Below are 72,089 nucleotides of genomic sequence, written 5' to 3' on the forward strand. Positions count from 1 at the left end.
GGATGTAGAGCACTATGTTGGCCACCTCCTTGCAAACATTATCTGTTCAAAAATGGCATGATATAAAACATAACAAATCACGAAACCACACTGAACCACCTTTGAGTGAGAAAGCGCAGATTGTGCTGAAAAAAAAAATACCATTGGACTTGCTTTAAAAACACAGCAGATGCAGTAAATATCAGCTCAAGAGTGAACTGCTCTCTGAGGTTTTTATGCCCACAAAGTGCAAGAGTAGGAACTGCATAAAAGAGTGACGAGTATCAAGAGAGTAGCACACTTTTAGGTTTTCTGTTTCTACAAAGCAAGATAACAGTCGTGCTTTCCTCACTGCTAAGATACATGGAATGAAATATGCAACTCGCTCTTTGCACTGAGATCAAATGGATTTCAATCATATGTGTTTACAACTCCGGCAGCAACGGACAAGAGAGAAACAACAAGAAAATGCTTCCCTCCAAAGTGCAGCAGGGACCACTTGGGATTTGATAAATAAAAAAGCACAAGGTGGAAAATAACATCATATAGTTACATGGAAAAACATGCACATGAATGAAAACAGACGCTATACAGTACTGTGCAAGACTATGATGAATAATAAGGGACTTATTAAGTTATGGTGAGACCACAGCTTCTCGCTGATGGAACAGAAATTGCTTTCAGACAAGCACTGAACTCTGAATAATCGAGTGAGAGACTCCGGAGAGTTTTTCCCTGCCACACCCCCGAGTAGAAACAACGATGTCAAGAGAGCTTTTAATGATAAGGGCTGATGTGCTGTTAACAGGTAAACTTGTAAATAATGTGATTTTGATGATGTTCTAAGTTACACGTGGCATCTACTGCACTTCTGTCTGTCCTGGGAGAGTGGTCCCTCACAGAAAGGGGTCCCTCACATATGGTAGTTTTTCCTTACCCTTGTTGAGGGTTAAGGGCAGAGGATGTCACACCTTGTTAAGCCCATGAGAAAAATTGTGATTTGTGAATATGGGCTACACAAATAAAAGTGGTTGTATTCATGATCTCCGCAGCCAAATTTATGTGTTGCATCCTGCCTCTTTCTGCTTCCCCACCCCTCACCTGAACGCTCCGGTCATTTGTGTGTCTCTGCGTTGTGAATGCATCTGACTAGATACTCTCTTACCATGTTCTTCATATTTGAAACTATGGTCCTGACCCAATTGTGTGAACATCTTCTGGAGTTCATGTGTGAAACCCTATGCTACGCTATGGACTCAGGATGAAATAGAGAGCTGTGCGTCATCAAAAGAAACTGTCATACCCAACGGCTGTAACATGCAGCTCTCCATTAGCCTCTAAACAGGAGAGCTAAACGGGACAAGGACCAAAGACGACGGGAGGAAAACAGAGAAATAATGAGGCGACTCAGCAGCACAGAAGGTGTGCGAGACATCCAAGCACATAAAATACAACCTCGATGCGTGTCATTTTCTTTTTACAACCAGCGGGTACAGTTTACTCCCTGCCCCTGTTTGTGATGTGCATGTATATATTTTTTAATGCGTGTGCCTATTTGCAGTATTTCTGGGGCCGGTTGTCCTTCATCAGCCTGAAGAGAATGGATGGAGATGACTGTGGTGCAGCCTTGCTCAGAGCACAATTGGCGGGGGTGCTTTACATGATTGCTACGACTCAGTCCGACATGGGAGTGAAATCTTACCTGGGAGCTATAATATAACCTGGGTTCTGAATTTACATGCATATTTATGGTATAAACCTCCAACCTGCAGTCACAAAGGAGCCGATCATTGGGACCTCATTGTTACTGAATCTGGCAAGTTTAGGGGAAAAGTTTCTAGAAAGAAAAAAGAGAAAAAAACACAGGCAAGATTTTAGGTCCTAGGGATTTTTAAATCCTTGAAACGCATTTGATTGTTGGTGTATTGACGGAAAACGGTATTGCAAAAATTTGAATTTGCAGGGGGTAGAGGGAATGAAAAGGATTTCTGTCAGGATTATCCAATCTTTGTCTGATTATCCGGGGAAACATGGAGCTGTGTCAGGTAGAGGAGGTTGTAATTGTGGGTGCGCAGTTTCTGTTTACTACCAGTGTGAGTGCGTGCACATGTCCAAACTGTGCCTGTTCCTGTGGGTGAGTGTCTGTTACTCCTTTGAAAAGCAGTGGCATTTTGTACGCTGATTGAGATAATTAGCATGAGAATCGAACCATCACAACGCACTAGTACGCTGTATGATTACCTCTGTGTATCTTTCAATTCAACTCGTCTGTCAGCATTTACCTTTCTGGCTTTGCGAACAGAGAGCATCTCTTTGGCTGCGACATGAAAGAACTAGTCCAAATTGTAGAGGCGTTTGTTGTTCCACATGAAGCAGATCAATGCCTGGCTGTCAAACTGACATTTTGTCAGAGAGGCTAGCGCCATAACCTTTATTGTGACGCACGCTCGTCTTTCAAGTGGAAAGGTTCGGCACTTACGACAGGATCATTTTGAGGTAGCTTTAGGGAAACTGATTAAATGTGCTGCCATTACAGGAGGTCGTGGCTAAGAAATGGAATCCTCTGAAGAATTGTGACAAAGAAAAATGTGAAACGTTGAACCTCGGCTTACATTATGTGTTTGGAACCAACCAGGGTGGGGTAAAATGGAGCTCCCAACTTAAATTATCAAAATGACTTTTTACTTTATTACTTAAAACTGGGTTGTCTCTGAAAATTTCAGTTCATTTGCATAGCATCATAGAAAAAGCCAGACAGTGGAAAGCAGCAGCAGTGGGCAAGACTGCAGGAAAGAGCAAAACATCAGGAGGAGCCGAGCAAATGTTAATGGAGGTGATGGATTTCTGTTGTTAGTTAATGTGCACAGTGGAGACCCCCACACGTCCTCGTTACGGGAGTCACAAGGCGTTCTCTTTTTTAGAGCTACTGCCTTGTGTAGTGTTTTCTGACGGTCAATGGTCTCCTTCTCTTTGACTCAAGTACCCACCTGTAAGGCCGGCGAGGTACTAGCACATGTTGGCTCTGCAGTCGTCCTTTATGCTCTTTTCCCAGTAGGTGCTGGGGGGCGACCAAAGGGGGCAAGCAAAATTGTGATGAGGTGAGGTCGGCCCGCGCTTGTGCCAAACTGTTCGGCCTCATCAAACGTCTCCTCTGTGATTACTGTCCCCTTCACATGGACGTAGTAGGCCAGCTGCTCTGCCACCTGTCCGTGTGTAAGAATGAAGCGGACGAGAAATTAATCAGAGTGGTGGTGGCAGCGGAGAGAGGGAGAGATATAAAGGAGGACATGGGGATTACAGGAAAGGGGTGAAAGGACTGCATGAAAAAGAAAGTTGAAATGAGAAAAAGGGCAGAGATGGGAATGTGTGTCGAGAGAAGGAGAAAGCAAAAGAGAGAAATTAAAGGAGTGGAGAAGAGAAGGGAGACAGGGGAAGGACAAAGAGCAGGACCATAATGGGGATACAAAATTTCAAAAAGGCGCAGTACACACAGAACAATACACACCCTGAAATACGTAATTACATTGTGGCATTCAGAGATTCTCTTTTGTGATCTCTCGAAGGCAGGAAACCACCGCAGCCATGGAATGGAAGATGTTTTTATTAATTCCTGTGGGCCTCTTTAGATGCAGCTCACTTGGTATTCAGGGACATCATTACCAAAATCTACAAAAGCTCTTATCAGTTATAATGCTGCAAAGCACAGCGCGTGCGTGTGTGTGTGGTTAACAGTGATCTCTGCCTCACATCTCTTGGCTTCTGAGGAGAATGGGCAGCCCAGCTTTATTACAGGGTTTTTGACTTTTCCATTAGTCCGAATGAAAGCTAAGCAGGTATCAGACAAGCTGGACCAGGCTGCACAAACAGCCTGAACAAAGGCCTCCCAACACCTCTCTCTGATGGGGCCAAGCAGCTACACGCACACTCAGCTCACTACACAAGACCAATTAAAAAAAAGAAGAAAAACATAATCTGCTCCGTCATTACTTCAAGCTACTATTTTCACTTTTAAAATGTGTTAACTGCTTGAACCCACTCACAGGAATTAAGCAGCCCTCCCTGGGATTTTCAATGTCAGAAATTTCATTATAGGGCTCAATGGGGCACAACTCTTTCATTAAGGGCTCCATAACACATGTCTCACTGGGGCTCAATCATTATGTGTTGGTGCAGCAACCCACTGCAGCTACATTGGGTCGAGGGGAGGGGAGTGGGGAGAGGTCGGCTGCACCTGTGAGGGCAAGGAGGACCCCTCCCGCTGCCGTGCTTGTGATGGAGGTGTCCTCGGGGGAATTATGCAGGTTCCTCTTTGTGTCCTCCATACGCAAGTCCTTGGTTACACGAGGAATGATCCACAGAACTAATAACTTCAGCTGGATTGTGGGTGCAAGGACGAGAGAGAGAGAGAAAGGTGCTGATTCAGTGCCAGACTGTCGCCGTGCTACTGTGCACGCCACACCCAAGAGAAATGGGGAGAATAGTTAGCGCAATTACACCCAATGACATGTATCCCCCAATTATAACGATGTATATCATAATTGGAGAAGGCTGTGTTCTAACTCTTTGACCCCCCCTCTCTCCATCCCCCAGCCCACCTGGCGCCATTCCTCACCGGCAATTTAAACACACAAGCAGGTGGTGCCTGAGCTACCTCCGATATTACCCAAATGATATCACTATGCAGATTAGACCGGGAGCTGTCTTGTCGAATAATGCAAACAGGAAGGTACAGCAAAATGTGTGTGAATGTAGGTGTGTGTCTCTGTGCGAGTGTGTGTGTGATCACGTCCCACGCTCAGCAGCTGTTAGTTTCAGGAGGGAGTGTGTGTACACGCACACACTCATGCACACACACACACACACTTACATAAACACTGCAGAGAACAGAGTATGGGTCACCGCATGTAAATGCCAGCAGTGTGTTCCCAGGCAGAGAGCGGTAATTAATTCTAGTAATTCAATTGATGAGATGACAGTGACGGTGCAGGTTAGCCGAGTGCACACCGGCGGTCTCAACCTGCTCGCCACGTTCTACAAAATCTGCCTTTTTCCTGCGTTGACATTCGTTAGCACTGATGCCTTTGTAAGAAAAATTGTTAAATGGAATTAGATTAAAGGAAGAACAACAGAGAAATAGTTGAAAGAACTACTTTGCCACGTTGTTGTAAGGCACTGACTGTTCTTCAGTAATCAGATTTGTCCAAGCATTCAGCTGTCGCCAAACATCTAAAGCAGCATGGGACAAGAAAAACCTAGTTTCCTTCATCAGATTAAAAGATAAAGGAGACCCAAGTTAGCACAGTGGGAACAGAAACCTAATAATGTAATTGTATACACTTAACTCTTAACTTCCAGTTGTAAAGCTATTGTGCTGGGGCACAGTGTCATTTGGATTTCTGATCGAATCAAAAATCCCACTGAACCTAAAAAGGCATCTGTGTTGAACCTCATTTTATTAAATATGGAGTTTAACCATTAAACAAATCGTAGCTGCACAGCTGCTGTTACATATTAATGCTTTCTCCAACTCCCAGCCTCGACCCAATAACCTGGTGTCACACTGAAACCAGGCCAGAGCAAAGGAATCAATCTCCAATGCAGGAATTTCTTTCGTGTCAAGATTCAACACACATGTTGGTCCTATGCAACAGAAAGGTTTAGACTGTCTTACTTAGAGGTCAGGTGACAAATGGAAAAACTCTATTGGGAGAGGAGAGAAAAGAATTATCTTTGACAGGTCAAGTAATAACACCTGGAACACACTGGGAGCATGTGCAGCGGGTTTCTCACAGCATGTCCTGCTGCTGCGTGATGTTTCTGGCATGACTACTGTATTTCCTCAAATAAAACTAGGCCTATATACTGAGTAAATCCTAGGACTCGACAGTATGAAGCTGTACATCTTCTGGTTCTGCAATATAACAATAAAGTCCGTGTTAAAACAAATGGATAGAGTCAACAGACCACAGTGCTTTAACTTTGATTGGGGACAGGAAGTTTTGCATTTATTTATGTTCGGTAAATATAGATATAGACATTGAAACTGTGGTGAAAGCTCTTGTATGCTTAGCTGTGAACTGCATGGGGTGGAAAATAGGCGAGACCCGGATTCTGTAGAAAGCTCACGCAGACATTATGGCCGCTCTGAGCTGATAGCATGGCTCGCCGAAAAGAAAAGCACAACGTTCCGTGACACACTTGTATCCAGTGTGGCCCAGGCCTCTGGCCATATGTTCTGGTTCTGCTATTATCACTACAGAACTAAAAAATATCATGGTCCAGAAGCTTAAACAAACATGAGGTAGCTCAAAAAAACTTTCTTGAATTCTTCTGAGTCTGAACGACATGGCAGCAGAGTCCTGGGAGTCTTGTCTTTGGCTTCAGATGAGAGCAGTGCATGTTCACAAACACGGTCGTTGTAGAACATAAGGATAACATGACCCTCAATTGAACGATATACCAGTTTAATTTACGTCTGCGACGTGGATAATGTAGTTCTAACCCTGCAGAGTGCCTGTCGGTGGTTGGGAAACTATGACCATCAATTCTTCACTGCTGACAGGGTTTCCATTCAACTGATGACTTTAGCAGGTTACTGGTGCACAGGCAGAGTCTGGCACTTCTTGTTCCACCAAAGCCTTCTCACAGCCATCAACCATTTTTGTACAGCATGTGAGCACACATAGTACTGTATATGCAATGACATATGCACAAAACATTAAACAGACATTTGAAATACAGTAATATGTTGAAGGACACCAATTTTCATAATTACATCTGGTTCACATTGTCAGAATAATCTCGCCTCACTATTCCCCCTTTGGTTACTTTGAGCACTGTCATTACTTTTGACAGTAGTCTGGACTTCAGGGTTCATGTAATTGTGCTGAGACCCACTATTGTATAAATGAAAAATGCACGCCCAAACTCCTGAGGAGGAAACAAATATAATTCACAAGGTTTCTTCCTCCCTGAGGGAATCACATAATTATATGATTAGGCATTTTAGAGGTGAACTATACAGGATAATTACCTGATGTCTTAGTCAATTTAAAGAATCGCTGGACACCACATCAAATAAAAATAATGTTCATGGAATGTTAAAGTGTGGAAGAGGCATCACCTTGTAATTGCACAATGACATAATCTTAAATTACATAATTGGATAAACATTCATTTCAATACACCAAGAGCTTCACTTGTACTTTACATATGTGCAAACCCTTATATCCAATCATGGCAAATTCTCCTAAAAGGAGACAAATGTTTTTATTTGTTTCAAATGACCAGCAGGGGGCATATAGTTTTTTTCTGTATGAAGCTCCAATTTTCACTTGATTTTTAAAGTCAGTAAACATTTTCTTAGGTAGTTTATGATATTAATTTCTCGTATAAAGTCTACAATGAATCGTAATGATATTTTTATATTCATTTAGAGTCCAATACACGATAAAGCACGGTATACATTGGGTCGTGGATACGATGTAATTCAGTGATGCCAGGGTTACGGCCCGCGGGCCGGACCCGGCCCGACTGTACATCACATCCGGCCCGAGGGTGATAAGGGGAGAATATAAATTTTAATTTAATTTTGATGGAATTTAAAAAAAAAAAAAAAATTAAAATTTTCGGTGGACTCCGTTAGTTGGTCTGTTGCTGCTGCCCGCCTCAGCTGCAGCAGCGCCGGTAGTGCTGATCGAGATGTTGTCAAAGAAGAGGAAGGTCGACACTGAAGCTCGCATCTTTCAGGATAGATGGAGAGAAAATTATTTCTTTTGGGAAGTAGGAGGCAAACCCGTGTGTCTTATCTGTCGTCAACAAGTGGCTGTACTAAAGGAGTACAACATCAAACGACACTACGAGACCCACGCCGAGAAATACGGCGAGTACACAGGGCAACTCCGGACTCAAAAGCTAAACGAGCTAGCATCATCGCTACAGAAAGAGGAAGCCGTATTCTCCAAATGTCGAGATACACACGAAGGTTCGTTTTATTTTAATACATATTGTAACGAACTGATAGTTGAGCTCTGTTCTGTTTGACTGCTTGATATGTGGTTGTTATGAATGTTCCGCTAAGTACACCGTGTTGAATAAGTACTGAGATGTCCTGAGTGTCTGTGAATAGGTCGGGGTCGGACATGTGACAGTTCTTGACCAATGGCTGTGTGGGATGACAGGCTCTCATTGGCTGGTTCGTTGGCGTGTCAGGGGTGAATGAGGAAGTGGAGGAAGAAGACGAGTGTTGATTGATTGATTGATAGATAGATAGATAGATAGATAGATAGATAGATAGATAGATAGATAGATAGATAGATAGATAGATAGATAGATAGATAGATAGATAGATAGATAGATAGATAGATAGATAGATAGATAGATAGATAGATAGATAGATAGATAGATAGATAGATAGATAGATAGATAGATAGATAGATAGATAGATAGATAGATAGATAGATAGATAGATAGATAGATAGATAGATAGATAAACAGATGGTAATGTTATTGTTAGACAGTATATAAGAATAGTACAGTATATATAGTATATAATATAACATAATATATATTTATATATGATAGTAATTATACCAATATAAAAGCAGTATATAGTAATAATGGCAGCAACAGTATATATACTAATAATAGTAATAGTGATATAATAATAGTAATTATAACATGTACACATGTATAAATATGTGTATATAGACTTATGTATACAAAGAATATACAGAGAGTATGATATATTTTATAATTTCCAGTGTGATATGGGGGGGAGGGAATAAAAGGGGCTGGGGTTGACTGATAGCCAGGCTAGTGCCATAAAGGCACATGGGTGTGTGGAAATATGGGTTGGTGACTGGTGATGACTGGCAAAGTTAATGTGCCTCATCTGTTATTGAGCCAATTTAGTTTTTAGATAGCTCATATTTGCCTATTTTTTCAAGAACCGTTTTGTTTTACTAATTCCTACTGGATATTCAATCACATGGTCTAATGTTGGACTACTTTATTCTGGCGCTTTCTTTCTGTGACTCGTTTAGGCCTACTTGGCCTGGCCTTCTTTTAATTGGCTTTATTTTGCATTGACTTGTTTTCATGTGCAAGCCTTCAATAAATATAATAAAAGTAATTAACAGTTTACACTTTTGTTTTTTATAGGAAATGTGTTTTGTTGGCACCTAGTCTATTTTGTTGCGTTTCTAATTTATAAATGTAGGCTACTTGCATGGATAGGAAAATGTAACGTTTTTAGAGGGTAACTGTCTCCTGCTTTAGGCTATGTAATTTTAGGCCTCATTGTGAGGCTATTTTGGTGCCGATGCAATTTCTTATTGATGTGTAGGCCTTCATGAATAATTTCAAATAACCTACCTATCCATGTGTTGAGTCAGTGTTTGGCCTTTTCAGTCCGAAAGTGTAATCCGGCCCCCTGAGGTCTTGCTTGAAAAAATCTGGCCCCCTGTCCAATTTCACCCTGGCATCCCTGATGTAATTGAAAGCTAGTATTGTCCAATGGCTGCACCACAGCTCCTTCAATTATGGTTACTTCTGGTTTAAAAATACTAAGATGATGCTGGATAAAATACCAGACTCGAGGTTTCAAACCAGCAGCTCACAAAGCAATGGCTGAAGTGAAAGTGGTAGTTTCCTCTGATGTATTATGTGAAATTGTGTCTGCTAAAGTTCTGCAAAGTTAAAAAGCTCAAAGTCTGTGGTAAAGAGAGTTCCTTAGAAACAACAGAAACACAATCACACTGGAAGTGAGCAACAGCTGGTGTTACTTTATGCAGCAAATTTCTTGTGTTTCTTGCTGCAGTCAAGTGAGCCGACGTTTGTGAAAACCAGTCAGGTCAGTCGCCGCTGAAAATGTGATACCTGTCTTTTTGAGGGGCCATGGTACAGGTGGGATTTTCCTTTTTGGGTGCTACAAGCACCTGTAGTGTGACAACCCAAATAAGAAAGAATCAAAATTCAAATGGCAACTGCTTTGTCCAGGTTTTCGCAAACGACGGCTCACTTGACCGTAGTAATTAACTGCTCATTTAATGTTCCATGTCCGATTTCCCTCACGTCTGTTGTGGTTGTGTTGTGTCTTTTGCATACATGTTTTCTGTTAAAGCGCTTGTGTGACACATCTCAGCCCCTGTATTAAAGAGACAGGTGCTAAAGCCAAGCTTTTAAGACAGACTGGAAAGAGAAGCTGCAGCACTGGGCTGTAGGAGGACAGAAATGTGTTAAATATGTAAGAGTAATAACCCAATTGAATATCATGAACCTGACTATGAGCATAACTTGTCTACTTTTTTGAAACTTTAAAACTGTGGTCATCAGTAAGTGAAAGCTTAATGTTTAAATAAAAACAGCCCCTTTTTGAACTACGAGGTGTGTGTAATGTTTTCACACATGGAGCATGCATGTCCGTATGTGTAGCCATCATTAGTGTTTACCTTCAGGTTGGGCCTCCTGTGGCTGCAGCAGACATTATCCTGACCACAGCACCTGGATCAGATTAAAAAAACACAGCAGATACAAAAAGTCAAACTCATGGAAGTAAAAGAAGGTAAGAAAAAGAAAAAAGTACGTAGAAGACTTGTCTAACTACAGACTCTTCAATGCCACAGCTTTGTGTTTTTTTAAGTAAAGCTGAAACAGTTGCATGGGATCATGGTAGCGGTTTTAATGTTATAGAGCCTAGCAACTATGCAAGCACCTGAGCTTGTGACAAACGTATCACTCCCATCTTCCCCACCAACTCCTGATGCAGAGATTGACAGCTCGGGCCTGTTGGGAGCACCATGAATAATTTGTGGGCAGAAAAGAGCTGCAGGCAGGCGGAAAACTCTGAGACAAAAGTAATAAAATGGTGAAGTCAACAGCTTCATGAACTATTTATCTTTCTGGAACCGATATGTCTTCCTTCAGTCTCTTGCTGTACTGTTCCACTTCAGCCACCTCACTTGTCAAAGCCCACAGCAGTCCAGGCTTTATTGAAACTTTGATTCAGTTTCCCAAGATGTCACTTTCTAAGGACTGTGTGCAATAAAGGGGACAGGTTATTGGGGAAAAGAAGGAGAGGGACTAATGAAAAAAGAAACCTTTACTAGCCAAGAAAAAACAAAAGCAAATAAACTCCATACTAGGAGTGGATGAAGAAGCACAAAAGTTGACAATGATCAATAACATTAATATGGGCTGCTGCAGACAGCCTGCTTCAGGCAGAGTAACTATCAGCGGGTGGAAAAGACAGTAGCGACAAATCAAAGCTACTGTGCGATATTAAGCCTTCAATAGTTTCTGTGGGTTCTTGTTATGCAGAGAGATCCCTCTTTTTTAATTAACAGGTCACACACCTTTATACAAACCAAACACTGCATACTGTGCCACATGGAAAAAGAGAGAAAACCTTGATTTACAGGTGCAAATTGCTCCTGACACTTTATGAAGAAATTGTGCTGACAGTAAGCCAAACCAGGAGGGTCAGCTTGGCTCGGCCGGTCACTGATACTGTAAAAACAAACCAGAAGCCTCTGCTTCACGCTCATGGAAATATTGTGGTTTCCCCAAAAATTAGCAAACATAATGGAGCAAATTGTAGTAACCATGAGAAGTGTGTTGACGCTGCTCTATCCAAGATTAGTAATGTTAGCCGCTGTATATGTGTGAAAAGAGTTATACCAAACACAGATTCTTGTTTAAGTCCCATCCCTAAGTTATGCTGCTCCAGGCCTAGACTGGTGGGGGAACTCCCATCATGCACTGAGCACGACCTCTCTCTCTCCTCACGTATTTTATCATATTAATCACGAACATTGTGGGGGTTTTCTCTGTCTCTCTGTATAATGTTGATCTCTCTCTCTCATAGAGCTACAGGATCCAGATCTGACACAGCTGGCTATTAAAAGGCCGAAACACCTGATGTCCAACTGAAAATGATTATTTTATTATATTATTTTCATTATAACAACCAGTCGGAGGTTCCTTCCAGTTAAAGAGGGAGTTTGTTCTCGCCACAGTCACCACTGTGCTGCTCATTGTGGGAACTGGAGGGTTCCTTTAAACATTTTAAATTATCCAACACAATATGTTATGATTTGGCGCCTAAAATTTAAACTTTTATTTTGGTTCATTAATTTTTTGTGAAGCACTTTGTACACTTATTATTGCTATTATTATTATTATCAACTGGTGGTGCTATCATTAATAACATCATTACAGCTATAAGTATCACTCTCATTAGTTTGCCACAATAGGCTACAAATAAAATTGAATTGAGTTAAATATTTACCTCCTCTTTGCAGGTAGCTTCTCAGAGTTAACAACATGGAGGAAGAACTTTCTGCAGCAGCCCCTCTACATGACTTCCTCCTGGATGTTTAACCGGCAGCTGCACTGACGCAGTAACAATGGCTGCCGTTCTTACAGTAGTGACTTTAACTTGCCTCAGCACAGATGAAGCTAGCAAGGAAGCTAAAGGGAAGTGTCCCTGTAAGCTAGCATGCTAAGTAGCAACTTCCTGCTACAGGCACACCCCCACAGAAGATTATTATTACTACACAGGAGCCTTTTCTTACAGTGACACAAGATGGCCGCTATTAAAAGGTGTAGCACTGCATGCTGGGTATTATTTTAACTGCCATAATCAATATATTTCAATTAGTTACACCTGTGCATCAGGAGCCAAATTGTCTGCTGTTTCTTGTTTTAATTAGCTTAACACATAACAGTTTCAGCATGAAACGTTAGCACCATGTCTTTGAATGTGACGTGATGTTCATAATGATCTTTTCAGTAGTTATGATGAAGTGAAAATTATTACTGCTGTGTTACCTTTGAGTGAGAGCTCCATGTCTTCATCCCAGGAGCTCCTGAGTCCATGGAGGCCGCCATATTGCCCCAGCATCTTTGTACAGTAGCCCAGAGGGGACACACACTGGTTTTAGCTCAGAGGCCCTTTGAGTTTTTCTCTAAGCTAAAAACATGGATCATGAGCTTTATATAACATGTTGTGTTGCCAACTAAATACTTTGGATTTTTCCTGTAAATCAAATGTTTTCTACATTCAGATTTTGAGAAGAAATTGACGGGTTCAATTATTATTTCAGGGAAAGAAGAAGAAATATATTTCTTGAGACAAAAATCACAATGTTTGTAGAAGACTGTTTATTTGGACCCTTTTCATTTTGTATGGGAAATATTAAATTCGCAAATGCACATGGACGAAAAAGAAACCACTCAAACAATAACACAAGATAGAAATCAGAGTATTGAAAAATTACATGGATGGAAGAATAGTAAAGCAAAGTAGTAATAGTAAAACAGTAGAAGTTTGTTAAATTTGTTAGACATATATAGTTTTGCTTGAATTTAACTTGTTTAGGGTGGAATTTAAATGTTTTTTAGATAATACTTCATTTTACTGTATCATTTTTTTTCAATAAATAGACAAATAAGAACTTCACATGCTGAATAATAAAGTAAAGAAAAATTCTCCGTAATAGTTCTGTTTTCTCCCCTTGTGGCTCCACCGCACATGTTTGTTATTGGGAAATTATGACTGCGCTTCATTTTTTATTAGTTAATAAAAATGTCATCTGAGATTGATAGTGTTTACATTGTAAGACCATCATTCTTTTAGGCTGTTTATGTAAACCTTCTTTTTCAGGCGATGCTCATTAAGTCAATGCTAGCGCTGTCTCACTCAGCACTGGTTCGCTTTTCTTATATCTTCAAATTCAGTCCCACATATTTGCTCAAATTATACAGAGTCATACAAAATTAACGTGGTTTGTTTTAATTAGCTAATTAGCTGCCGAGTCATCAGCAGTCCCAGGGAAGCGCATCGCAGCCTTGTGAGATATAGCCCGATGCAAACTCCTGCTAAAGCCATGTAAACACTTGTTAGTTAAATTTATGACTGAGGGCCATTTTGTTATTTAAATAGCTGGGGAAGTGCATCTTCATTAAAATCGAGTCAAATGCTCCTCGTCTGTTCTCCTTGTAGGTTTGAGTGAAAGCGGCGTGAAGAAGACCGAGTGTTTATGTGGATTTTTCAGTTTGTCAGTGAAGTGCTCCCTGTGGTCGAACACAAGCATGAGACGCTGCTGTTCTTCATGTATGATGCGGCCGTTTCTTACGATTTGACCAAGCTTAAAAAGATCACGGTGAGAACTGCCGGGGCCCCTGGAGCGGCCCCATCAGCAGGTTGACCCCCAGGTTGAGCACAGCCACTTTTATCATTTCCTCTTGAGGTGCTGTGCGGTGTAACCGGGACGACTGTGCCCCGAGTGCTCTTTTGCTGCCTCGCACTCTTTTCAGCTGCTCAAAGTGTCCGGTGGTTGAACCCATCACAGAAAGCGGCAGAGAGGACGGCGAGGTTCAGCATCGTCTTTTCACTGCAAACAGAGATGAAACCTAAAATTTCCTTCACACCTTTTTTTCCTGCGAGAGGCTGACAAGAAGCTCTCCTGGTCATCGCAGCTCATAACATTTCACCTCAATTACCTTTCCAAAATATTATTGCTGGCTGTTGCCAAAGAGCACTTCCAGAAACAGTCTACTGAAAACCCCGAATACACAAAAATATATAAAAAGCCATTCTCAAAAAGCACAATGAACACAACTTATCGCTTATAAAGTATTTAGCAGAGTGTTGTGACACTGTGTCACTTCCTGTGAAAACAAATTAAATGTATTATTGTTGATAACTATATTCTTAAACCTGTAGTCTTTGGTTATTTATCGTAATTAATTGATTTTCGAAAATTCTATCATCGAGAAAACTAATTTCCTACTGTGCAATTCACAGCTCGGTGACAATTTAAATAGAGGGGGGAAAAAACAATACACAATGGATTAACTGGACAATTAAGAAATCTAATAAACAGCCCTCGTGTTCCTCTGAGAGAAACGCATTAAGAACCAGAGAAACTTGCGTGGTTGGTGTTTATTTTAAGGCTGATCACATGAGTTGAAAGCACTCAGTGAGTTAGCACCGTACCGTTCTGAACAATGGCTGCAAATTAGAAAACTCCACAACACTATTCAGAACGTAAAATGAATGCTTCATTGTTTACATATCACAACTTCTCACCATTACTGGCACTATTTTGATTAAAAAGTAATTTGGCACAGTAATTGAGTTTACAGTTTACATCTTGTAACTGCAGTTTACTTAAGTTCAACTCTCTACATATATTTCCATATGCAGTAAAAGCTGTATATTATGTATATATTCTAGTTTTTAGATTATTTAATTTCATTGCATTTGTGAGTCTATTTTTACATTTTCACGTGGTCCATGGGCTGCTGCAACAAGTGAAATTCCTCAGTCTGGGATCAATTTAGTCGATTTAATTTTAATCTATATGTTAAGTTTGAATGCGCATTAAAAAGAAACCCTTTTAGGAAAATAAAATGAGTTTTAAAATCCCAAACTCGTCCCAAGTAACACCAGAAGTTCTTATCCTCTGAGAAAAAGATAACACACATTGTTGTGTTATTTACCCCACGTTGTCGGGTACACTGCACATGCAGCTGCTCCACATCACAGAGGTGGCTGGCTCGCGATCTCCTTGTCAGGTTTCGTCTGGCTTCCTGCGAGCGGATGTGGGCGTGCGTGTGCTGATCACTGTTCTGGACTGAACAGAATGTGAAGGGGAGTCAGCGGGGGGGCTGGTGTCGGGACGAGCGGGATTGATGTGCTCACAGCGGACGGCCCCGGCTCCATCATCGGCTTGTCTGGCCTGGACTGTGCTCGGCATAGGGGGAGACCTGCAGCATGGAGCCCTTTACAAGCCTCTGCTGCACAGGAGGCCTCACCGGAGAGTCACTGTAGTAGCTTCAGTCTCACACGAACGCACACGCCGACACACATGCACAACACACGCTGTTGCCGAGCAGACCTGTGCAGAGGGCTAAATTAGGAACAAAGCTACTGTGTGACACACCAGCTGTGTGTCTAGACTGTGTTAGTTAGCACTATAACAGGGCTGATGGAGCACATGTCTCCATTTTACGTTCAGCACCACTTCTGTCCCACATAGAGAAGAAAAACACATGAACAGCCACCACAACACTGAAACCAGGTATAACACTGAAGGTAACACTGTTTTAAGAGGGATAGAAATTCTTTTTTCTGTTTTACTTCTCATTATCCAATAGAAAATGGTAGAAACACCTCCTACCTCTGCTTGTTTGGAAGCCTTGGGTGAGTGAGCTGACAAAGTTGCTGCAGCACTTTCCAGGCACTGCGAGTCTATCATGTGTTGCCCTTAAAATTCAATAAATGACGCTGGTTCAGGGCTTTAAATCTGCTTCCCCGCACCCTTGAGCCTCAATGTCAGCCAATTTAGTTCAGGGGGAAAAGGAACACACCAAAAAAAAGGAAAAAGAAAGTGCTGTCACGAAAGATGGAGCTGTGTCAGCGCCTCGTGTATTATATACTAATAGCACAGCATTGATTGATTGGTTTGTATCAAGATCAGCGAAGACAGTGATGAATATAGTGAAGCTGAAGTGAAAAGAATAGAAGCACGCCCAGGAATATGTATCTTTAGAAAAATTTAAAAAATCGTTTTCCACACTGTTCAGTCAACTCACTCATCCATCCATCATGGAGCTCGATATAAAGGACAAAAACACAAGTGACAATCAATACCTCTTTGATGTAATCGTCCTAAATATTAAGCCGTTACATTTAAGTCAAGCGATGTCAGTCATGTTTGTTTCCAACGGGCATCGCAGCAAAATTGATCCCCGCCGGTATTAAGAGATTAAAAGGTTCCCTGTCCTCTCTGTGTTGTTGACACGCGTCGTGACTCATTACGGCCATTAGCATTAAGCTGGCTCATCAATAAGCACTTGGCCGATCCATCAGTCTTCCTCAGATCTTACCCTGGAGACCCCGCCACAGGTCCCCGCCGGCTCTGAGACAGGCTGCATGGGCGTCCTTAACATGCTGGTCACCACCAACACACGCACACACACAGACACAGCACATACACACACTCTCACCTGTCCTGGTGATGTCCTGACAGGGAGGATTCAAGTGTCAGTGTGAGCTGCTGTCCACTAAAAAACCTGCTAGTGTGAGTGTCGTGTCAGTGCAGCCACTTTTGCTTGTCAGCATGTTGGTGTTTGTCAGTGCACTCTTGTCTTTTGTGTAGGCCTGATCATTGAGTGAGTGTGTGTGTGTGTGTGTGTGTGTGTGTGTGTGTGTGTGTGTGTGTGTGTGTGTGTGTGTGTGTTTGTGTGTGAGAGAAAAAGCTACCAGTCTCTCAAAGTTAGTGTTTTTGCTGTAACTGTCAACTTTCGTATTGTCTTCTACAGATTTTTCATTTATGTATGCCATGTAGGTGTCACTCTGTGTGTGTGTGTGTGTGTGTGTCTGTGTCAGTGTCAGTGTCAGTAGGCGTCAGGTATGGCAATGTCAGTGTCAGTGTCAGTCAGTAAGTTCCAGACTATGCAGTGTCAGTGCATGACAGCCAGACGTAGTTTGATGTGATACTCTGCCATAGTGAATGGCAATGTCTTGACGAAGAAAGTTTGTGAAGGAGATTTTAAAAAAAAAATGAAAGGGATAGATGGTAGGTGCTGCTACAATTCATCATGGAGGGCCTCTCCCTCTGCGTGCTCCAGAGCTCCCATCAGCAGCAGGGCTCCGGTAGCGTTGTCCCGAACGAAGAGGATGAAGGGATGATCGGCGTAGAACATCTTGGGCTTTTCTACGTTCTCCTCCTGTAGATCCGCTTCCCCTGTCCCGGCCTGAGCAGCCAGCTCCAGGGACGCCCAGTGGAGGACGCCACCCAGATGGAGCTTCCCTTTGCTCTTCACGGACACGCCGGAGAAATCGGCCACCTTCTGGTCCCAGGGGTCGGTCAAACCCAGAGTGAGCAACTGTTTCTGGAACAGAAAAAAAGATAGGAGGGATGGAATTTAAAGGGCTGCTTGGAATCTCCCGGTTCTTGAGGCCATCCTATACGGAGATGTCCCGTAAGCATATGCAAAATGCAACTAGGGTTGCAAAGGGGCGGAAAGTTTCCGTTAAATTTCCGGAAACTTTCCGGAGACTTTCCATGGGAAGTTTAGCTGTGTAAAAATACACAAATTAAACACTGAGCAATAAAAACATCATTCAAAACTCTATTTTAAAGAAGTATGGAATGTAGCACACGCTGCATGTTGAATTTCAACCCTCCACTGTGCATTCTTCCATCACATGCACAGATAATTCCCAGCATCCTTCACTCTACAGCAGGGCTATTGAGGCCTGCTGTAGAGTGAAGGACTAGTCAGGTAAGTTTCGATGATATTACTGGGGGAAATATATTAGCATGCTGATTGAGGATTGTTCATCTGTTCATCTAGCCTATTTCCATTCATTTATCCATCAATTGTAAAATATGTTTACAGACAATTCAAATTGTTTGGCTAACTATTTATATCTCTAGCATTGCATTAGCGTTTTTTTTACAAACTTTTTTCTCATCTTATTCTACAGAACAATGCAACGTGCACTATCTCATGTGTGGAGACATTTAACCCCATCCAATGTAGAAGGAAAGGCTGTGTACATTTGCAAATACTGTGCCCAAAGTTTCCTCAGGGCTCAAATCAGCCTATGACAAAACGTGTATATGTATGTCTGTATATGACAAGGTAAATACAGTTAGTATAAATTACCCACAACATTTCCAGTTTATTCCCGTTAATTCCCGTATATTCCCGTTAATTCCGTTTGTTCCCGTATATTCCCGTTAATTCCCGTTAATTCCCGTTAATTCCCATGGAAAGTTTCCAACTTTGAATATTCCTGGGAATTTTGCAACCCTATATGCAACACACTGATCCATTATGCACGCAAAGAGACCAAACCACAAGAGGGAGGAAAGGCACATTCAAAATGATGCTGTGGTGTTCAAAAAGTGTGAGACATGCTCTGGCCTTCCAGGACCTCGCCACATGATTAACGTAAACATAAGCACACAAGCCCCTCAAACAGGCAATCATTAACTTTTTAGGGAGGGGAGTTTATCCCCCACCATGTTTATTTACTTTCTATCGCGGGAATCAGAGATTGGAGGAGAGGGGGGGTGCTGACAGTTGCCCTTGTTGCGAGCTGGCAGAACAAAGTGGGCGACAGGCGGAGAGGAGACGGAAAGGAGGAAGCAGGAGGATGAATAATTTAAGAGTGATGCCCCGTGACCTCAGCAACCCCCACCCCCCCTTTTGTTTTGCCTGATATGAATTCTGCGGGAAGGCGTCGTCATGACAGGTAGTTTATCCTCCCGTGGCAAGAGGGGCCACTCACAGTGACAGGCTTCTCCCGGGGCCAGAGGAGAGCGTGCCGCGGCTCGCGTGTGGATCTGCAGGAGAAGAGCGGGTGACAATATTGTTTTCTCCTGTAGCGCCGTTCAAACTTGATCTGATTACACTTTTTAAAAAGGAGATATCTTCCACCGACAGAAGAAAAAACACTAAATCATTCGGATGAGTCGTCTCGGTGCCGCCTCCCTGACTTTGGGTTTCTGCTAATGGACAATTGTAATCATCCCTGTAGAACTTCTCCATTCTGCCTGTGCATGCAAGAGGAAGTTAAACTGGATCATGTCGGCTTACAGCCAAACATGATATAAGTAGATGTATATACAGTTGTAGGCATCTGTCACTCCCATTCTAGTGTTTCCATGCAACGCCCCCCCCTCCACACACACACACGCCACCTCCTGCTCTAATGCACTTCTATTGTCCTCATCCATTATTCCTCCACTCTTCTTCCACCTGCTACCACTGCATCACTGTCTCCCACTGCCGCTCTGCCACTCGCCTGGCATCCCCATCCTTCATCAGCCCCACGTGCCTTTATTTTATCTCATCTCTCTCGCACACGCTCACTCGCTTTTTGCTCCTAACTCTGTCTTTTTTCCACTACGCCCCCATCCTTCTCTTTCTTCGACAGGCCAACGCGCCCTCGCTATACACCGCTCTCTCGACCTCTCCGTCACCGCCGGCGATGGTTTTCAAGGTTTTTCACTCCTTATCGGAAACGGAGCGACTTAAACTTATGGGCTCCTCAAATGGTTAAAGACAAATGTGTGTATAAGGAAAATAAGCTTTTTCTCGTTATCTCTAATGTAGCCGCTTTCAGTCCTACACTGAGATGAGGAGCTGTTTGTGAGAATGTAAATGTCTGAGTCAGTGGCTCCAGACGTTTTCAAGCACTTCATACGGGTGTGTTCATAACATTTCATACACGTGACAAATGTAAAACTGAAAAAAAATAAGAACCTCAGGATTAAAAGGTAGTGCCATACACGTACAAGACCCAGACAAAAGATGTCAAACTGGAAAGACAAACAGTCCCATGAGCTCTTGGTAATAACAGCCGACCGTGTTGTTGATATGCCGTAAACAAAAACACATGATTTCCACAGCGGACATTATGCATCATGTCCTGCCTCCTGCATGCTCTACCCAGCTGTCGCCCCTCGCCTCAGCGTTCACCGGATCCAGACAATTTCCTGTTGCCCTCTTCATACGTGAAAGACAAACTCTTCGGTTTTCCAGAGTACAAGTCTGAGGAGAACACGTCCATCTGTTTTCATTCGGGTTCATTCGGTCTGCAGTGCTGCATGTGCCACCGTGATGCATATGAAAACCCAACCACCAACCCCCACGTGACCCAGCCTTCCTCTCTGACTCCCCTGCTATGCATGAAGACGCGAAAGCATTTGTTTAATTATTTCTTTAAAGCTGTAAAGTGTTTAAAAATGAAGGGACCCCGTGGCAGCGTGCTGGGAAACGGGCCAGGGGTGTTAGAGAAGGCCCGGGAAAGACTAGTGCACTGCAGAGGTGTGGCACTGCATTATATGGAAAGAGAAACCTCGGGGAGGTGCTCTTTGGCTGCCCTTTCTCTCTGAAGCACCGCATGAATCTTAGATGGAACAGCACTGGGCCGACTTTGCTGATGCCTCACACACAGCATCAATGAGCTATTTGTCTGAGAGTGAGAGCCACAGGCATTGTCAGCTGGTGGTTTCCTCTGTGTGTGTGTGTGTGGGTGTGTGTGTGAGAGTGTAGCTTACTTGGCCTACAGCAGTGCAATCTAACCAGACCTGAGGAAGGATGGCATCCACCCCGAGGCGTGCAGCACTCTGCATCACATTATTTCAGCTTGATGGTTGAGCTCACTAAGTAGCTTGTTGGGTGGAACTGTGGGGGCTTTTAAAAGGCATGCGTGGGGGCAGCCGGTCACATGTCGACATGTCACAGCTCCGTCTCTGAGGAGTAACTGAGACTGGCAGCCCCATTTTCATTATTAATTAATATATTGATTCATTCCTGAATTCATTTCTCTTCAAAGTTTTAAACTGTTCAAAAGAAATGAGGGCTGAGAGCACAAAGAACCCAAAGTACAAATCCAAATCGTATTCAGTGGTGAAAAATGGAAAACATTCATAGTTGAGAAGCTGGGAATAATATTTTTCATTTGGCTTAAACAAACGTAAGTGTTTATTTTTCTGTTGAGTGGATAACTGATTATTCAATAAATTGTTTTAGCTCTAATTTGAAAATGTAACTCAACACGTATGGGCTGTTTTCATAAAGTAATGTGGTTCAAGGGGCTAAAATTTCAGTGGTAACTAGAAAAGCAATCAGTGCAGTGCATAGCTCTGCAAAGGCTGAAGAGTCAACAGTCATTCCATCAAGCTGCAAGAACTCAAAGACATCAGTTCCCTAAATATATCTGATAAAGAAAATGAATTATTCCCTGGAAAATTGGTAGAAATTTCAAAAAACGCAATCTTTAAGAATGTGAAAGAAAGATCCTGGCTCCGCTCCCATATCCAGATCTGCACCACAACTGAATGAGTTCTTCCCTGAATCAAACCACATCTTTTCAGAATGTTTGTGGAAATTGGTCCAGTAGTTTCTGCATAATCCTGCTAATCAACAAACAAACACTTTGGTGGAGGCAACAATCAAAGGAGTTTAAATGAAAGATATTGAGCTGCATCAGGACACAAATGATTAAATTTAACCCCAATGAAAAGCAGGGGGACTCTGCTCTTTCAGATTTTAACTTTCAACCCTGTCTCGCCTCGCGTCACCTCATTCCTGGAGTTCCCCTGTACATCCCCACAGGAGGGTGGGAATCTAAACCACTGGAGGTCAACATTTACCTCTTTTACACCATTTTCAGCAAGGTCCTGTTTTTTTTGCACTGACAACTGAAGAGCTGTCTCACCTGGTTTCTGCCAAAGAGCTAGCTCACCAAAGTGTCCTGTTTTCATCACTGTGGATTGGAGCCGGAGCCAATTAAAAGCTGTGGCTACTGCGGATTTTACCCGGGAGTGAACGGCGATTGAATCCATTCCCACTACAGACAAATATACTACCAGTGAGTGTTAGTGGGTTTTTGACCACTACTTGTTCACTCTTTAAATGGAGTTGCGTTTTTTGATCACGAGTAAAGCCACGGAGCGATGGTTTTCGGTGTAGGTCTTTGGGTGATTTGTATCTCATGCATGAGTACGGGGGAGGACGAGGATTTTTATTGCTAATCTATGAACTTACAATCGGTGGCTAAAATACACAGCCAGCAAAAAGAAGGAGAAGACTGCTAGTTAGCAAACATGGACGTGAACCTTTAAATGCTGCACACTGTATGATTGCATCCTCTGGCCCAATGCAACCTATAGCCAACTTGGTCAAACTAGTTGTGACGCTCGAATCACGACCAAACACAACCGACAACTGTCCAACAATGATGGTAAAAGGTAAAATCTCCCTCCCTCCTACAGCCCCCCCCCCCTTCCTAGTAAAAGCCACAAAATGATTCTTCTAAGCCGTTGACAAATTAAACAACCCCAGTCATGATCCGCCAAATTCAATACTCCCCTTAACATGGTGTGTGGGTGGTTTCGAGCGTGCAGTATTTGGCACTGGCATCATCACAGCTCCCTTTCACAGACCCATTCTATACAGGCTTAACAAAGAAAAAAAAAAAAACACATCTCTTTCTCTCTCTCTCTCCACATCGGCTCTTAAGGCTTCAAAGCATCTCCATCTCTTTATTGAGTCTCATCAGCAATACCCCGGCTGGTATCTTATTTACATGGGCTTTCACCTCTTTTGCACGGTCAATAGACCTGGCAACTCATTCACTTGCTTACATATGTGAGCCGGGGTTTTATCCCACAAGGACATTTTACCACAAACATGAAAAGGAGAAAAAAAAAAAAGCCCGAGCTGTTAGCGAGATAATATTTCACGAATGACCATGAAACGCATCTGATCATTTCATATGACGCAGGGCTGCTGCAGCCGCGTGAATACAGCCGCCCCTCCACACTGTATACTGCGGAGTGTGCTCTTGTAAATATTTGATGGCCTTTTGACCTCATTAGCCATGATTGAGTGAGCTCTCCGGTGCACACTCGTACGTCTTAGTCAGCGACTGGAGATATACCGCCAGGATGGAGCTCAAGCTCGGCCATTAGTCTGGATGTGTGCGTGTGGCCTGGTCAGCACTGGATCAGAGAGAGAGAGAGGGAGAGAGAGAGCGATGAGGGCGGTTTATTCGGTAACCTCCAGACCAGGTTAGTTAAGAGGCCTCTCCATCTCGGTGTGCCCTTCAACAGAGGAGAACACCACAAATAGGCAGACAGACGGAGAGAAAAAAGGTAGAGTTCTGCAGGTATTTATAGTTCACTGTGACACTTTCCACCATGTCCCCGAGCAATCATTGACCCCCCCGTCCTCCTCCACCTCTCCAGTTCACTCGCCCGCCGAGTGTCACTCCTATTTAGGTCGGCGGTGCCAAGGTACGGCTGCTGAGTGATGGCGTATTAGAGGCACATGTGAGACCTACAAAAAGGGAATTAGATCGCTGGGGCTGATATGACGGAGAGAGAGGGGACAGAGGTGAAGGAGGGAATAGCTGCATTTGGATTGTGGCGAATCGGTGCAACGTGACTGAGAGGTGCGTGATTTAGTTTGATCTCATTTGCCTCGCAGAGAGGACATGAGCATTACAGTGGACACGCACACACGCACATGCCACGATCCTCTGTTTGTCCAGATGCCGCCCTCTAGTCTCAGGGGTCCACGGTGGGCCAAGGTCCTGGCAGATAGCGCGGTAAACAGTATTAACGCACGGCGACGAGCAATTATTTGCCCGACCCAATTGGAAAAAATGATCGTCAGAGGAGACATGGCGGGCTATCAGCGGCCAGAGGGGCTGGAGTGACAGATGAAATGAAACTGGATCAGGCTGAGGGTTTGTTCAGAGCTTGAGCCCTTTAGTAATGATTCCACAAATGCACTTATGTTTTTTGAGAGGGCAAACAGCTCATGAGGAGTCAGAGGACGATAACGGACGTGAAAACATTTAAGTGTTTATCCATAATTATGTGAAATAATGAGAGCAGCATGAAGCTTCTTTTGGGTATTTACAAGAGTGAGCTTTTCAGACACAAGGATTTACGCAACAGTATGTTTTCCCTTTCACGGGAAAAGTCACAGCCATGTCAAAAGCAGTTGTTTCAAGCTTTAGTCGTAGATTACAGCCTCCTCCCCTGAGAGTCCTGACAATGTTCATGTCAAACGTTGTCTCTTCAGGGTAAAGCTTCCCAAATAACATGGCAGCTCAACTCTGCAGAGAGGATTGTTGAACGAGAAAGAGGCCAAAGTGGATTTCATCAGTCCATGATGAGGTTACAATGTACATCTAAAGAGGACATGGTAATACGTTCCAGTCAGCGTAGCATGCCCTGGGGAAATGGGTTTTTCTTGCATGCCCTCTGTATCTGTCAGGTTCAACTAACCCCTCTCTCTCACTCTCTCACTCTCTCTCTCCTTCGTCTTTCTTTCTCAGTCATCCACAACTGTTGTACCAGCGGCTACTGTATCCCTCTAAGTGTGTGTTCAGGCTGAGCACAAAGTAACTTTGAGAAGCGGAGCGACTTTGTACAAAGTCAGTGGGAAGATACAAGAGGATTCAAACAGTTGTGCGTTCCCTCCGGGCTGTGGGAGCCGAGGTGAAGATGCATCCGTGCCATCGGAAAAATGTTTTAACTCGATGCAAAAAATTATGCTAATCCCAAGGTTGTAGGAGTCAACCTCATCATACAGAGACAAAATGGAAAAGAAGAGCGGACACATTAACATGCACAAAGACACTCTCCACATAGCAGTCGGTGTGTGCAACAAGTCCCAAGTAGCTGAAGTCAGTGCACAGGCAATTTAGGGTGAATATACACATTCTGCAAAAACAATACAGCTATCATCTGCACTGCATGAATTCAGAATGAGTAACTGTGAGCACTGAAGATGAGCCCAGCTTACTTTTTTTCTTATCTGCACTCACACTCGAATAGCCCCTGCTTGTGCTCAAACTCTGCGCTTACACTCCAGGTTGAGCTTTTGTCCTCCAACAGTTTTGGAATACTTCGGTTTATGGCTTTGAATATCAATTCTTTCTTAACTGAGTTACGTTCACCTCAGCCTCCTTAACTTGATTACAACTATAGCTCCTCAGTGTGAACACTTTACTCGCATATGAGCTAACAAATCTTGTTTCAGTCATTTCTGTCATCCATCATCAAAAACAAAGATGGAGCAGCTTTTAATTTTGAGCTGACGCTGAACACCTCTGTTGCCAGCTTAAATTGCATTAAAGTGACCTTGGAGGGTAAATTTACATTCATTCTGGAAAAGCAACTTGATATGAGACTAAAATTAAAACTAGATTCAGGTCAGGTTTGTGAAAGCAGGTGTCTGATCTCCGCCAAAGATCGTTTATGAGGGAAGAACCTCCACTCCGTAAACACCACTGTCAGATCACAAGTGTTTCTGTAGTTACACCAAAATTCTAGGTCCTATCTAATGACCATCTCAATAGTTTGGATCATGTAGCCCATGAAAAATAGGCTCTTAAAAAAAGCAGACCTGAAATCTTTAGTAAGTACATTCTATGGCAACTGAAAATGAAACAAAGGTTAACTCTCTGCACTCTGCCTCCACATCAGCAGACCGATCTCGTGTGATTCTCTCTGTGCCCTTGCCTGCGCTCCGGACCCTGTGGCCTGGTCAAATACGTGCTCTTCCACCAGCCTGACAACCCTCTGATCTCCCAGTCAGCAGCCTGACACAGCCGTCGGTTTGACCCGTGTGAACCCGAACAACCCCCATGCACTCGCATTAGCATCAGCAGCCACTAACCGGCTGCCTGTCTGCCTGTAGCTCCTCCCGGGCTGCACCCACAGTTATACGCTGACGATCTGTCACATGTAAACAGGACTATGAATGGATTTATCTCATGTAATTATCATAATAGTTTAGTATTCAATGTATGTTCATAAGGTCAATATTCAAAATATTGCTGTCCATGTTGATGTACTCTGTGTGAATATATATAATAGATTTGTTTTAGTGAAGCAACTTTGATCAGGTATTTCAGGAGGTTATTTTTTTTGTTATGGCAGAGTGACCAAATGATGTGTTACTGGGAAACTGAAAGTAATGTTGCCCTCTTCATTTGTGCAGTTCCAGTACTATTACTGTTCAAATCCTAGCTTCACTGGTTGTGTGGCCCAGTGGTGGAGGCGCTGGATTAAGGCGGCAGTCTCTAAGGAGGCGAGGCTTCATATCCCACCGCCGCCAGCTGACACAGATACTCTGACGTAAACACATACGGAGTCTTTGAATAGCAGTAACCAACTGCTTGACGACACATGCCTCAGGTGTATTAAGATACTGCCTTACAATATATATAAAAGTCAAAAATAATTACATATCAGCCACAGAGGCAGCCAGTGATCTGTGGCTGTTTGCTGCCACTTTGCAATATGCCTGGTCAGAAGTGGTATAGCACTTCGAGCTTTGATTTGTAAGATTCAGATACATTTGTAAAGAATCCTACAGGACCATATGATCTGTAACATGTGATCAGGAATATAGATGGAATTTCTATGAGGAACTCATGTAAACGTCATAATAGAACGATCTTATCCTGAATAAGGTCAGATGTTGGAGTATTGCGATCCATGGAGACTGAGTCATATTACCCTTAAGTCTCCATTCTAGCCTGTTCACACGAAGACACAACCCGTGGGTTTTTAAATTGAAACAGGCCCAGCAGCGCTTCCCAAACTCTCTGCAGTCTCCTCTCTCCTGATTCAGATAGGCCACATGCTGCTTCTGGGAGGATAAGGGGGCAGAGATCCGGACCACCACCTGGGCTATGGCACGACCTTGCAAAAAGAGTTCTGTGGGAGGTATCGGGAGCCCACCAAAGAGCTGCGCGCCGTGGTCGTCCTCAGGCCCTTCTATCCTCTTAGCAGCCAGGGTTCGATTCCCTGCTGAAGGTTGTTGCAGTCTGATGCTGTAAGTACAGCTATCACCTCGAGGAAGTGAGGAGAAGAGAGGGAAGGGGTGACATTTGAACTTACCAGAGTCAGAGTCTGCATTGAGCTGGAAAGGCTTAGCCAGGCCACTGCTTCAGTTACTAAAGGCACCAACGAGTCAGGGGAAGAAGGAGACAGAAAAGCAAGCAAGAGATAGAGGTCGCAGGTGAAGAATATTTGGAGGAAGATGAAGTAGAGGAAGACATGACGAGGGAGAAACACGGCACAACATGGAGGCAGAGCCCAGACAGAGAGAGAGAGAGGACGAGGAGAGCCAAGTGAAGGGGAGAGAAAGTATGAATGGAGCAAAAAATAACTTTTGAAAGGGAAGAAAAAGAAACGCATGTCAGGAAGAGGAGGTGACCAAAGCAGATGAAAAGAACCGAGACCGAGAGACATGGAAAACACAAACCAGAGAATGAAAGCGACAAAGGAACAATGAGAATGATGAGCGCACTTCTGAAAGATATGAAAAACTGTATCAGTTGAGGTGAAAAATGATGCGGTGCGTGTGGGTAGAGGAAATTAATGAAAAACAGAAACTAAGAGAACAAACAACAAGTGGGGCTTAATGCAGACATCCACTCTTTTAAATTGCACTGCAGTATTATAAAAAAGAAAAAAAGAGTGACTTCCTCTCTGACGCATATTTAATGCATTGTACTGTATGAGCACATCACTTTAGGTCTGCTGTGCTGGGTGCAAATTCAGAGAACATGGATCAAAAGACAAAGTAATAAGAAGAATCCATCACTACTTCTGAAACCTCCCTCAGAAAGGAAAAACAACAAACGTCACTGCCAAGGCGGCTGGAAATTGGACTCATTTAAGGTGGGCTAGATTTGGTGGAAAGGAAGAATCATTATCATCACCCGTGGATTAAGGGAAAGCGTGAATAAGCCACATACATATTTGTATTCTTTTCGTTTCACGTCCATCCCTCGGAAAAAACGATGAGTTTATTACTTGAAGAACACAACGTCAGCCAAGGCTATTACCCAGACAACACTTCCTATCTTTGTATAAATGCATATCCAAACGCATTAGCCTGAAATAGACTCAACAGTGAATCTAAAACATTAAAAGGACATTTACATAGAACTAGAGTGTATCATGGTGCAAGGTAAAATTACAAACACTTAACCTAAGAAGATCAGCCCCTCATTTAAAGAGCAACTTACCCTCCTGCTTTGGTTCCAAAGAGCCCCCTTCAAAGAGAAAAATGTAACCCTGACACACAGTCACACTTACACACACTCACACTCTGTGCGGTGAAAGAAAAGAGAATAAGATATGATTGAATACTAACACACTCGAAACCACAAGCTTACACAAAGTCGTGACAGTACTTCTAGCACTGTTAACCTCAATTCTCTGACACAATCATTCAGACTAAATACAACCCACCAGGGGTTTCACAGAAAATTAAAAGCAAAGATGGCTTATTTTTCTGTATGGCACTCATAACTTGCTCCTATTGAAATATTATTATAAAAATCCTTGAGAGGCAACAAAGATATGTTATAGTAAAGTGCAGAGAAAGGAAATGTCCCGCCAATACATTTGTTTGGCAAGAAGAAAAACTATGAAAATACTCAATTGGACGAAAATAAATGGCGATATCTTGGTTATATTTTTCCTAAAGGCCAAAATAAAAAACATTATGTTCCATACTTAAAACTCACGGTTTTAGAAAAGAATATTCAGCACACCATACAAGTAGGAATCAGTCATAATGGCATGTCAGTAGGGAAGTTTAGACAGTGACCAGTATTTTACGTTAAATTATAATTCATGAGGTCGACGACTTGTACGTAATTCTGCCGATTGCCAAGTTCTATAAGCTATAGTTGCTATGAGTAATTATGTGTGTTCATTATGTGTAGTCAATCATGTTGGGTTGACACTAATCTGAGAAAAGGCTGATTGGAATAAAAACTTTCACACAGCATGCCCATCGGGGAAGGACGTCAAAGGCACAAAAGTGTAACCAGGGAGGCCAGCTTTTAGTTTTACTTTTGTTCTCATGAAGCAAAGTCCCTATTACTTTACCATTATTAAACAGGATTTCAAATATTGTGTGTTTGTTGTGTTAATGTTTGCCAAGCAGTGCCACGTAAAATTTGGTCAAAGAAGTTGACAACTACTTAAATGCCCTACTTCCCAAACAGTCATTAGGTGTGAGGGTGTGAGGGGTGAATGTGAAGTTTCAGGTTACGTCATAAACTTCCCACAGATGAAATTTTCATGCTTCTGGAAATCTGAAACTCACTTTTATTGCAATTCACACTACAAAACATAAATGTATAAAACAGAGTGAGTGTAGATGTTAGTGACAACTTCATCATAAAGTCATGTTTGAGTTTACGCCATGTAGATATTCTTCAGATCTCTATGTTAATGTTCAATCTTCAACCTCAATAAATCCCGTTTGTTGTACTCACATGCAGACTGAACGTGCTGGAAATGTTCGCCATAGGCAGAGAGATGGTCACACTGGTGTCTTTGGTTTTCTCCAGCCACGTGGACAGCAGCTCCAGGGTCAGCAGCTTGTCCAGCCGAGCCAGATCCTCGACGTGGAAGGGCAGCAGGAGCACCATGCTGGCCTTGCCCCCCCGCAGCGGCGCCTCCAGGACCTGCACCATGTTTCCTATGTCTTCATGGTGACGGAACAAACCTGGAGAAGAGGGCAAAGGAGGAGCCGGGGGGCGCAGAGTCAAGGAGAGAAGGAGAATCTTCGCCATCATGTAACAGGTTCAGCAGATGTTCTCGACGGCTGTTCTCTTGGAAGTTGGGTCAAACTATTTAGCTAAGAAGCCATTTGGTGAGACATTATCTTTACCCTGAATTGTAAATGACTTCATATTATAAGATTAAATAAAGCACAGTGTCTCCCTCCAGTGTCTTTTATTGCTGTCAAGGCAGAAATTCCCTCTGCCTTGTTGTTGTTTTAAGACAATGCATAAAATATGAAAGGCATGTTAAATAAATGATAAGGTACACAGTGATAAATAGGAGGGAAGTGGATTGGACCTTACAGATGTTCAAGCCATTTTTCCCTTTCGCTGCATTTAATTGCTGGCAGGAGAACGGCAGTCAAAGCAGTGTGTGTGTGTGTGTGGGGGGGGGTGTTGGGGTTTGTTTTTACCTGCTCTGTGCATCATCACCACTTTGGTGTATTTCTTCCCCAGGAAGGTTCGACGATCCGTGCTCCCCTCGCTGAACTCTCTCTCCCACAGCCCTGAACGAACACACAAACAAGCACAGAGACGTTGTGAATGCAGGGAGCGCCACGCAGACGGGATGTGGGTAAACGCTCAATGATTGGCAGAGGTGAGGAGGTGGCCACCAGCTTAAACAATACCCGATCGTAAAATACGTATATACACCCCATTCGCGGTGACACTGCTCATAAATCGTCAATATGTACGGCCTATTAAAAAGATGTCTTCTCTCCCAAAAGCAACTGTATGAGCACATCACCTTAGGTCTGCTGTGCTGGGTGCAAGTTCAGAGAACATGGATAAAAGATAAAGTATTAAGAAGAATCCATCACTACTTCTGCAAACCTCCCTCAGAAAAGAAAAACTCAACAAACGTCACTGCCAAGGCGGCTGGAAATTGGACTCATTCAGGGTGGGCCTGATTTGGTGGAGATGAAGAAAACATGATCATCACCCGAGGATTTGGGGAAAGCATGAAGAAGCCACATACATATTTGTATACATACAAAGGTATGTGGTGAAACTGCTCATAAATCGTCAATATCTACTGCCTATTAAAAAGTAGTCTTCTCTCCCAAAAGCGGCTGAGCTGGAGAGCCACACTCAGGCGGTTATGAGATCCTTAAGGCCGAGGCGTCCCTTCCACTGCTCACCACATCCCACTTGGCCCTGCTAACCCCCTGACAGCTGTCCATTGAAGGGCGGGTTGGGTGGGTGTCTGTGTGTAGTGGAATTACTGTTGTAATAACCTCACGACACAATGCCAAAGCTGATGGCCCATTCAATAGAGCAGGGCACAGTGGATGGAGCGAGAAGGTCGACAGATTATGTCTGGCACTTACAGCGTGTCGCTTTTTTTTCGTGAGTGACACCCGGTGGCCGGCCAGGGCTCAAGCTGATGATGATTTTATTGATTCATCATTTTCAAAAGGAGCAATGCACTCATGACACAATGCTCAGGTGCAAGGGGGTCAAAAAGAAATCTAATGCCTCATTTGCTCTGATGGAAGTCTGGAGAATCAAGTGCTCGGCTTTATCATTAAAAAACTCACACTGGACACAAAGTGTGCCCCCTCTTCTTCTTTCTGACGTATTCACGATTGATTTGTCTATAAAATGTCAGGGAATGATGAAAAACTCCCCTGGTGAGTTCCCCGGCGCTCAAGGTGACATCTTCAGATTGCGTGTTCGGTCACAACAACAGTCCGACACAATACTCCATTTAAAATGCAGAAAATTGCCTCATTTGACGGTGATTTGCTTGATGGACGATTTTAAAAAAGGTGCTCTGGATGAGGTATTGCACGACCATCGAGATGGGGGAGCAGATTGCCGCCATGCTAGCTGCTCGGTGAGGCTAAATGCCAACATCAGCATGCAAAAATGCTGACAAAGCAAATGCTTACACGTTCAGGATTAACAGGTACAAGGTTTACCACGTTCAACATCTTACTTTAGCGTGTCAGCATGTCTGCTAACAAGCACTAAACACAACCGAGGCTGATGGGAAGGTCATTAGTTGTGCAGGTGTAAACCAAGTGACTGGACAAACGGAAATTAAAACCTGGATGATTGTGATGATGAGGTGTTGAGGGAAGATTCAAGTTATCCAGAGGGTGACATCTGTTTCTCCAGCAAAGGTCATCCAGTAGTTATCGAGACACAACGCTCAAGAAACAGCAATGTCTCAAGCTGGGGGCGAAATCAAAAGTCAAGACTCACAGCGGCCTTCGAGATATAATTCTTATGGAAACCCTGAGAAAATGTTGCTTCAGAACTTGGTGGATGTTTTGATCATTCTTGTCATGTCACTGAGCAGGAGACTCAAAGGCCGAACTCACAGTGGTGCTGGATGAAAGAAATAATGAAATCTCCCTTCAGACATGTAAATCAGCTTAATCTGTTGCAGTGATGACGAATGAAATTGATCCGCCAGTTACAGCATTACAAAATCTGAACGTGAAATCAATAAGTCCTGCTCTCAAACTGAAAGACCACACTCTTGAAAGATAGGGAGGGGAGAAACCATAGCAAAACTGGTGTCACATCAGGTTCTGCAGATCAACTGATCTACTTGTTGTTTCAGCACTTGACTCTCCCAAGAACCTCCCAGCCAATCAAAAGTCAGAGCAAAGTGACATGTGACTCTCCGTCCCGGGCGCGCCAGCACAGGCCCCAGACATTCGCTCCGCTTCCTGTCAACATCGGAGCGAGAAATATGATCGCGCTGGAATCCAAAAACAACGGGCTGAGGGTTACCTGGAGTGGCAGCCGTGTTGTGCGCGTGATGTCACGATGATGAGGAATCTCTGTGTAAATACAAAGAAGTCGTAATCCAGCAGCGGGGGGTTAAATCGATGAGATCATTGGCCCGCTCATCAGACGCTATTTGATCTCTGTGTTTCTCATGTCTCCACGAGATTGGCCTGCACTATATTATTCTCCTTAACAGGACCGTGCTGCGGCGGAGACATCATTTGAAATATGAATCCATTACTATCCATCTGTGATTAAAAATGAAACAACCGCACAGTTAAGAAGTCTGACCACTCACAGACATAAGCTGCTCTCAGACACGCACTGAACTCTGCAGTTTTCGCAGACCTTCTCCCCTGGCCTCCTCGTATAATGCCTGTGGAACATAGATATATATAAAGACTAGATGTCTCGTTCCACGGAGCCGGACGTCACCACATGGCGGCCATCTTGCCAGAGGCAGCTTGCTCAGCCATAACATTGTGTTGGTAGTGGTAAATAACCATAACTTGCTCAATTTTCAACCGATTTTGAAACGGTCTGGATCGTTATAAACGTCAGAGATGTAGTTATGACACTGCATAAATTATAACATTTTTTTAGAAAATAACATAATTATTCATAAGTATGCAGTGTCATATCTACATCTCTGACATTTATAACAAACCCGACCGTTTCAAAATCGGTGGAAAATTGAGCAAGTTAAGGTTATTTACCACTACCAACACAATGTTTTGGGTGAGCGACCAACCTCTGGCAAGATGGCCGCCATGTGGTGACGTCCGGCTCCGTGGAACGAGACATCTAGTCTTTATATATATCTATGTTCCACAGGCATTATACGAGGAGGCCAGGGGAGAAGGTCTGCGAAAACTGCAGAGTTCAGTGCGTGGTGAACGTCCGGCTCCGTTGGCCGGCAACGCAGACGAGACATCTAGCCTTTAGATATAAATCTATGTGTGGAACTCCTGGAGAGTTTGATGTGGGAGCAAAGCAGGGGATCCCCCCGCTGGATTCACCATGAGCGGGTGTGGGGGGGGGTTGATGGCGCTTCTAACACACGACAGATGCACAAATGAAAAAAACTAAGAGGACACAAATATCTTCCCGGGAAAAAGCGGTGACACACATATGTAGGAGACACAGACGAAGATGTCAAGAGAGTTTGTGGCGATGAGAGTCGACACCAGCGTCTGTGTGTTGTCAATACAAATCACGTGATCTCCACAGCGGAGTTGAATACATCACTTCCTGCCTCTGTCTGCTGCACTCGGCTGCTCCACCTCCCGCCCTGAATAATGCAGAGGATTTGAGGCTGTTGTGAATTCTCCCGTGCAGAGAACCTCCTGCTGTGTCGTGCATGTGTGAAAGGCAGACTGTGGGTAAACCCAGGAGCCGATTCTCCAGGTTTCATGTCTGAAAACGGCTTTACTGTAAACTTCAGGCGGGAGAATCGATGGGAACGACCGGCTCCCTCTCCTCCTCCCTCTCCTTCTCCGGAGTCCCGTTACAAGTACTTCCACGAGCTATTATTAGAGGTTAAATGTGAAGGGACTTGTTGTTCTCTCTTGCCTTTTGTTGTTCCCCTCATTCTCTATGCTTTTGGCGTTGTCTCATGTTTGAGTTCCTTCTCTGTACTTTTCTTTTTTCCTGTGGTTCAGAATCCTATTTTTCCTCTTCCGTCTCCAGTGTTTGTTTGTCTAAAACAGGAACAAAGCCTGAATTAATTAACTGGTGTGGACTGGAACTCCCAAGGTAGGCCTTTTTACAACGCTCCGCTATGTCTGTCAATCTCTTTCACCGTCTCAGCAGGCCTCCCTCTCTTTCTTCACTTCCCTCAGTTGTCGCTGTTTACTTCTCTCCCATCTCTTTTGCTCTGCCTCTCTTTTTGTCCCCTGCCCACCCAGAAATTTCCCCCTCGCGCTGTTCCGTCTCCGAAAGCCCTCTTTGCTTTTACCATCGCTCTACTATAAACATGTTCCACTGCTAATTGCCCCTGACCTTCCCTTTCTTTGGCTGCTGTGTTGAGCCCAGGGAAGGAGGGTCAGCAAAGAGCTTTTTAAATCCCCCCCCTTGAATAATCAACTAAAGGGAACGCAAATGAAACAAACAGGCGAGGAAGGAAGTGACTCTGAAACCATTACACTATCACACGCTACGAAGCGCCTAAGGACCCTGAAATCAAAGACAAATAAAATACAAAATTACAACAAACCAGAGGCGGCTAGTAGGAGCACGAAGCAAACTATCGACCACTTTTAAATTATGAATCAAAACTAAAGGAATCCAATTTAGCCTAATCTAATTTGTGCGCTGTAATCTGCCGTTTAATCTAATTTGTGTATTTACGGCGCAAAAATGCAGCAACCAACGAGGGTCGGATCACAGGAAAACTAATTTTGTAATGAAGTGAGAACATGAAACAAAGGAAATTAATTAAATTGCTTATCGATGTATATGGTCTGTCAGGGACTGTTATTTGCGGAGTTCTGTCTGTCGGCAACCTGCTGTTTTCACTTCAGCTGCCTTGCCTTCCTTGCACCTAATAAAAAAGAAAAAATACCTGCAGGAGGAGACAGAAGGAAAGGAGGCAGATGGACACAGATAAGGATGGGAACGGGAGACACGTGGGAAGAAGAGAGACAGGCTAGATTAGACGCGCGATAAACGATGACAAAAGCACAAAAACAGAGACAAACGGCACACAAAAAAGACCAAGTGAAGCCGAGGGACATGTTTAACACGTCCTCGTCTTTTGGAGACGGCTGCAAACCAAAATGAGATTCGACGTCAGCGGGCCACACAAACCGTGCGTCAAGAGAGAGATGAGCGATTCCATTCCTGAAATAACATTACATCGAATTCATGAGAATGAAAAACAAGCTATTTGCTATTTCAGTGACTCATTATGAACTAAAACCTCGTTGTGAAACTACTGACAATATTTAACAGTCTAATAAGAGTGAAATGAATCCAGCTATATCCTTTTAAAGAATAATGAGATGGATGTGTTTTACGATGCAACTGTTAAATCACAGATGGAGCTTCGGAACATGGACTAGCTTTGGCCCCGGCAGCCCGTCCCAAAGACCAGATCCGAGCCAAGCTGTGCCGCCGCAGACTTGGAGCGCTCCACGCACAGATGTTCGGCGTGACACTGAGGGAGAGAGAGTCTGGACACTTGTTACTCAATTATTTAAGATGACACATCACCCCCCAATGGAAGATGAATACGCTCTCAGCGATGGACCCCGGAATCATCCTTTATCGGCTGTGTCCACCAGCTGGAGTCCACCGCATGCATGCACACAGAGAGGCATGCACTCTGCACACAGGTGGGGACGCTGACACACACACAGTGGGGCGGGCAAACTGCCGCCCAGGCTCTGTGTGCAGCCCCAACACTGAAAATGGAACACGTGCACGCCATATTAATATTCTAAGACTTCTCATCCGAAGCAGCATGCATCTACAGTACAGAGACGTTGCATAATTTGAAATGACTGTACAATTACAGAGCACACCAGTCTTCTTTGCTTCTTCTCAGTCCAGCCAAGCTGCCTCTTCAAGTGTCTACATCCAACCTGGTAGGACACTGCATGTGTTCTTCATTAAAAACATTTGCCATTACCAAACAGTCAGTCAATATTTCCACAATCGTGTAACTACAAACCAAAATAAGTCTACCAGCCGTGTATCTAGTGTGCAGTATTAATACTCACCTTTAAAGTGCAGGGCATTAGCCAGTATCAAGGCTCCGGCCTTGGCCTTGATTTCAGCCTCCATAGGAGCTGCCTCCAGCCCCCCCAGCCCATCTCTAGCCCAGTCATGGAGCTGCTTCAGGTCAGCCTTGGAGTCTCCTTTCCCCAGTGGCTGGTGCTGCAGCCCGAACTTGGCCTGGCTGTCCTTCAGAAAGGCCTGACTGATCGCAGGGGCTTGCTTGGAAAACACAGCCGAGGACGTGTGCAGGTGAAAGGCGGTGGCGTTGGCTTTGGCGAAGCTCTTCAACGCCCCGGACAGAAGCTCCCCTGCCTGGGCTCCGTCCTTGGAGGGGGTGGGAGTCTTGAGGAGGTCTGTGAGCTGCTTGGCAGTGGAGCCAGCAGCTCCTCCACCCAGTGCTCCAAGTGAGGAGGCCAAAAGCAGAGGTGAGAACAGGGGGTTTACTGAGCTGGGGTCGGAGCGGAGTGCCTGGTACAGGCGCAGACCCAGAGCCCAGCTGGGGTCGCCCAGGGGAGGAGGCGGGCGGGGTGGAGGACTGGCTGGGGGAGCAGAGCTCTTCCCAGGTGAACTGGTGGTGCTCGCCTGCACCAGGAGAAGTGGCAAAGCAATGAGGAGATAGACAGGAAGCCTGGGCGGCATGGCAGATCTGGGGGAAAGCACAGGAAGGGATTCAGTATAAATATTTTGGTTCTACTGGTGTAAACAAGGGGGCAAGACTCTGTCTTCCATTCACCTCACACCGTTTACAGTCGGACTAGATTCTTTGATCACACAATCAAACATTTCTCCATACAAAACACAATGAAGGACAAGAAAGCAGAAACGGCAGTAGAGGAACCAAAGGAGGAAGAGGAGGAGGTAGCAATACCAGAGTGGACAGAAAAGAAAAAGAAGAAGAAGAAAAAGAAGGTTAAGGAGGAGGAGGAAGACGATGACTGAAAACAACAATTCAGTCCATGTTTGTGTATACATTCTGTTAGTTTTTATGCCATTTTAGTTTTGTGTCATACATCTATATCATTTTCAATTGATTTGCTTCTTAAAAGCAGGAAGAATATATATAAGATAATTTGGTCAACTTTTTATAACTGAGTGAAACGTGGAGTTAATCCCAGTGTCCAGTCATAAAGTGAGAAATGTAAATCTATCTCTTTTTGTAAAATAAAAAGAAAACAATTGCTGATATAGACTTTGCGTTAGGCCTCTTTATCTCTCCAATGGGGTTTATTCCAAACGTCCGATATTTCACCTACTATCCGAGAGCAGAAGACAAATCTGAGCAGTGCCAGCCCAAGGAGGAGGAGAGCTGAAGCTCAGGAAACCAGCACAGGCAGGGTGTATTTGAGTGTGAGCTCCGGGTTTCGAGTCAAAGCGGGACAAAATCTTAACGTGAAATCAATAAATCCTGCTCTCCAAATACAGAAAAAAACTGTTTACCTGCAGGCATCCAAAACATTCTGAGAAGTAAGAAGGCTTTCAGGCCCAATGAATCATACATTATATATTCACATGCAGAATCTGTTTACAGAGATAAGAATAAAGATAAACAGCCAGAAAGGAATTTATAAGACTATTGATTAGAGACATTTTGGCAGATGTTTTCCAGTAACCATGCATGTTGTTATAGCAGTGTTCATGTCAGACCCCTGCTTGTGCAAACAGACGCTCCGTAAAGTTATAAATTCCTCCCTGCACGATTACTGGTTATTTTCTCACCCACTGTGACGCATCACTTTGATAAAGTTTTTAAAAAAAGATCCGGTTTATTTTTATTTCGTTCAAAATCCAGGACTGAACGACAGGATGAGGCAGACTGGGAACATCTGTCGCCAGACACGGAGACGGGTTCCTCGGCGGAGAGAGAGAGAGAGACAGAGAGAGAGAGAGGGGAAAGCGATGGAGGGGAAAAAAAGGTTGGTTTGTGGAATTTTATTTTGTATTTTACCGTGAATCAATTCTAACGGGCTTGGTCCCTCGGCTGCTGTGTGTCCGCCGCTGCAAGGTTCCGGGCTCCGGAGGAAGTGAGGGCCGGAGGGGGGGGTCTGGAGCTCCGACGTGGCAGCGCACGGAGGAGGAAGTTTACCCGGAAAGCTGCACTCACCACCGGGCAGCTCTCTGGCTCTGCCCCCCGGAACTTCCCCCTGGAGCAATCAGCTCCCAGGCGCAGGCTTAAATAACAGCGTGAATATGAGCTTAAAACAGGATAAAAAAAAATTAGTATATATTACTTTTCACTAATATATACTAATTATATCAAATGTCATTTTATCAGCATAACAAAGCAGATCAGTTAAAAACAACTTAATATGTGGTGGGGTTATAATTTAGCAGATCTATACTTCCTTCAAACTGTTGAAGTGATTTAATTCTCATTGGAAATAAAGCTCAAGGTAATAAACCTCCTTGTCCATGGATCAGTATGAGGCTGCAGTTCCCCAAACCTTTCAAGGGGGGTCGCTAATGTTCTTCTCCTCGCCCCTAGCTCAGCGAGCAGCACGTGGGCCAGGTCCTCCTAAACTTTGACACCAAGAGAGGATGACGTGCACGGAGCCAGCACTGTGATTGGTTTAGTTAAGGAGCATCAATTTGTATTCATTTATTTTCATTGAGTTTTTGTCTTCAACCTGTTTATAAACTCTTGTGCAGTGGCTGTTCTGAATGGGCTGTTTGCTCAGCCCGTGGTTATAGGAATTATAAAAGATTATTCCTTGTCATACAACACACAGTTCTACTTTTTATTGTTTGTGTGCTGGACGTTGTGTGCAGATATTTCTATTAACAGTCTATGGTGCAGAGGGAAGTAAGAAAACTTTCATCCTACCTAGTTTATCTGCGATGAGGATTTCCCAAGTTCACAATTCTTCAAAATAAAAGCTCTGTAATTCACCTCCATATATAAGCATTGCAGCATCAAAGCAAACTAATTGTGAATAGTCATTATTTGAATGTTGTTGCCAAGATGGACATCAGCAGCTGTGACTCCTGTGAATGTCTGTCGGTCCGATATGATGAAATCAAAATAATCAAGTTTTCAAAATGATCTGGCTTTGATTTTGAGCTGCTGACGTATTTTATTATGTATTTTAATATTTTATTTTAAGACGTAGAAAAAGACACCTTTCAATTCATTTTAAAACATACAGACAGACAGACAGATCTTTGTAGAATAAGTAGGTAAATGATTATTTAAGTTGTGGTTATTTGACATTACATATGCAGGAGACAGCCCCCCTCACTCCCTGTCCAAGGTAGCACCAACCTCACTTCACAATGCAGCAGAGGCAATAATGTAGTCCACTGTCAAGGAAAAGTAGGGCAGACTATGCAAGCCTGTATTACGTCTGACCCCTTCAAATGTCCTCATTCTGTATTCTCCTCATTTTCCTACAGGTTTTTTTTTTCACCTCCCTAAATTGTCCCTTTCCTCTCCCTGCAGCAGAACAAGGAGCTGAGAGGAGATAACTTGTAACACATGGGGATTTGGGACTGGGATTATTGCCCATATTGAGGGATGGAGAATAGTCATATAGGGTCCTAATCAATAAATGTAGAGATAGTCTAAGGAGGCTGGAGGAGGATCAGAGAGGGATATGGAGGAAGATAACTGCTCGAGACCACCAATGCTCGGCAATCAGGCCGAACATGACAGCTTGTAGACCCAACCAATTATTTACCCCAGTCAAATCAATAGAGCGCTCTCCGAAAGATAGCCATCAACGGCACTATCTGCAACACATTCACAGCAGAGAGCACAAACACACACACACTGCACACTGCGCTCGCTGCCACTCTCACTCTCTGTCTCTTTTGCCGGCGCACACACCCACCCACACACACACGTTTACCTAGCAGGCACTTAGTTATCAGGCTTCTGTGGAAACAAGATACACATCATCTAATTACTGGACGCTGCAAAGAGAAGTATGAAAACAGGATGTGGCGGACTACGTCGACAGCGAACATTAAATCACATCACAGGGGCATGCAAAAAAAACAAACAACGCACATACATACTCGCACAAACGACAGCACACTTTCTCTTTCTTTTTTTTTTTTTAACTTTTATTAGAACAAGTACCTTGACAGTGAGTCTCACACAGCATGTCATACAATATTACAAGTGAGTATAAAATAAAACACAAATGGCAGAAGAGTTATCCCAATGGGTTCACATAGTTTCACCTTCAGTCTAGCTTTTCCAGTCAAATGTCACCAGGATGTTCATTATAACAGATACATTATCACAGGTGTCCACTTTGCGGAAACTTTCCATGGGAAGTTTAGCTCGGGAATTTTGAAAAAAAAAAAAATACGCAAAATTAAACGCTGAGCAATAAAAACTTAATTCAAAACTCTATTTTAAACATGTATGGAATGCAGCACACACTGTAGGTTGAATTTCAACCCTCCACTGTTCATTCTTCCATCACATGCACAGATAACTCCCAGCATCCTGCACACTACAGCAGGGCTGATTGAGGCCTGCTGTAGTGTGCAGGACTAGTCAGGTAAGTTTCGATGATATTACTGGGAAAACATATTAGCATGCTGATTGAAGATTGTTTATCTGTCCATCTAGCCTATTTCCATTCATTTATCCATAAATTGTAAAATATGTTTACAGACGATTCCAATTGTTTGGCTAACTATTTATATCTCTGGCATTGCATTAGTGTTTTTTTACAAACTTGTTCTCATCTTATTCTACAGAACAATGCCACGTGCACTATCTCATGTGTGGAGACATTTCACCCCATCCAATGTAGAAGGAAAGGCTGTGTACATTTGCAAATACTCTGCAAAGACCTATGTTAAGAATGACACAAAGATGCAGAAGCGTATAGTCAAGTGCCCAAAGTTTCCTCAGGGCTCAAATCAGCCTATGACAAATCAAAATGTTTATATTTATGTCTGTAAATGACAAGGTAAATACAGTTAGTATAAATTACCCACAACATTTCCAGTTTATACCCGTTAATTCCCGTATATTCCCGTTTATTCCCATTAATTCCTGTATATTTCCGTTAATTCCCGTTAATTCCCATGGAAAGTTTCCAACTTTGAATATTCCCGGAATTTTGTAACCCTAATCCGGAGTCGTAGGCTTTCAGTTAAACTTTCCATGCAATTCACAGTCTGGAGCCTCTGGGCCCACTGGTCCACGGTAGGTGGGCGGGGCTTGAGACAGTTTACTCGGATCATTTTGTGGGCAATTAGCATCATAACTCTGATCATACACAATTCGTGTTTAGCACACTTTCATTAAAGGCCGCACAGACAAGCTGAGGGGACATTTCGGTGGTGATGACTCGACGTGTGCGACCTCAGAGGGCGTGACCCCCACCGGAGGAGTCGCCAGCCCCCCCCCGGGACCCCCGACGCTCCACACCACAGTCCCTCTCCTCTGTAACGAGCACACGTGACAATGCAGGTGGTTTGTGAAAAGATGGGCTCGCGCTGCGGTTAAACGAGCCCCCGGGGAACCCGTCTGGAACCTGAGAAGATGCTCACTCAGTGGATGGTGTACCTGGGGATTTGTAAAAGGATGCACTTTACCCACCCCGGACCTCCACATCATTCCTTCTGCCCTGCCCCCCCCCCCGGGCCTCCTGCACCCTGCTCCGCTCGCCATCGCCTCATTGCACCTGGTCCGAGTCTCCAGCACCGATTCAGTGATCCAGCTCCAGATGTTATTGTCTTAGGCAGCGACTGTTGTATTTCACCTGACATGTTATCTCTTTATGTGGCTATTAGCTGCCGGTCTTGGCTCTTATCGAGGTAAAGAAAAAACAAGCGTGGCTCAAGGGCTCGGCGAAGGAATCAACACCTTGCAACAAAAAGCTGTTATGGCCACTGCCAACTGGCCTGGAGCTACATCCACTCGGCCCATACCCCTCTCTTGATCTCAATTTCTCTCTGTTTCGCTTCAGCCCACCTTCACTGGCTCACACATTATACTGTTTATTTTATTCTATCCCTCTCTTCCCCTTTTGCCTTTTTCCCCCCCAGAATGAGATATTTCACTTCATACTACATTAGCCCGGCTTCCTAAGACTCCAATTCACTTCATGACTTCCTTTCCTTTCTGTCCCTCTCCTTCTGTATCCATCCCACCATGACACTGCGCCTGAGGTTTCAGCAGTTCCCTCTATCTACACTCCTCCCACCTCTAGGGGATCCTCACACATACACATGCAATATATATTATTTTATTTATATATATATATATCCTGCTCTTTTCTTTTGTGAAAAAGAAGTTACACTTCTACAAAGTCCTTTAACAGAAAATGTACCTTTAACAAAAACTTGAACTATACTCATGAATATGTGAAAACGTCCCCCCCCCACCTCCACCTTTGACGCAACATCTCTCACCTCCTCTCAGTCCCTGCCAACCAATTTCCTCTCCACTTCTCACCTCCTCTCATTACTTCGCCCCAACTCCTACTCCTTTCCCATCTCTCCTCTGATTTCCCTCCCTCTGCTCATGCCGTTCAAATCTCACCCCATCCCTCTGCACAGATTTTTGGAGTCCGTACAGAACAAACAGCGTGTAACATTTGAGCTCCCGTTCTTGTCAGTGTTGGCTTGCATGTCTGTCGTCAGCTCGGCCCCCTTTAAACCAGCAGAGAGCTCGTTGAGACCCCCGTCTGGACCAGGTCCTCTGGGTGCTGCTGGTTTTTATCAAGTTCCACTGAGGTCCTCTTCAAATTAAAGCTCTTACTTAACGTCTGGCAAAGCTGGTAAACCAAGCGTTACCTTACCCTTACTTCATCTGGCTGGACATCTTGTGAAGAACCGTATCTGTCTAACAGGATTATGTGTAAGTCACCAACACCTTGACCTTTAAAATAAAAATGTATAATCAAGGTCAATCAAAATCAACTGATACCAATCAGTTGAGGAAAAGGAAGAGCTTTAAAGGGAAACAAAAGTAAAAAGGACAAAGATATAAAGCATTAATTTCTGATCAGAGCAGAACTAAAAGGGATATTTACATCTTCTTTGCTGAAGATCTAAAAATACACATTTTGGCTGGGATTTGGGGAGTGGGAGATGAGGGTCCCCCGACTGGGATGTTGTTTTCCCCCCCACTTCGAAATCTAGGGCAAAACTCTGCGAGGCAACAGGAGGTATATGGGCGGACAGATGGAAAAGAAGGGAATATGTGTGTTCAATCAATGGAGGGAAAAGAAAGGGGGGTGCAGCGGGGGAAAGGTGAGGAGGGGCACTGGCGGCCGGGGGTCGGCGTGAACACGTCGGTGCCGTGCCAGAATCACAGGCACATCTGCTGCTCGCCCCAAATGTTCCCAGTAAGCTTTAAATGTTTCCTGTAGCCCTGTGAAAGTGTACAAAGGTGGGGTGGGGTTGAAGAAATAGGTGGTCTCACCCTTTTTTCCCCCCCATTAGACGTTTCTATAAATTATAGATACACATAAACTTCAGTGAAATGCACAGGAGCACGAAAGCGAAGGTACGCTTCTCTACGCAGCAAGAAATGCAAATAAGCGGCTTTTAATGTGTTCAGTGAGTCAGGCAAAGAAAAACAAATGCTCATCGCCCGCAGAGGACACAGCTGCTTCCAGCAAGTGTTGACAACTATCTTTATAGGAATTAAATATTGGTCTCCAACCGCACCCCCGCGTAACCGCCACACACCTGTGAATCAGATCACTCAGACGGCATGACATTAAATCAACGTGTCCGCCTTTTGACGCATCCCACTGAACACACACTAACTCCTATACAATGTGCCTGAACATGCAACCGCGTACACACACACACACCTGAGACGAAGAAGAACTACACACACCTTCAAAAGATAGATATGGTAACACACACACACATACACACACGCTCACACAGAGCTTAAACAGTATCCTCTGGCTGTGGGTTTGCCAGCAGCCAGCTGGTACTGTCATGTCTGATAGGCTGGAACAGAGACAGAGACGGAGACGGGGCCGAAAGAGGGGCGAGGGAAGGAGGGAGGCAAGCTGGTGAAGTGTCTACAGCAGAATGCATTAGTAAGACCCCTGTCAGTCTGTTGAGCGGTTTGGGGAAACTGTATCAAACCCTGGCAACTCATTAGACTATATCTCATGTGGGTCCGCAGGGAGGTTTCCATCCCTCATCCCAATCCGCTTGACTACAGGACGTCTTTGTTGTTCCGGAGCTCTTTCTGATCCAGGTTTTTAAAGTACTGTATCATAATTAAGTAAACTGAACATTTGTGTGTCTCTATTTGCCTCCAGACCAGACAATATTTGCCTGGTAATATGAAGAGTCATTGTTTGTGAGAATTAATGGCCACATAGATAGAAGCTGATGAAGGTCAGCGGTTTCTTTATGTAAAGCCAAGTGCCTGATGAAGACAAATGGGCCTTGAACTACAGCATCTAGTATAATTCTCTATTTTCTTTTTTTTTTTAATACTCTTTATATTTTTTTTTTTTACCGTTTTATGAGTACAAACATTAGAAAAACAAAACAGACAACAAAACAAACAAAACAAAAAAGTCCCACCCCAAACTAACAATGAGCACTGCAATATATAACCTTACACATATATATATTATATATATATATATATATATATATATATATATATATATACACAATCAGGAGGATGACAGGAGACAGGCAAGGGAATAGCGTGTATAAAATAAATAGAATGAAATAATTCTAAAATAATAAATAATTCTCTATTTTCAAACGGTTATGTCAAATGTCCACGGGACAAACTCTTGTATACATAGATGTATACAACTTAATCCTGCTACACCAAACCTGGCAAGTTAGCGCTTCCGTTCGGTTCCCTATAGGATATCCTTGGACATCATTAAGTCACAAGAAATAATGAAGAAATAGAATGGCATTTAATAGAGTGCATACCTCCGCCAAGGCCCCACAGTCCCTTTATGAAACTTTTTTGGATCTGCACCAAACGGCACACACTCTTAGCTTCTTTTTTCATCAAGATCAATGAATGATTCCCTGGGAAATCTTTTAAAATGTCAAAAAAAAAAACAGCCAACAAAGCACCTCACCTTGAATTGTTGAAAAAAAAATTCCTTGATCCACCGATTTGTCCGGAGTTCTTTCGTGGCCCATGACTCATCCTTCAGGCAAGTTCCTGGGAAATCAGTTCGGTCGCTTTTACAAAATTCTGCTGAAAAACAAAAGGTATGGACAGGGGTGAAAACATCAGCATATTATCTGTGACTGAGGCAAATGCTAAAATCCTCCAATGTCCCACTGGAAATGATCAGTCAGAAGCAGACAACTGACTATGAGTGATAAGCATACATTATCAATGGGGTGTTCACTTCCTAAGGGTATACACGTATCTCATATAAAGCTAATTTTATTTTTCTATTATTCAAAGACATTTTCTTGGCTATTCTTACTCAACAGGGATTTAGTTCTTATAATCATTAATTAAAGGTCATTTCAAGTCTTGCTACTAAGTTGAGATAAAGTCTATTCCCCAGCTTTGTTACAGTAATAAGATAATCTTTATTTACCTCAATATTCAAGTTAGATAATATTATCTAAATGTAAATCATGTTTTTTCATAACTCAGGCAAAAGAGTTTGCGGGCTTCAACCAAAAAACACAAGTCTATCATAATGAGTTGTTTCCAGAACCATAAATAGCTGGGTAGCATATAAAGCAAAGTTTAAAAGTCTTTTGCATGCCCTTTAATTATAGGGAAACTTTATTGCAAAACCGTTTTATGGTGCTCGGTTAAATTACTGTAAACTGTGGAATGTATTCATCTCGCCCTTGTACAGTCAGAATATGCATACAGTTATTCCTATTGTAATAGAACTAAGAAAAATACATAAAGTGCATAATAAACTTTAGTTAAATCCGAGATTGCGGTGACATTTGAACAGGATATTGTGAAGTCCTCACAATCCCGGCCTCAGAGATTAACATCCATAAAGAGTACGGTAGAGCCACCATCACCTGTTCCCATGTTTTATTCACAGCCTCCACCCGTGCATTACCATACATATTTATAGAGATAACTGCATTTACATGTACACGGACACCCTTGAGCATGTGCGCGTGCACGTACACACGCGTGCACGGAGAAGTTCAGCCTCTCCCTGAGGGCTGGAGCTGTCATTTGAGTCCCTTCACAGCAGCTCCTGTACGCGTGTGTCCCATGGAGCACACACAAAGCTCCATTGTGTGTGTGTGTGCGTGTGTGATTCAGATTGACTGATAGATCATGGCTGTGGGGCAGGTGGGCATTGACTCATCTGGGGTGTTTGGAGGGGAAATTGGTGGAAAAATCTTGGGGGGGGGACGGATGAGATGAAGTTAGAGGGGTAGACTGTCGGTCAGGCTGCCACTCAGCCTCATGGGAAACGGATTCCGCCGACGCTCAAGGGCAAAGCAGCAGGGAGGGAGGAAACCAAACTAATGTGGGAACGAGAAGCAAGGCAGGAGAGGAGACGGTGAAAGGTCACCATGTGAGGGCACAGCGAGTGAGAGATTCAAATGAACAGCGTCACCACTTTATTAATCACTCCGCCTCGTGAGACCTGGGTGTGCGTGAGACGTCGGGGGAACGACAGGAGCCAAAATAAAGAAACCCTTAAAAAAACAAAACGGGGGGGAATTCTGGTAAGCAACGCGCAAAAAAAGGTGAGAAGAGCACATGAGTAATATGACAGGAATGAAAGAGGAGATGACTGGCATGCACAGGCGGTAATAAAAAATAAAAGCATAAACAAAGAGGACAAAAGAAGATGAGAGGTGTAATATATCACCTGGGCTGAGCCACTAAATCAACAGGTGATGTCATGTGGATGAATGCAGAACTGTCATGCTCGGTTTGGGGCCACGGGGTTGAGATCGCATGGGGGGGGGGGGGTGTGACTGCAACCTTGTAAACGAGGTGGGGGAAAAGAAAAAAAAAAGAATCGCTCTCCGTTCTCATTATCCCATCATCACTCGCTCTCTCTCTCTCTGCAGTTTGTATCAAAGCGTCTCTGTCTCTCCGACCCGAGACCCCCGCCTCCTCTAAGCCGCTCTGCTATTCGCTGCGGCGCGGCTTAAGATGGAGGGATTCTTGCCCTCCTCTCCCTCCGTGTCAGTTCATTTCCAGTACAGACGGCCGTACACAGGGCCTGCATCTATCAGCAAGGAGATATAAGCTGCTGTGAATGTCAAGGGTCAACTTGTGATATTATTCCGCTGTTAATGGCCCACCATGTTATAGGGCCTCTAATACCCCTGGAAATGACTGCTCAGACAGCTACAGACTGGGGGTGTGTGTGTGTGTGAGTGTGTGTGTGTGTGTGTGTGTGTGTGTGTGTGTGTGTGTCACATCATGAGGCTTTGAGACCACCTTGCAGACTCCCACATGACTTACAAATCATAATCAGGATTCAAACTCAAAGTATTCTTTGTGGATTCTAGCGACACACACACACACACACGCACACACACACACACACACACACACACACACACACACACTCACTTCCTTTCATTGTTGACAGCTGATCCCAAAACTTTATCCCTGACCTCGGTAAAAATCACTTTCCATACCAGCACGCAATGGGAATGTAGCAGAGTTGATGCGTTTTAAAACAAAAAAGTAGTTGTATGAAAGTAGCTTAAAGAGTCAACAACACAAGTGAACACACACACACACACACACACACACACACACACACACACACACACACACACACACACACACTCCACATGCACAGCACTGACGCAAATGTCAGATGACTGGTACAGAGATCTAGACAACAAAATGCTATGTGGAGCAGTCCTTCTGGATTTTACAGCAGCATTTGATCTCCTTGAACATAACCTTCTTCTGGAAAAACTGGTGTGCTATGGCTTTAAACCATCTGCAGCTACCTGGATGGGAAGTTATCTATTAAATAGATCTCAGAGAGTTTTCTTTAATGGAAGTCACTCAGACAGTGTGCTGGTGGAAAGTGGAATTCCACAGGGAAGCTGTCTAGGACCACTAATGTACTCTATCTTCACTAATGATCTACCTCAAGTTTTAGGAAGTGCAAATCTAAGTATGTACGCAGACGACACTACTGTATATGCATCAGCAAAAACAGCAGAAGAACTGACACTCATCCTAAACAGGGAGCTAAGTTACATTGGAAAGTGGGTCCTTCAAAACAAGATGGTTCTCAACTTAACTAAAACAAAAAGTATCATCTTCGGGTCAAATCATTCACTTAGAGCAGAGCCAGAGCTTAAACTGTGCATAGATGGAACATCCATCAATCAAGTAAAGGTATCCAAGCTACTGGGAGTCACCCTAGATAACAAACTGTCCTGGTCAAAGCATATTGACACTATTGTCAATAAAATGGGCAAAGCACTGGCTGTAGTCAGACGATGCAGAAACCATCTGACACCTGATCTAAGAACACTGGTAGTAAGATCCCTCGTTCTGTCACAGCTGGATTATTGCCAAATAGTATGGGCAAATGCCACCATGAAAGACCTGAATAGATTACAGCTAGTACAGAACAAGGCTGCACGCTTTGCTCTACAGTGTCCTTACAGAACCAGCATACAGAGCATGCATGCCAGTCTCCAGTGGCTAAAAGTTGAAGACAGGATGGCTGCTGCACTTCTCTTATCAACATGGCGCCTCTTGCAGTCTAAAACACCAGCAGATCAGTATAGGCAACTAAATAAAAATTTAGCCTCTCATAACTATGGCACTAGACGAGCAATAGAGGGAAGGTTTTCTCTCCCCAGAGCTAATACAAATTTTCTTAAACGTACTGTGGGTTACAGAGCCATGAAGTCATGGAACCTACTACCAACAGAAATTATAAACGTGACACGTAAATGTATGTTCAAAAAGCAAATAATGAAACACTTGGGTACAACATACTTGTGACACTAGATGGTGCTGGACTGTACATAAATGTGTAGGACTCCATTACATGGTTTGACGTTTTCACTTCTATGGAATTACCTATCAGTATTTTATATCATGACAAAGGTAAAACTGCATATAACCACTAACTTATTTTTGATATTTGTAACATATAATTGTATGATCATTATTCAATGTATTTTAACTTTTGATATTTGTAATTTAACGTATGTTTTAAATATTTGATATAGGTATTGTAATGTATGTTTTAAATGTTTGATATCTGTATGTATGTCTTCTATGTGGACCCCACTAAAAGTAGCTCTGTCTTAGGGTAGAGCTAATGGGGATCCTTCTAAATAAACAAAATAAACAAAATAAACACACACACACACACACACACACACACACACACACAATGACAGACACACAAATACTTTTGACCCTTCATTTGCACTTCACCAGCCTCTGTTCAGCTCTGACCTTCACTTTATAGTCCCACTTGGGTTTACTTACTCTAAAAGCATCACAAACATCATTAAAAAAGAAAGGAGAATTGAGTGGCATTTAGTCAAAGTGTGCGTGTGTGTATTGGGTCTGAAATTCATCAAAATTACCTTTGTCTCGGTGTGAAGAGCAAAAGATAAACGCCGAGAGGCTTGTAAATATTACTTCAGTGTAATTCCAAAGCGGCCACAGGTGCAGCCCTCATGCATTTATTAAAAGCACATTTGAATTTTTAAACTGTTGAATGGCGCTGTGTCTTCACGCTGATCTGCAGATTCAGCTCCTGTCTCCTCTCCTGCTGCGATGAGCAACAACAGACGCTCGCATGCAGTATTTTTTCAAAGAGGGCAACGTCCTCCACAGCCCAGCATTTGCAGATTTCCACAGAGACAAATTCAACAGCAAACCCTATGTGCATTATACTCTAGATCAAACCGATACCATGTCTTCTCCTGGGGACTGATAAGATGAATATCGCAGGATTACTGGATTCATGTGTAACATTTAAACATCAATAACATCTATTTTGACACCTATAATGAATCGGTTTATGAAAAAGGTCTCCTGTCAGGGACGGATCTAGGGGTGTGGGCAGGGGGGACACTGGCCTGAAGGTAATTAACTTTCAATACTAAATATAAATGCTACAATTTATTAAGAATTGTTATTTTCTAAGCTACTTTGGAGCACACAATGCATTTGAACAAGAAGTACTACTTTCCAAAAAATATTTTCGATGACATATGGCTTTGAATCAAAGCTAAAGAGCTAACAGTAAACAAGGAATGGCTTAAACTTGCACCTTACCGAGTCAGGAATTGTGTTTAGATGTTGGACCTATAATTGCCCCCTCTGTTTAAATTACAGCCCCTGATTTAGAGAAAATCCTAGATGTGCCTCTGCTAGCTGTCGTCTGTGCTGCTCATCAACTCTTCATCACAATACAGACATTAATTAGAAGTGCTCAAGAAATAAAGGCATAAGGTAGAGGCTGTCATCTCTACCATTGTCTCAATTGATTACGGCATTTCTCGTCATTTCTAAACCATATATTAATGATTAAGAATTCTAGGAAGAGCAGTTATTAAATCTGTGTGCAAAAAACTTTCTTTTTTTGTTTCTGAATGCCATTGTTCAACCGAGCGTTAACAGATGTCACCAGGACTACCTGATGAGGTCTGATTCATTTATTTTGGCTGGAGTGGCAGTGGTACATTGTTCCCCATGCAGTTCTAATTTATAACTATAACTGTTTTTCATTTTCTTAATAAAAGCATCGAACAGCGGTGAGGGGGGAAAACATTTTTTTATCCTTTCAGAAAAAGTAATAACTCCATGCAAAAAAACGCTACAATGCAAGTTTAACTCCTGCATTTAAAAACCAGGGTAAAAGCATAGATGTATTTTCAAGATAATTTAATTCTGTATAATAAGTGCTTATTCTGAAGAGCGGCCCCTTTCAGCGTATTCAATTATCCGTTAATTAAAATGTAAGCAGCATCTTAACGCTAGACAGTGAAGGTGGAACTAAATGTAACTACTTTACACTCCATTGCCAGGTTATTATGTCCACCTAGCTAAAACTAATGCCGTCCAACACACGGGTCCTGCAGTAAATCCTCCTTTCATGTGCATTAGACAGAGAGCTGTCTCTGTCACTTAGCCAACAGTCATGGATAATAAACGACAAAGTAACAGAAACGTGTGTTAGTACAACAACAGCGACACTAACCACTACTCCTCCCTGAAACACCATCAACAAAACTGAACATTATGACAGTCACAAAGGGAGTTTACGAATTCACAAGCATAAGAACTTACTTTATATTTTACGTTTAAAAATTTCTCATCTATGAAGTAACGTGTATTTAACAACCGGGACGAAATGTGGTTGGGTAATGGTATTTCAAAGACAATATAACATAGGGAGAAGTAACACTCACTTTCAACTCTGCCAAAGACAAAGTGTCTATATTAAAAATAATAATAAAAAGAGGTGGATTTTGGACTTGTCAGGTCCAAATAATGTTTTTTATCAAGTGTATAGAGCTGACACACACATGCACACGCACACACACACACACCACACACACACACACACACACACACACACACACACACACACATGTACATTGAAACTCCACTGTAACAAACATCCACACTACTCCTTCCCACTAACAATATTCCTGAAGCTACGAAGACTGACTCACCAAGACGGCTCCATTCTCTCGTATTATCTTCACCTGACCTTTGTGATGTATTTCTGCAGAGAGGAAAGACTGTAGATCGTGTTCATCCTCTCATGCGTTTGAAGCACGTTCATGAGGGGTTTTTAATGACCAGTACGTACGGGGGGGATGATTAAAGCAAGATCCTATCCGTCCATGTGGTCACGTGACAAATAAGAAAAGGTGGCGGTAGAGAGGGGGCTGGGGGTGACCCTTATCTTGGTTCAAGGATGGTTTCAGCCTCCTTGATATTTGCACAGCTTGTCCACCCTCTCCCGGTCGATGACCTTGACTTCCTCCCGGTCAATTCTCGTGACCAGTTTTCGACTGATGTTGAACAGAGGGTTGATGTTATCTTCACCTGGTGTTTGTTAGGTCCTCTCTGTTCCTGAGTGTTGTGTTTCCCGTTAATTCTGCAAATGTTGTTGTGTAAATCTCCTTTGCCCTTTCCAGAAGCCTCTGTCTTCTGTGAATCATAATATTGCGAGATTAAGTCGTAATTTGTATCGAGTTCGAGTGGGAATACATGAAGATCAGCCTGTTACCTGTGTTAAAATGAGGAATATAAAGCATCTTGTTTAATTCTACTTCAGGTTTAATAAATAACAAAAAAATAATTGTTTTGGCTCATCAGCACCTTATCAGAAGTATCAGGACTGTGTCTATTCTGAAGAAAGAACCAGACAAACTTGTGCAAATGGCTTCTTTACTGGAGGAGGACTGTGAGGCTTTCTATTGTTTGTTTTGGCTGTGTGGTATTCAAAGGATCTTCGTAGTTTCTCAAGAAGTGAAAAGAAGTTGTTAAACTCCGGCGAGCACTGGTTCTCCTTGCTGCTGGTTTCCTATTTCCCCCTTTTTTTCCTCTTTTGGTTGAAATACGTAAATTTCTTTCCTCTTTAAATTATGACTTTGTTCTTGTAAAATTACAGCCTTATTCTCAAAATGTCAGATTGAGTTCATTTCATTATGGCAGTAATAATCCATCATAGTAACGTCCATCTAGAAGTCATTGCCACAGTTTTTTCAGCCTGTCTATCACCTCCCAAAAAAATTCATATCGGTCAGGCTCTACTTCTGACTTTTTAACAATAAAATCGATTTTTACGGTTCATGTTCAATTAAAATGAATTATAACCATACGTGTTTCTGACAAGCTGTAATGTCCATTCTTTATCGTCGATTATCTGAAGTCTGGGTTTATAGACATGTGTGCAGACACAGACTCTCTGATCAAGAGGCAAACACTTCCAAATATGAACCAGCTCAGGCTTTTCTTTGCCCTTGATAACCCCCATCCTGTTGCACTGTAGCTGCCTTTATGGTCGTCAAGGTAACCACTCCATGATAAGCCTAATTGCTCGCGCAGAACAATGCATGTCGTGAATTTGACAAACGTCCGTATGGCCGGCTGGAAAATCATTGCCATCATAATTGCTGTTACACGCGCGTAGGGCAGCATGAGCACGTACCTGGGCAGCTGGTCTATATTTTGTAAAATGTCTGATTTTTACGACAAAGAGGGCAGAACAAGTGCCACACCGGAATCCTTCTACCCTTCTTTTCTCTCCCCCTGACTCCAACTGTTTGCTGTTTTCTTTGTGAACGCCATTTGAATTTGTATACTTTTCCTCAACCATTTCTCATTCCGACAGCGGGAGGCTGACTTCGGCGCAAGAGAAACGTTCCGCACAGTCAGGACTCTCATGAGCTGGGATGATACACACCAGTGAGATTCCAAAGGGAGCAGCTCCTCGGGATCGCACTCCTCCTTCTGCAGAAGCGAGTAGAGACGTGGTAATAAAGCAGAAGCTGCCTTCTTAGCTTTTCCGGCTCTTTTTATTCTTTTTTTTGGCATAATGAACAGTGTAATTATTTTCTGTTGCTGCGCTGCATTGTGTTGGGGTGTTAATCCGAACAGATGAGAGCTCAGGTGGACAGAAGGCAGTAAAGAGCGGGTGGGGGGGCTGTTGCTGGGTTTAGTGCGCTGTGGCCTCAGCTGTAATGAAGCAGGTGGAGGTGCAGAGGAGGGAGCTGTAATCTGGGAGGCTGTCTGCTTTATTACCCCACTGTCTTGTCATGAGGGCACCACACACACACACACATACACAAGAAGTAGAGTGGAGATAGAAAGGAGGACGGGGGGGAATGAGAGAACAAATCTGAATGTGTGAAGTAGGGAACCAGAGGGCGAGGGAGGGAGGGAGGGAGGGGAAGCAATCAGCCGCCTGGTCCTAATCACGTTCCTCCCTCTTTTCCTTTTCACGGGAGCCCTGCCACCAGCTCCAGATTTGGACGCATTAAGTTGCCTGAATTATTTCATAAGCGTCTCGGCCTTCACCACCAGCGAAGTGGGGGGGAGAATGCGAGGGATTGATGTACAAGGAACTGATTAGACCTAATTATGAATCCTGATTAAGGCTTTTAATTAGTCGAGCCGGCACTCGAGCTGGAGAGGCCAGCAGAGATGGAGAAGACAGTGGGGGGGGGGGGGGGGGGTGTGGAGGAGGGAATCTGCGTCTGCAAGGACGGAGGTGGGGCGTGAAGTGGGAGGAAGTGAAAGAGCAGAAGAAGAGAGACGGGCGTGTGGAATATTGATGTCCGGGCGACAATACTGAATATTACTTCTGATGGATAAAATATTGAAAAGCAGAGAAGGTGTGAAGAGACAAGAGGTTGATTCCACTTCAGGATAGTTCACTCAGAATGGAGTCAGCAGGTTATAGTTTCGGTTTATAGGTTATAGAGATCCCACTCTATTTCAAAAAAGTTACACATGACTTATAGGAAACAGTGATATGAAACTTTTTCAATAACACTCAGTAAGGAAGTACTGAATGTGGATGTGCATAAGGTGACTCAGTTCAACTTCAAATCGAATTAATGCAACAAAAAGTTGTGGTTTTATGATGCTATGATTTTATTCTAATGGTCGCTTGACTAAATTGTGGCAAAGCTACACTACAGTGGAAATTATTTAGCCACAGCCGAGCTGCCACTGGTAGAAAAAAGACAAAGTAAATGCCAATTATATTGTTATACTGAATCCAGGCTTGACAGCTCATTCTTGACCTTGGAAGCAGCAGTTGAAAAAACAATCTCAAGGTTCACTTACCGGCTCATTTCTAAGCACCTGACTGTATCCCGCCATCTCCGGGACTAGATGCTGTTTGCTCACTTGTCATTAAGGCTGTCATAGTTTAATATTTCAAATACCCAACCTGCTGTAGAGCAAGGCCCGCCTCGTAGGGTTTTGTTTTCTTTATTCAAAAGTAGAAGCCGTGGCTGTCATACAACCAGCTAATGTGGATTTTAAACATCTGCGGTTTCATGATAAATGAGCCCCCCCCTGTGCCGATGAAGACCATGTGAAACACCCGAAAGCAGCTAAATAAGAGAAAATAAATGAATTGATATTTTACTTTGTGTTAAACTCACACTGCACATTTAAACTGTCCTTTCAGAACCAAGGCTCCAGCACTTCACTGCTCTTCCAAGGACAGCACAAGATAAGATGACGTGTTCCTCCATCACCAAAATATTGTTTTGCTGCATGGGGCTTTGCTCTCATTGAAGGAGGCAGGCTCTACTGATACCTGTCCACTCTGATTGGATCAGTGGACTTCTTCCGCTCTCCTTATTAATTACTTTTAATAATGCAACAGTTTGACTATGTAGCGCACACTGTAAAAAATGCTAATCTATTCAGGGAAAGTACAGATAACAGATAAATGTGGAACAACAGAACACACAACAGCCGATCAAAAGTTCTGACCAGCCATAGAGTCACCTGACTCATTGTTGTCATTCATTGTTCGGGCAACTAATCAGAAATCTTCGAACTAAGCTGGAGGAAATCTGGGCAAAAGCCCAAATGGAAAATAAAACAGGACTGAATTTGTACAGTGTCTGTCAGACTTTAGAGTGTTTTGCCAAATATATTTGAAGTTGCATAATGAAAAAAAGAACACCATGTTATTCTAGAAAAACCTTTCACTAAATGTGTATTGAAATACAAAGGACAATATTAATTTTATTGCATATTTTAAAACATCTTATTAACATTGTTAATATTTCTAACGTTAACCCTTTCTTACAGATTATAAAGGCATTTGTCTCCAGTGTGAGTGGTAGTAAGTGAAACAGTTAATTAATATAAAAGCCTATTTCTGCTGCTATGGGCTGTATAAATTAATGAGTAGGTTTAATAGTTAAACCACCACATGCTACGGTGGAAATTGCAGCTAAGCCACGAGCACCTCTGCTAATCATTTGAGCGGAGGAATAAAAAAATAAATAATAAAATAAAAAAAGATTCTTCATAAAAGACAAGTCTTATCGCAACCTTCATTTTCTTTGCAATATATTTAAAATCAGCGTCAGTGCTTTTTCGCCCGACCCCGAAGAGTTCATCAGATCTCCCGGTCCCACAGGATTTTCTCTGGGGAGTAAAGGGACATATGTTAAGTATGAGAAACACATCTGTGCCTCTCACCAGAGAATAGCAGGGAGAGCTGATGTTTCCCTTTGACTTTCCCTCCAGTGTTTGCATCCGTGCTTGTGATCTTCCTCTGTAGGAGAGCCATGATTTGCCGCCGCAGAGTTGATCTTCACATTTTGACAGATCCTTGTTACAAACACAACCTCTCAGCTGTTACGTTCTTCGCCCTCTCATCTTCCTCCTTTCCTCATTTTCTTGTGCTTTTTCCTTTGTTCTGCTTCCCATCTGGCTTCCCCCCCCCTCAAAGTACTTCATGCTCTCGCTCTCTCTCTCTCTCTCCGTCTCTCCTCTCTACTGTAGACCATTTGGCACAAACCTCATCTCTCCTCCTCTCATCCCTCGTTCTCACCTCAATTTTCGGCTGTTGCATAATTAATTAGCAGCACTGTTCACTATCAATGCAATTACTCCGGAGAATGGGGAAAGAGAGAAGGGGAGACGGAGGAGAGAGAGGGGTGGGAATAAAAACGGGAGAACAGGGCCAAAATGGAGATGCCGTGGCAATGTGGAATAAATAGGAGGAGGGAGAGAGAGAGAGAGAGAAAGGGAGAGTGATTTCAGCCCTTACAGGGATGGAGTCAATATGAGCTAAAAATCAAAGTGGTAATTTTGACAATGTGAAATCCATTTGGAGGCTCGGGGATCCGCACAACAGAGGTTTGGCTCAAAATGGAACATTATACACCTCTTCATATTAAAAATGGACTTCATTTGGAACATTTCAGACTTCATCGGTGTATTTCTTTGCTCGTATCCCTTTCGAGCTTTTCAGGTCCGCTGAATGACGCACCTCACTACTGTTCTTTTGTCTGGGACCAGATGCTCCGAGCACCAAACATCTGCACATGCACAAAAGCAGAAATCGTCACGGCAAGATTTGTACATCTGACTCATTGAGAAAGTGTCTGCATGCGTGTACGCGGCCCAAACACCCAGTCCCAAAATTATTCATAGATTAATGTTGACACTCCCTCGTTTAGTCTTGTTTGAACATAACCCAGACCCATTCTGTTCCTGATCTGGCCCTGGCAATGTCAATGGTGTTACGCACGGCCATATGTGTCGGTATATTGTGTGTTGAGTCCCATTACAGCCCACTAATAAAACTAATGACATAAGTGGGTCAAACTTATGGTTTTCTGATTCCCACAATACTGGATATTTTGGGCGTGTGACCATTTCAAATGATTTGCACATGCTGAGACACTGTAAGGCTCGTGGAAAGAGATGTTTTTTCATACAACCATGAATGTCACTGCTGCCGAAAGCCATGATGTAATGAAACCATTCAAATGAAGAGTAACACATGGTGCAAAGCAAGCGTGAAGGTATGCACGTCTTTTTTCCCCCCTCACAATAAATACCAGACTTTGTGTTTTTCTGTTTGTTGAGTTACTTCATTTATTGTCTTCGGCTCAACAATTACAGGTCAAAACAAGTTGACATATTTGTTCGCGATTGACCTAGATAGCTACAGCCGCATTCGCTGGAAACGACATTTCTGCTGTCGCCCGGCTGGCAACGTACCAGCGGGGAAGTTGTTACACCCGAGAAGGCATTTCAGGTCACTCCCAGTAAAGCGCACATCACCGCTGCCGGAGATGACAAATTATTTATTGTGTCAACAGCAACATTTTCCCTCCGTACAATTTACTGAAGCCTGCTTGTTTAAAGCAAGCCTGAACGTGAAGAAACACCAGTGCAGTTCCATCCCGAGTGGAAACTTCTGATCAGTTACGAACAAATAGCCTCTAGCGGAGATTGTGCCAAGACCTATTACTAACTCTGTGGCTATTAACACCCAGCCAATGCATTCAAGGATCGACGCCATTTGTCCGCTAGTGATTTGTTCGCCAGACATCTTTTTACACATGATGGCGTTGAGTATTTCATCTGCGACTGAGGGATCTGGGGAGTGTGATGCATATGGAGAGGCTCGCCATCCCAAATCACCAACAGAGAGAAGATGCTCTCTGGAGTCTGACAACCCATAAATGGCAGATGGACTAATACGACTTAATTCCTTCTGCCTCTAATTCTTTGTCCTGCTCCTAACAATGCGACTCAAGGCTGGAAGCACTTTTTGAACACAATGCAACCGGTGTCATTGTGTGCTATTCTTGGCAGTCTGCCACACTGTAGTTCTCAGCACTCCGTCATGAACCGTCACGTCTGTTTGATCCCGCGCAGATACCGATCTCCTTTACATCGAGGAAGACTAAACAGGATGTTTTAAAAACGTGTCAAGTAAAGAGAGACAGACGTGCGGAGGAGGCCATTTCAGTGGATCCTATTTCCCTATTCATCTGCAGCCCATTCAGCCTCATTTGATTGTAGTTTCCGTGGCTTTACTTTCAATTACTGAAATAGCAATTCTATGAGCATTAATGAGCGAGACACACAAAAGGCCAGCAGAGTGGAAAGGAAAACAGTTTTAAAGGAATTTATTAAGACAACACTTAGACACAGCCATTTGCAGGCACACACACACACCCACACGCAGAAATGACATAGAAGGTATTTCTAATTACAGGCAAATATATTCATTGATATTGTTGCAGCACTTTGTCATTGAGGGATGTGATTTGCATTGGATTTTTTTTCCGCTGTTGTGTTAATTGTTTACTGTGGGCTAATTAAAGCCCGCCCGTCATTAACGATGATCACTGCTCTCAGCAGATGGAGGCAATGGTGACAGACCCCGACAGAGGGAGGACGGGAACAAAGGAGGTTGACGGAGGGAGGGAGAGAGGGAGAGAGAGAGATATTGGACAGGAGGGCCCATGTGAGTCATGCTAGCGGCGTAGCTTTCGGCTTGACAACGTTTGACTGTCAGTCCAAAACTTTAGTCCACACTGATCCATCACAAGACTTATTGGACGGATTGACTAAAACAATTTTGTTCATGGTCCCCAGAGGATGAATCTTGTTGACATTTGAGGTTTTGAGTGAAATTTACATAACTATATTATTGTGCGTCTCCTTTTGTGTGTTTCTCTGTGTGCTTATGTGTGCTCTCGTGCTTGTATGTTTCTGCATCTATGCCTGTTAAGGTGTGTGTGGGTGACGGTGTGTAAAAGAAAGAGAGACTTTTGTGCAGGCTTGTGTCAATCACTGTTAGTCTGAGTGGATGTGTTTGTTAGTGCGTGTCCCTCTCTATCACTGAGTGTCCATCCACATTAGATCCTATGGCAGGATTAAGTGGCACTGGTGAAGGTACATGGCGGCCAGGAGTGGTTATATCTTCATTTAACGCTGGCAGCTGGTGATTTGTTCCTGTGCACATTTCACAGGTCTGTGTGTGTGTGTGTGTGTGTGTGTGTGTGTGTGTGTGTCTGCCTGTATGCATGCATACACATGGACTCTGGAGTAAATGGGGAGTGAAGAGATTTCAACTCAAGCTGATCGACTGTGTGTGTATCACGAGTGGCGATAAGTGTGTGTGTGTGTGTGTGTGTGTGTCGCTGCAGGTGTTTGTGTGGGAGAAAGAGAAAAGATGGAGTGATAGATGGTAAATAGCAGGTGAAGGCTAATCTCTATTGATAAGACAGGAAAGATCACAGGTGAAGGTTGCTGATGTAGAATCGATCAGGAGAATGCAGTCCGGTTCGGTTTCCTAAAAAACAATCCAAGCAAGAGACACTTGGGAAAGCAACGTATAAATGAAAGCAGATAAAATGAGCTCTACAGCGACGTGTGAAGATTGGTTCTGCCCTTCAAACTGTTAGGACTCAACCACAGAGGCCTACAATCGTCTCAGATCGAATGTCCATGTCTTTCAGTCTTGATGATGTAACCAATTTGTAGTCTTGAAGGCCAAGATCGTATAACTACTGGTGACAAAGCTCAATTCATCGTCTGTTTAGGTTTTATTGCCAAGACTCACAGGTTTGTGTAAATGCAAATGTGCTCTTGTAGCGCAATCTTGAACTCTCTCATAACAGCAGATGCAAATCACATTTTTACTCATCGAATCAAACACAACAACCTGCCGTCCTGAATGTTTCTGTGATCTACGGCGGATGCTTAAAAAGACAGTCGCCACAGTAACCTGGTAACACTGCTCCTCATAGAGTCAGGTCCCATAAAACCACAACTTGTAAATATGAAACAGTTGTGTTAAATGTTTTATAAGCTGTAGACTAAATTTTTACTGTTCCTTGATGAAATACATGGTTTAAATATATCACATTTGAATACCCAATTTATAAAAACGATCTACATTTATGGGTTGAACATGGCTCATAACGTCGTGCAGTGCTTCAAACCATCTTGGACCTTGCAGGGACAAGTCCACCATTTGAAAGAGTCAACACTCCAATTAAAGGAGGGTGTCCCCCACCGCCACCAGTCAAATCTATGCCGAAACTAAACTCCTAAACAACCACATCATCTGCCATACAGACATGCCCCTAGTCCTCTCTGGCCCCTCAGCTGTCTCACTCACCCACACACTGGACGAATAGCAGACTGAGACAGTCACCTGGGATCAATGTGCTCCTCAGACATGGTTGCTTCTGCACCGACTCTCAACCGGCCACCTGTGCTGGTGGTTCAAACAGCTCGGGGTGACCATGGTCATGGATCGAGGTGCTGTTAGGCAGTGTAAGGGAAATATAACAGTTGACCATAATAATCATGTTTATTTCCCCTTTTGACTGATCATGATTGAATCTCTTACAATGCTCTCCTTGATCATGCTGTGTTTCCTGTTCTACTGAATGTATATTGGCTTGATTGCTCTCGACTAGGCATTGTTGTATTCATGTGATCAAAGGATCTCAACCTTTGACTGTTTAACACACTCCCTCCAGTATGGGAGTGGTTAGCCAAATGTATAAAGACAGTGAACTGTTTTCTATCTGTGTTCATATTACAAACTAAACCCTGTGGTATGCACCACGCTCGAGCATTAAAGGTGAAGATACTGTAAGAGTTTTTCTTTCTTCGTTGGTAGTGGGATTGTAGAAATTGCCTCGACAGCAGATACCAGATATAAAGAGCCAGGCAAGATGGTTTCCCCTCTATGCAGCAAAGACTGTAGTTCTTAACCCCCAGTACCTGTTGAATAAATTCTAGTAGTTATTATTACACTGACGTATGATAAGGTGTTATTTCTTACACTGAAGTTTGTTTTAATCGGTTATTTGATGCAATTGGGTGTGATTGATGGACTCTCCAAATGACCCTTGTGCAGGAGATTTTGGCTTCATTTTTAAACAATGAAAAAATTCATATTTCATATTTAGTTTGCTGACATGATGATGGTATCAGTCTTTTCATCTAAATCTCAATACGAAAACAAATAAGCAGATTTTTCAGAATGTCACACTATTCCTTTAAAGGGTAGACAGTTTGCATCACAGTCTGGGGAAATTAGTCACAGGTCTTTCTCAGTCTAGGCAAATTTTTGGGATCATAAAGAGCCATAAAACACCAGCAGGGGTCTTTCCAGGACTGGTTGTTTTTACGACATTACTTCTTTAACTTTTTGAGGTGTGACATATCCAACAAGACACAACAGGCATTCAAACGGCTACAACTGCTCCTGCACTGCTGGATGTTTGTGTGCATTATGCATCTTTAGACAGGAGCAGGGGCTCGTGCCTGGCACAGATTGTTTTAAGCCATCTGCCAATTTAAGCACCCCTCGGCAAAAACTAAATGGCTATACATAAAATAAGTACAAAGGAATTAGACTCAGTGATGTGGGATATAAATTACACAGTTTGCAGCGGGTGAGCCAACCCATGTTAATTTGGACCCAGCCATGCCTACCCGTGTATGTCCTTCCTCGTCCAAGCTCACGATGCCAACTAACCCCAGCACCTGCTTCCTCTCAGCTCCTGCCCGAACAAACACAAACACTTTCATATCAGCATCAGGTTATGCTTGACTTTTTTTCTTTTTAAGAGAACAATAATTGCGTGTCGCAAACATAAGGTAGATAGTAATTGCAAAGAACTTATCTTTTCAAAAAAACAAAAACAATTTGCAGTACAAAAAAAAAGGTGTGTGCACTTCATTTCCTGACTTAAAAGCTGGATAAACAAAAGTGTGTTTATCCTCTAACAGTGCCAATCAGCTCTTTGTCTATCTCGCTGCCCCCAGGCTTCTGGCCCATATGCCTGCCTGGTCGGCGAGCCTGGTTACGCAGGTCAGGACCCTGCCAGGCTCACTGGGACGCAAGACTGTGTGTGTGGAAGGGTGTGTGTGTGTGTGTGTGTGTGTGTGTGTGTGTGTGTGTGTGTGTGTGTGTGTGTGTGTGTGTGTGTGTGTGTGTGTGTGTGTGTGTGTGTGTGTGTGTGTGTGTGTGCGTGTGTGTGTGTGTGTGTGTGGAAGGGTGTGTGTGTGTGTGTCTTCATCTGTTACAATCAAAGTGCATCGTGTGACAGATCACCCCTGACCCTACCCCTCTGGGAAAGAATATGATACGTGTGTGTGTGTGTGTGTGTGTGTGTGTGTGTGTGTGTGTGTGTGTGTGTGTGTGTGTGTAGGCCCCTGCACTTACACACTACAGATGTAGCATGTGTTCACGTTACTGCCAATGAACATGTACGCATTCATGTGCTTGCATCAGGCCGCGTATATCTGTATCCATCTTTATCAGCCGTAAGCGTGCCTGACCCCTTACACACACACACACACACACACACCCACACACAGACACACTACCACACACACCCACACACCCCTCCTCTCCCCTATCAGTGAATTCTGAACCAGATGGGGTGCCAGGGTCACCTCTGACCCCCTGCCGCACTGTGACTGATGGGACAGCCCAGCGCTGTCACCCCCCCCTATTGTACCCTGATGGGCATCTGACACCACTCGGGCCATTCATTAAGCAGACTACTGCCACGCACCTGAGCTTCTTAATAAGTCTGCCAATCAGTGTTATTCTATAGGCAATACGTTTCGATAACTCTTTGTTGGGGCAAATTTATCAGAGGAGTGCAATCAGTCATTTGTCAGATGGCACCTGAGCTTTAAAATAACGCTGACAATCAGTGGATTTCTCAGTGGAGAGTAACTGACCTGTAGTTAAAGGGTCGATTCACCCAAATTACAAAAAAAGAAAGAAAACATTTTCTCATTTAACTTGAGTTGTATCAAGCCATGCTTGACAAATCTGTCTGCTTCCACCCCCCCCCCACCCAATACTATGAAGACAACTGAAATAGTGTTTGCAGTGCTTTACAGCTCTGAAAAAAAAAAAAAAGACATTTAAAAAAACATAGCTTTCCAGAAAAGTGTCCTTGTCACCCACAGACCACAGTGAACAATTTCCTCATTACCTCTGCCAGGTTATGTTTTTGGCTGCATTTGTTTGTAAGATAGTAAGCAAGATTACGCAATAAAGCACTTAACGGATTTTTCATGAAATTGTTGCGGAGGGATGGGGTATGACCAAAAGAGGTACCCATTCAAATTTGGGTGAGGGGGCAGATTCAAGACATTTTAGTTTTTTCACTTTCTTAAACCCATTTTGAACTAATATGTAGTACATATGTGTGTATGTGCATAGAGCTGGATGAGACGTGTGCTTTTCATCCATAATGTCATCATATTCCAAACCTGTGACTGATGATATGCAGGGCAATTCGATGAACAACTAGCGGGGAAGGTGAAAGGCATTACTCTGGCTTTATTGTTTTCTATATTATTTCACAAAGTTTACGGAGAAATTTTTTTTTCGACATAGTGGGCTTCTTTAACGTTTTCATTGATTTCTCAGAGAATCAATTATATTAAATCGGGCATGTTGAGGGGACTGAAATTTATCAACATGTTCAATTTGGTGCAGAGCCATATAAAAATCCAGACCCAGTGAATTTAGAGACTGTTAAGCGTTAGTGGAGGTACGCACTTCACCGAGAGCTCTTCTAGTCAGAAAGTAGTTCCAATGAAAAATAGTCTTCCATGTGTTGCTTCTGAGTTTTTATCTGTTTGCATGCCCTGTTTCATTGATAAAAAGTCACTTCTATTGTAATGGAGGTGCAGTCAGAAATCTCAGAAGTGCACATCTCAAAACTGAGCAGATAAAGTGAAAACTTTCAGCATAAATAAAGGTCAAAGAGAAAATTTGATATTTAGAAAAACCCATGAACTGCCCATTTCAACCCTGAAACCCCTCAGCTCCCCCCCCCTCTGCAGGCTCACAACACGGAAAACTTAGGCAACTTTCTGACAGGGCACACCACACATATACACATTTTAATCAAAGGCATGCACATCCTCCTGCCTTTGATAATTCTCTGTGACACGATGTTTATCTGTGCTTTTTGTCACCCATGCATCTTCATGTGTCGAGCTCGTGAACTCTGCCTGGGATGTGAAGGTTTGCTATTTTTATAGTGCGCAGAGTACATCAACACCCATCAGGAGGAGTAGGATATTTGTGTCACAGAATGTGTGGGAATGCCTCATATGCTAACCCAGCGAGACGAATTAGCACACAGAATCAGCCGTGGCTGTTGTAATCCATTTTTCCCCTTGCATATCTGTAATAAACACCTTCTTCGCTTATGAGAACTAGTTATTCCCTTGTGAAGATTGTTTTTTTCCCCCAATATGGGGATATACATCTTAGAGTATTACGCGATTGCTTCAGCACGCTGCAATATTCAGTGTATTGTAGGATTTTCTTTTATACTTATCAGTGTCGAGTGAGATCGAAATCATATGGTTGCATGAGCCCAGCGATCTAATCTCTTAAGGGCAGAGGTGATAAGCCAAAAAAAGACATTTCCTACAAAAATGCCAGGGAGGGTTGAAGAGGTCAATCTGCTTCCCAAACTGATAAATGATGATGTGACTTTTCAGAGACATTACAGCTTCCATCCAGTACAAAGGTATTTTAGCCTCCATGTGGCCATATCCTCTACAGTGTGTGCTTGGTAAACTAGTTTTTGTTTTATGATCATCCTGAATGGCTGCAATGACATTACAGGAACAAACTGAGAAAATAACAGGAGCAGACAAGATAAGACAAAGAGCAAGTAGCTCACACTGTGTGGGAAGCAGCAGAAGCATGACCATGTCACAGATGATAAAAACAACATGTGGAGCGATTTCTTTTTCAGAATGATTTGCACGCCCTCTTACAAGCGGCACTGACGGCAAGGAAAACTGACTCATGGGTTCGGATTATTTTTGGAAGTTAGAGAGGTCTGCTTTCGATTTGTCTTATTTTGAAAACAGTAGGCTACAAATCAGGTTTTGAACTGGACTGAGAGCACTGGGGGAAAATCTAAATGAAAACATTCCAAAAAGCTATTTGCCATCTGCAATCCATATCCTTTGGGGATAACGTGCATATGCAACAGTGAAATAACGGAGGTAAAACCATTTGGGGCTTTAAAGGTCAAATGTTGACTGTGAAGCGCCATCCGTACTCAAATGAGGCCCCTGGGGCCATGTTTTGAAGTGAGCGTTTCAAATGAGTACAGTGAATAGCACAAGCAGTCACCTCTCACACTCTGAAGGTTACATTATTTAAAAAGGGCACTCTCTCCCAGAATGAGGGGCTTTCAGAACTGCATGCAGATACAGTAGTTCTACATTTATCCAAAGCACAAGACCACCACTGTCGGCTCTGACTCAATGTGGAGGTGTCAGTCCGTGATGATTATTCACTTTGCCCATCCTCAGGTACAGTTTGGTGTTAAATTCAAATGTGGATAATATGTCAGCACACATTTTTTCTCATGAGAAGTCAACACAATCCTGAAACTGGGAAATGCTATCGCAAACGAATGCTCCTCTAGTCTGACTGTAACATGCCACTTGAATGTAATTGGAGCTGCAGGGATCCGTTCACAACACAATCAATCGCACTGATGACTGATTTTGTGCAAAAAGCAGCTTCCCACTGACAATTTCTCTCAGTATTTGAACTACTTTGCTGCATTACTCAGCCTCAGAGTAGTTCACATCTGAAGTATAATGTGATTACTTTCCATATGTGGGATTATGCTTTATTTTGGGGGACAATGGGGACCTTGGATGATTTAGGAATCTAATCCACATCTGTGTTTCATCCGTGCCTTTACACCAGATAAATAAAGTCAGTGTTTCACTCTAATTTAATCCCATGGATTATCTCTGGAGATGGCAGAAACGTAATGGGTCTCCATCCTATAGCTAGGGTTGGGGTTTCATTATGAATTTCCACTGCAGCATTCAAAAATATACTAAACCAAAAGACCAAGACATAGTGTGCAGGAAGATCAAAAACCGAAAAAATGGCTCCAAATAAAAGATGAAGATGTAGATACACGTTTCACAAATTATCAAATGATCACTGTCCTTGGCAGAGTCTGGTAATTCACAATATAATTTCACAGATTACAGACATGGCAGATTCACCCAGGATTAAAAACGCAGACTTGTGCAATTACTACTGATCTCAAGGCAGCCCGAGGTTATGCTGTCCTGTGCAAAAAGCAAATTGCTATAATTGTAAACAGGTATCCTGTTCCAAACAAATTAGCTAGAATACAATGTAATTTTTTTAGATACAGCCACAATTGCCCGTTATTCAGTTTGTGTGAAATGACTGCAACTCTAATCTCACAATCAAAAGCCTTTGGTGTTGTATAGGAATTGTTGCCTTAGTGACAATCAACCTCATTATTGTTTTGTGTTCTCATTTGGATCAAAATACGTGACTTCTGAATGATGAAAAGGTTCCAAGTTGCAGTGGAAATGGTTACTGAAAAGAAAAAACCCTGTGCAGTTAATAATATGATATTTACGACACAAAATGTGACGTAAACCTGCACTAAAGGGTCTTCAACACCATCTTTATTATTTCTTCACCGAGTTGTTCTTTTGCTCCAGATATCTCAGTAGCTTTGTAAATGATTGCTCAGTGCGACAGGGACACACAATTAAAGCAGACATCGGCTGCTCCCACTGTACGACTGCAGATGACCTTAACAACATGTGTCTTATTCAATATTACAATGGCTGTAAGCATTGTTAGATAGCCCCCATTGATTTGTAAGTGCTGTTTGTAAGCACAGCAAGCCTTTACAAATGGTCCTGGAGAGAAAAGGCCGACTGCCTCTGGCCAATTAATTAGCTGGCGTCACAAACGTCATCAATCCTGACATACACACTGACTTCTAAACTCTATTCCACAAGCTCTGGGGCCTCATGTAGAGTGCTGTGTATTAACGTAATGAAATATTGAGTGTGACATTGTGAGGTTGTCAATTCGCCTCGCCCGGCAGGGCTTCAGCCAGCTTCACCCTTTGCTACCGGTGTCCTCTGTGGTAAATGAGAGTGTGTGCGTGATGTGTTGGTGTTCAACAAGGGTAAAGCAGTAAACTTTATGGCTTTGGTCCTATTTGCTTGGCCTAAAACTCTGGTGGTGCTAAATAACTGCCAGGATGCCGAAATAGGAATCCCATTCAATGCAGACTCAAGCTAGCAGAGTCCCCAGGGATAACAGTGTTGGTCTGTCACTCAGTCTGCCCACAGTCTCGGTCACAACATGAATATCTCAACAACTAGTGGTGGGATTACAGAGGTGCAATCCCACTGACTTTGATGACCCCTGACTTTTCCTCTAGTGCCAACTGACATTTGTGGTTCAGAATGAAATGTCTTGACAACTACAGGGTGGACTGCAATAAAAATTGCTGCAGATGTTTAAAGCTCCCTGAGGAAAATTGAAAATTGATTTGCCGATCCTCTGACTTTTTCCATATACACAGTACCTGCCATCTGCAGGTCAACATAAACTAAGATGAATGCCAAAGAAGTATATTATCTGAACGACAAAATGGACTGAAACACCACTTATGGTTCATGATGAATCCCATTGACTTTGTTGATGCCATGATTCATCTTCCAGCGTGAGCGTGAGGTTCAATTTGTGGTTCTGAATCAAAACTCTAAACCAATATTGGATATACCGCGAATACATGTGGTGCACTCTTCTCAGGAGGGATTTAGACTCATGTTTAATTCTAGTTTATGATCTTAAAGTCTGATCCCACTCCAAACTTTGTGTTTCGAGCCAATGACAGCATGCAAGCACACAGCATGCACATTGCCAAAGTTCGAAATAGTGATTCCTAAAGCAGGCTAAACTTTGAGAATATATGACCAATAGATCCATCAGGCTTTTTGCTTAACCTACAATCCAAATCACATGAATGTGTGTATAGATATAGACAATAGAAGCCAACTTTTCCATTTTCGCTTGCTAAGTTATAGCTATGATCCCTGCTTCATTGGTGTATTTCTCTCCAGCGGAAGACTCCAGTCAATCTGTGATTTAGTGGGATGACAGATAAAAGTATCTAATTAAAAAAGCTGCTTCTCTGTGTGACTTGTTTTGAGAGCGAGAGAGAGAGAGAGAGAGAGAGAGAGAGAGAGAGAGAGAGAGAGAGAGAGAGAGAGAGAGAGAGTAGAGAGAGAGGATACTAGTCTTTGGGTTTTATTGAGCATAATGGTTGAATCCAAAGAACAAGGACTTGAAAAAGGAAGAGGGGTTCAATGTCTCTTTCCAAGCCACAGCTTCCTGGTATTGAGATACTGTGAACCTCAAAAAAACATTTGCAGCAAAGCAAACTTTCCTCCTGTGGTTTGGACCAAAAGACAGTCGGCATGAGAGTCTAACAACCAGAGAAGAAAACATTTCTGTTCCTGGCCTTGTCCTTGCTGAGTACAATGAAAGAAATTTGTCAGTTGTATCGTCAATTCAGATTCCAAGAAAGGGAGGATGAGAAGCTCAATATGGGTAAAACAGCCTGTAGTCAATGAGATGGAAGTAGTTACCCTGGACAATAATTTGACTCACTGTTTGTATTCCAACGCCTTGCGATGGGAAATGTCTACTCTCCGCCGCTTCTCATTCCGTGACCTTAAAATCAGTGTTTGTCAGCGTTAATCATCCTCTCACCCTCTCTCCAGTGCACTCATCCCTCTTCCTGGTCACTTCGTTCACTATCTCACCGCGTCTGCTTTTCTCCCGGGGCGACCCACGATCCCAAACAAAGGTAGAGCTCTCGAATTGGCTTCAGGAGGAAAAAGACTGAGAGAATGTAATGTATCTGTTTCTATCCGGCCTGCCAGTGGGAACAAATATTGACATATAATTCTTTTTTTTTTTCTCCCTCTCTCTCTCCCCTCTCTGTCTGTTGTCAAACCTTTACTTCCATTACAGCTGTGAGGGAGAGTGGGAGGGAGAGTCGGTGTCACCGGGGAGACCGACATGAATGATATATTTTTCCTTCTTTTCTCCCGTTTTCTGCCCTCTCCTCCTCGCTCCTTTCTGTGCGCTCTCTTCTTGGAGGGTTTGCTCGCCGCCTTTTGCCCTGCGTCCTGTTGTAGATCTCTCCGGTGAGAAAGTGAAGCCCTTTGCAACAAGGTAAATAACCATTAGCGGGTGAGTGAGTGGGAAAGAGGGAGGTGGCGGAGGAGGAGGCAGAGAATGGAACCCGGGTTGCAACGGAAGACGGGGGAAGAGATGAAACTCACGAAAGGTCATTTGTAGCCTTTTCAATATCCTTGAGCCCCCCCCTCCCCTTCCGTATCCCACCTTTTATTTTACCCAAGTGCCTGTTTGTCTTTCCCCAAACTGTGTCTCCACTACAGCAAGACAAGGCGTCCTTTTTTCTATTCACGACTTGTAATATAAGAACACAATGGCTGCTTCTCACAAGGTTGTAAGATTTCTCATTACATCTCTCTGTATTTATCTTGCCAGCACAGACACAGAGGGACGGATGAGACAAAAAGACCGAGTGATGTGACGAGAAGGGAGAAGATGTGATTTTTCGTTTAAGCACAATATCCTGTCCCAGCTGGCGTTGTGTGTTTCTGTAGCTGAGAGTGATGAACAACATCCAAGGCCTCTGGTCGGCTGCTTCTCCGCTCATCCCATCGTACATTGGGTACATGTTATTGATCACAGATGCTGCTGGTTGCCGTGGTTGCTTTAACTCAGTTTGCCCTCTGCCTCGCCGTCTGCCTCTCTTCCTCCTCGTCTCTGTGTTTCGCTTCCTCTCGTCTTCTTCTCCTCTCTCCGCACCATCCTTCTGCCCGTCCCAAGCGCCCCACTTCTCATCCTCCTCCATCTGCCACCCGCATCCCCTTCTGCCACCGTCCCTCTAACTGTGTCTCTTTGTCTACAGCATCCCTCCCTGCTGACAGACAACCCCCCCCCACACACACACACACACCCCCCATGTCTCTCCGAGTGTCCTGAGGAGACACTTGTGGACGCGGCAGGGGCTCACGCACTCGTAAGGTTATGAAGGAGAAACAGTGAATCAAGTTCGAGGCTGTCCAAGTGCTTGCTCGGCAAACCAAGCACCCTCGCTCGCTTGTGGCTTTCATGAATAATTGATTTGAATAATGGAAAATGTAATGAGAGAGATGTTTTAAAATTCAAATTCAAATCAAACAACATGGCCGTGGCGTTCAGCCGCTCCTCGACGAGCCGATCTCGCCGGTGATTGGCAAGAGGATGGCGACAGTGTTCAGTCAGGCGTGGAGGGAGGAGATTAATTCCGGGGATATTTAGGGGGAGTTGCAAATAGGGTTGCAAAGGGGCGGAAAGTTTCCGGTAAATTTACTGAAAGTTTCCGTAAACTTTCCATGGGAAGTTTAGCTCGGGAATTTTGGGAAATTTGAAAAAAAAAAAAAATCTACGCAAATTAAACGCTGAGCAATAAAAACATCATTCAAAACTGTATTTTAAAGATGTATGGAATGCAGCACACGCTGCACGTTGAGTTTCAACCCTCCACTGTGCATTCTTCCATCACATGCACAGATCATTCTCAGCATCCTTCACTCTACGGCCTGCTGTAGTGTGCAGGACTAGTCAGGTAAGTTTCGATGATATTACTGGGGAAAATATATTAGCTGCTGATTGAGGATTGTTCATCTAGCCTATTTCCATTCATTTATCCATCAATTGTAAAATATATTGACAGACGATTGTTTGGCTAACTGTTTATATCTCTGGCATTGCATTAGTGTTTTTTTACAAACTTTTTTCTCATCTTATTCTACAGAACAATACCACGTGCACTATCTCATGTGTGGAGTCATTTCACCCCATCCAATGTAGAAGGAAAGGCTGTGTACATTTGCAAATACTGTGCAAAGACCTATGTTAAGAATGACACAACGATGAAGAAGCTTATAGTCAAGTGCCCAAAGTTTCCTCAGGGCTCAAATCAGCCTATGACAAAACAAAATGTTTATATTTATGTCTGTATATGACAAGGTAAATACAGTTAGTATAAATTACCCACAAGATTTCCAGTTTATTCCCGTTAATTCCCATATATTCCCGTTTATTCCCGTTAATTCCCGTATATTCCCGTTAATTCCCATGGAAAGTTTCCGACT

At 43.2% G+C, this 72,089-nt stretch overlaps 1 protein-coding gene across 1 annotated transcript; it reads right to left on the minus strand.

Annotated features, from left to right (window-relative positions):
• Window positions 1-17,240: 17,240 nt before the first annotated feature.
• Window positions 17,241-38,587, minus strand: serpinh2 (serine (or cysteine) peptidase inhibitor, clade H, member 2). The gene is made up of 5 exons (XM_061066488.1): window positions 38,535-38,587; window positions 36,592-37,235; window positions 30,538-30,630; window positions 29,834-30,066; window positions 17,241-17,883 (listed from the first exon to the last, which is right to left on the minus strand). The coding sequence occupies exons 2-5, from the start codon at window positions 37,226-37,228 to the stop codon at window positions 17,578-17,580; spliced, it is 1,269 nt and encodes a 422-aa protein (XP_060922471.1). The 5' UTR covers window positions 37,229-37,235; window positions 38,535-38,587; the 3' UTR covers window positions 17,241-17,577.
• Between the last annotated feature and the right edge of the window lie 33,502 nt (window positions 38,588-72,089).

This window comes from Limanda limanda, chromosome 22 (assembly GCF_963576545.1).
Source record: "Limanda limanda chromosome 22, fLimLim1.1, whole genome shotgun sequence".
Lineage (NCBI taxonomy): Eukaryota > Metazoa > Chordata > Actinopteri > Pleuronectiformes > Pleuronectidae > Limanda > Limanda limanda.

Excerpts from the sequence above, each read along its gene's own strand:
- serpinh2 (XM_061066488.1), bottom strand. The coding sequence starts at position 37,228 with ATGCCGCCCAGGCTTCCTGTCTATCTCCTCATTGCTTTGCCACTTCTC. Across the intron at positions 30,067-30,537 it reads GGTGATGATGCACAGAGCAG|GTTTGTTCCGTCACCATGAA; the intron begins GTAAAAACAAAC and ends CCTCTTCTCCAG. Across the intron at positions 17,884-29,833 it reads CCAGCACGTTCAGTCTGCAT|AAACAGTTGCTCACTCTGGG; the intron begins GTGAGTACAACA and ends TTTCTGTTCCAG.